The sequence below is a fragment of the Scomber japonicus genome, chromosome 4, assembly GCF_027409825.1.
Source record: "Scomber japonicus isolate fScoJap1 chromosome 4, fScoJap1.pri, whole genome shotgun sequence".
NCBI lineage: Eukaryota > Metazoa > Chordata > Actinopteri > Scombriformes > Scombridae > Scomber > Scomber japonicus.
The window spans coordinates 21,916,505-21,988,256 of NC_070581.1; the positions used below are offsets into that span (position 1 = coordinate 21,916,505).

General features: G+C 38.0%; 5 protein-coding genes across 6 annotated transcripts; 2 read left to right on the forward strand and 3 right to left on the reverse strand.

Moving 5' to 3' along the window:
• Positions 1-3,153: 3,153 nt before the first annotated feature.
• Positions 3,154-13,352, reverse strand: eif2d (eukaryotic translation initiation factor 2D). The gene is made up of 15 exons (XM_053317491.1): positions 13,140-13,352; positions 11,528-11,718; positions 11,342-11,425; positions 11,135-11,225; positions 10,942-11,049; positions 9,974-10,242; positions 9,501-9,618; positions 9,375-9,420; positions 9,179-9,285; positions 8,908-9,063; positions 7,506-7,595; positions 6,924-7,019; positions 4,880-5,000; positions 3,714-3,888; positions 3,154-3,609 (listed from the first exon to the last, which is right to left on the reverse strand). Exons 1-15 carry the CDS (start codon positions 13,193-13,195, stop codon positions 3,539-3,541), a joined length of 1,779 nt encoding a protein of 592 aa, XP_053173466.1. The 5' UTR covers positions 13,196-13,352; the 3' UTR covers positions 3,154-3,538.
• A 5,333-nt stretch (positions 13,353-18,685) lies between these two features.
• LOC128357613 (MAP kinase-activated protein kinase 2-like) lies at positions 18,686-28,166 on the forward strand. The gene is made up of 10 exons (XM_053317978.1): positions 18,686-18,877; positions 22,479-22,618; positions 23,219-23,283; positions 24,867-24,946; positions 25,844-25,970; positions 26,707-26,782; positions 26,887-27,011; positions 27,472-27,557; positions 27,656-27,736; positions 27,983-28,166. Exons 1-10 carry the CDS (start codon positions 18,686-18,688, stop codon positions 28,127-28,129), a joined length of 1,119 nt encoding a protein of 372 aa, XP_053173953.1. The 3' UTR covers positions 28,130-28,166.
• Positions 28,167-31,577: 3,411 nt separating this feature from the next.
• On the forward strand, positions 31,578-33,989 carry fmodb (fibromodulin b). Its single transcript, XM_053317493.1, has 2 exons — positions 31,578-32,466; positions 33,835-33,989. The coding sequence occupies exons 1-2, from the start codon at positions 31,578-31,580 to the stop codon at positions 33,987-33,989; spliced, it is 1,044 nt and encodes a 347-aa protein (XP_053173468.1).
• A 2,864-nt stretch (positions 33,990-36,853) lies between these two features.
• csf1b (colony stimulating factor 1b (macrophage)) lies at positions 36,854-42,206 on the reverse strand. The gene is made up of 8 exons (XM_053317496.1): positions 42,091-42,206; positions 41,952-42,014; positions 41,661-41,831; positions 41,281-41,482; positions 41,058-41,194; positions 37,318-37,361; positions 37,185-37,219; positions 36,854-37,012 (listed from the first exon to the last, which is right to left on the reverse strand). Exons 1-7 carry the CDS (start codon positions 42,181-42,183, stop codon positions 37,186-37,188), a joined length of 744 nt encoding a protein of 247 aa, XP_053173471.1. The 5' UTR covers positions 42,184-42,206; the 3' UTR covers positions 36,854-37,012; position 37,185.
• Positions 42,207-51,146: 8,940 nt separating this feature from the next.
• Positions 51,147-61,535, reverse strand: ren (renin). Of its 2 annotated transcripts, none has more exons than XM_053317495.1 (9): positions 61,519-61,535; positions 53,588-53,735; positions 53,025-53,148; positions 52,820-52,938; positions 52,504-52,700; positions 51,833-51,955; positions 51,596-51,737; positions 51,401-51,499; positions 51,147-51,308 (listed from the first exon to the last, which is right to left on the reverse strand). In XM_053317495.1, the coding sequence occupies exons 2-9, from the start codon at positions 53,717-53,719 to the stop codon at positions 51,147-51,149; spliced, it is 1,098 nt and encodes a 365-aa protein (XP_053173470.1). In that variant the 5' UTR covers positions 53,720-53,735; positions 61,519-61,535. The 2 variants fall into 2 exon arrangements, with proteins under 2 accessions (XP_053173470.1, XP_053173469.1); XM_053317494.1 differs by lacking the exon at positions 61,519-61,535 and adding an exon at positions 54,171-54,262.
• Between the last annotated feature and the right edge of the window lie 10,217 nt (positions 61,536-71,752).

Sequence of the window (71,752 nt, forward strand, 5' to 3'; positions counted from 1 at the left end):
TCTTAAACAAACAGTGTGTAACCTTTGGTGGCACCTAGTGGTGAGGTTGCAGATTACAACCAATTCCAACACCTCCGCTCTCCTTCCAAGTGTGTAGGAGAACCTAAGGTGTCCTTGAGACTTATACAAAGGAAAGGCCCCCTCTAGGCTCAGTATTTGTTTTGTCCAGTGTGGGATACTGTAGTAACATGGTGAGCAACAAGACGGACTCTGTGGAAGAGGACCTGCACCATACAATATATAAAGGGCTCATTCTAAGGTAATGTACAATCAGATTTCAGGTGATTATACACTAATAAAACACACCTATGAACATTATATTCCATTTCTACCAAATCCATTCCACTAGATACCAATAAATGACTACACATTGCCCCTTTAAATCACTCTATACGTGCACTTTAAGAACCAATCTGTTTGTATAAGTGCTTCTTGCATGAGGCCTATTGTCCTCAAGGAAGTTTGTGCAGGTGCACTCTCTCCGTGTTGGGCAACAGAGGAAATGATTTCATGGCAGTAACCAGGTAATGACTTTGTTTCTCACAGCAGACAACAAGGCCTTTCGTTTGACTACAACTCCATAAAACATAATTTAATTTTCTTTATTACTGTGTTAGTGTTTTACTCATTCTCTCCTTATATTAAAAGAAGAGAGCTGACTTTTATCATCCACAATAACAATACTGACACGCATCTGCACTGTTTGACAAGATAGTTTAAATTTCAAAGTTAATTTCCTGCAGTTGGTTTCCACGGCCAGAGCAAACAAACAAGAACACGACCTGACTTGACAGACATTTTCATTCCTGGTAAAGCAGTTTACAGAATCAGACAAACAAGATGAACATACTGAATGCTATGCTTGAACATTTCTGACCAGATTTTACACACAGTTTATAGGAAGAAAATGCAGTGTAATTAGCATATCTTGCATTTTTTTTTCTTCTTTAGACTATGAACTACTGTATGTGTGAATAAAGTGAGAAGATCATTTATTTTGTTTGATTTATGTATGTTTTCCCAAATTACAACTGGTCATTAAAACTCAAGAACTGGACAAGTCACTGTGGATTTTAGTTATTTTCTCACAAAAGTTGAACTTATGTCATGTCTTATAACTCCTTTCAATGGTGAAAAAATGAAAGTTACCTCAGGTAGAGTATCAGAAGGGGGAGGGCGGATTCCTCTCCTGGGACAGACAGACGTGCAGCAGATATGTGTACAAACTAGAACACAAATTACAGAATAAAGCATTGAACAAGATAACAAAATTATAATGGATTTGTTATATATATGAAGATGTCGTCTTAACCTTCCATTTTAACATAATCCTCCCTAATAATAATCCATATTCTAAAAAACATAAACTGCCCAATCTGCATAGCACTAGATAAATCCTAAACCAACTGAGAATATTGTGTTTAAGCTTTTCATCTAAGAAATATGAGTTTGTGTTTCTGCAAAACTAAGAGATTGTTAAACACTGCATTTTCCAAGTAATGAATATGCTGAGAGCTACCATAAGAACAAAAAACAGGATTTCGTTCCCACAACATCTTCTTTATGCCCTCTCCAGCTATTTAATGTATTCCACAGTCAACACATTTATACATAATTATCTAAATTTGCTGTTGGCAGCATGTAACAAACAGTCTGGGGACTTCCCACATGTACTGTTTCAAGGAGAAGTTAGAAATGACTGAGTTAACTTAGTTTGACAGACATAAAATTAATTGTATATGAATGACACTACTTCCATAAAATAAAAAACGCAGTGGAAGACATAAAAATGTATCTGCATGGATGGAAATTACTAATAGGTAATTTCCTGAAGGTACAGAGGGTAATGCAGTGAAGTGTTGTCTAAACAGAGTGAAAACAAACAGAGGAAACCTTGTATGAAAACAATCTTGCAGAAAGCCAACAGGAGTATGAAAGCACAAATGACCAAAAGCCACAGAGAGGCTGGCAGGAAGCTCTACAAAGATGACTATATGTTGTTATTATTGTTATTAAAGAGGACACTAATTTGGTCATTCTGACTCTCATGTGGTCATTCATTCTGGCAACATAGAAGATCTGCTCAAAAGTATAAATATGTCTTGATTTTTTTTCAAGAAAACAACAAATTGACAACAAAAAAGGCAACATTTCAGCACTACAACATCCACAAAAACACAAAAGTTGCAGATGGAACACTTGATTGGTCACCACGAAGGCCAGACCTCAGCATAACTGAGGTTGTGTAATTACACAAAGCCTCAGTTAATGTCCATCACTAAAGACACACAATAACAACCAAAATCAAATGAAAAATTATGGTAAATCCTGCCAGGAGCTTGAAAGAATTTACCGCAGGAGAAATATAAAGTTTCCTTTGGTGTGGTGACTTTACCAAATAATGCAATTTTGAATTCTACAAGACTCGAAATAATACAGACTTGTTTATAACAGGTTTTTGGTACTTTTGATTGCATCCATGTTTGTTGGTGTTGATTTAAAAATACCTATCCTGAAACATGTTGGTTAACATGCTGGTTAATGAATGAATGTTTAATTAGAATCAGGACGATGAGGTATCTCAATGCTTAACCTGAACCGGTAAGTGGCTGGTATAAGAATAGCAGAGGGTGGTACCCTTTCCTGGCCCTATTACCAGTGCAATGTAGATCTCGCACAAGGCCCCCGATCCTTCACTGTTTCAGAGCAGGTACAGGTTAAGAATTGCTGTATAGAGGCACCCTGTTGGTATAAAATGCCATAAAAAAACCTTTTCGTAAAGCTGTATTTAAAGCTGCTATAAGTATAAAGAACACACACATCTTTCATACTGATACCAAAAAAATGTCACATACCTTCTGCTTCCTAAGGACACACAAGACTGTCAAATTCCCCCTTTTGAGCAATATCTTTATTGAATTTAGAGAGTTTTCAAGCCCAAATTGGCTCTTCGTCTGTTAGAGAGGCTTATGTATGAATTGCATTGTACAGTGTTTTGTGTGTTCTTGGAAAGGACAAGGTACTCACTGTAAACCATTTAGGCTAATCTACAAACCATGACATTCAATTAAATGTTAGAGCTGAACCTTGTATAGTCAGATCATATATTTTTTAAATCTGCTGTAAATGTACTAAGAAGATTAACTTAACTATGGAAAAATTAAGTCAAATAATTAGAGAAAGACCTCCATGCTGACATTAATTTATGATCAGTTTCATCACTGGATGTTTAATATGACAGTTTTGATTGTCTTAACCTGAGAGAAGAGTTTTTTTCTAGAAGTTTTCTTTCAGCATCAGAAACAAGGGACCATGCAGTGAAACACAGCTGGCCTGGTTCAACAGACCCCATCAGTAACTTCACTGTTAAATATCTCTGGTAGCAAAAGCAGACCAACACAAAAAGCTTCTTTCATCAACCTTCAGAAGGTGACAATGAATCATCTTTATTATAGAGGCCAACAGTTTGTTGTTGTTGTGTCTCATCCATTAAAGCAGCTCTGAAAACAGTAAATTGTTGGTATAATAGGTTGAAGTGCTATTTCTTCTTTCCACTTTTTGGAGCTTTTTCTAATCCTTGGATATACTTGCGAGGGATTTGATAATGATCTGGAATTGAATAAAAAGATTTGACAGAATTAATTTATTTTACAATTAAAGCAACTGAGAAAACCATTTGAACTTGTACTTTCAAGTGTTATGAAGTTCCAAACCTAGCAGCAAATTGCCGACTTTCTGAATCTGGTTGCCTTGAATCTGGACCAGGACTTTGTCCTTGCCTCCGGGAATGGGCTGTAAGACTGAGCTGGCCTGGACTCTGTGCTGCAAAGCAGTAGCCACGACTGAAGGATCCAACCCGTACACCTCCAGGTTCTTTATTAGAGTCACCTACAGGTAGTACATGGAAACAATTACAGCTAGGGTAACCAGGTTAATACATCAACTGATTTCCTAAGACACATCAGTAAATTTGTGTATCTCAGACAATAAGTAACAAGAAACTGCAGTAGTTGCATAAAGTGCTTTCAGACCAAATAGTTTTGGGGACTTCCTGGGTGGAACTATATACTGGGGGTGCTCCCATGTGAACCTTATACCTTCAAAAAAAAGTTCTGTTTGCAATCACACCATCAATAGGAACGCTGAGGTGATGTAAGCCGGTCAGTAGAACATCACTTCTGAGCGAGATACAGCATCAATAAGATGGAGGACGCTGTGACTGGATCAGTGTGTTTGTTGTGAGTGTGCCATGGGCTTCAAGATAATAACAGAGTTGGCGAGGAGACCTGTCAATTAAGACTCTGCGGCTGTTTTACACAAGTTTTTTTTTTTTTTAAATGGTGGTTGCCAGTGCTGCATTTGCTCATGTGTTCATCCAATTACTGTACACTTAGGACACTGAAGGTTCCTCTTTTTCTGGGTACCTTCCCTGTCCATAATAAAAACTTAGAAGGAATTTAATAGAGTCACCACAGTAATGATGACATAATGCCTTAGGCCACAGCTGCCACCAGCATGGAGGCATAAAAGTGCCCCAAAACAGTGTTCTAAGAACTATGTCTGTTCTCAGTTCCTGGAGTGAGGACACAATTATGTTGGGGTTGTTCCTCCAACAGTTCTTAGAACTATGAAAAAATTCCCCTGGTCTGAAAGCTCCTATTGTTCGTATGAACAGAGCACTAACTTTACTGCTTGATTTAGCTTAAGATAGTGTTTAACTCAAAGTACATCCTCACAGAGCCACCAGCAAGGCTGTAGAATTTAGTCTGAACTTTAGTCTAAACTCTCAAACATCAGTATTGGTATGAATCATTTTGAAGAAATATTTTTGACGCTGATCTATAGCTGCAGCAAAATAATTTGTAGCAAAAGTTCTCACCTTCTTATTTGAGCCTCGGGAAGCTACAGAGATGTCTATGGGCTCAATGTGGCCCTTCTTTGTTATAGGTGCTTGTCCAGGAAACACAATTTGATAGCACTCCTGCATTCTTCCCATCGTCCTGTAAAAGGAGGACATGTTTACAACAAAGGTCAGATGATAAAGAGACAGAGACTGCTGCAGATACTGTTGAACTGTGTGGGTCTATCGTCTATACTGTACATCTGTCTATCCAACAAAGTAATGTGTAGTGTATGATCATCAAAATATATTTATGTAAATTAAAGCTGTGTTTATGATTTTTTTCCCCCATCCACTTTCTCAGAGAGCGGTAATGTAAAGATTAGCACTGGAATTGGCTTTTTTAAAAATTGTATCACAAAACACAAACACTTAAAAAGAGATCATTCCATCATTTGTATTTTTGAAGAGGTGCATGTCAGCTCCAGCACTACCTCCTGTGGAGCTACAGGCTCTCTGCAACAACCTGATGCAAACATGTAAGTCTGGTTTAAAAGCCAATACTACTAGACAATACTATTTATCTATACAGACTGTTTTCTACCTTAAATTTGAGTGTTATGCCCATGCATGTTAGACTCACTCATAAGTCACAAAATTTGATTATGATTATAATCAACATTTTTCATCATATCTTCAAGCAAGTTAATCATTTGCATTTTGAAAATTAAATTAGTTTTTCACCCTAAGATGCCTTGGTCATGGACCTGTTAACTGAAAATAAGCCTGGAATTCTGCAGGGTTGGGCTTAAGGACAAGTTGCTACGACGACAGCTCCAGGTACATTCTTAGCCATCTTTGAAGGAGAAGTGGACAACAGTGCAATAAAGGTCTGCTGGACTTTTTTTTCCAGTTATCAGTACCAACAAAGTTTTCCTACTGAAGTAGCACATGGATTTTACTTGAGGCAAAAGGAACTAAAAACATTATTGATCACGACCCTTGTTTCTTTGATAGTTTAACTTATTTTCAAAGCAACAGATACAAACCAGATGCTGGAGAGTCAGACTTCAGAGCTGCAGTAATATTGTTGTTTACAGATCAGATTTGGATTACAGATGGCATTAGGATTATGGTGATTATTTTATCCTGTGTCCGTCCTGCAATGATGACGCTGACTGCCACCACCTGTCCGCATTAGTACATTAGTATTTACATACTAACTCATGTTGGTATACAGTGAAGGATGATAATGTTCAGACTGTCTAGAGCTGCAATGATTAGTCGATCAACAGAAAATGTAATAATCATTTAATTAAATATTTAAAGCACCATTGCCAAACATTTGCTGTTTTCATCTTCTCAAATGTGAGGCAGAGTTGTTTTTAAGTCTTGGTCCAAGTAAGTCTCAAGTCTCTAGCTCTGATGTGAGGATTTTCTCCTTTTCTTTAGAGCTAACTAATGATTATTTTGATTACTGATCAATCCGTTGATTATTTTCACAACTGGTTGATTTGATTTTTTGTCTATAAAATGTCAGAAAAGTGTGAAAAAATGTTGATCCTCGTTTCCCAAAGCCCACAATGCAATTAATTACTACTTACTACTTAATTACTAAAATTAATTATCTTGTCTCAACCAACAGTCCACAATCCAAAGACAGTCAGTTTAATATCAAAGCAGACTAAATAAACCAGAAAAAAAAACATATTTAAGAAGGTGGAACCACAGAAATGTAGCACTTTTTTTAAACAAATGACTCAAAACAATGAATCGATAGTCAAAATAGCTGGCGATTCTTTTTCAGTCCATTGAATAATGTTTTAATCAACCAGCAAATAACATATATGAAGGTGTCACCTTTCATGCTGGCAAACTGTAACAATCCTTTTTCAACTCTAACTCAGTTGTTTTGTCTATCACTTCTACAGCATATTTATATGTTCTTCACATTCCCCCACTGTAGCCTCAAAAAAGTAGTAAGTATGGGTAGAGCACGATGCATCCAATGGCGCCATTTATGTTTAATATTGTATCAGATCTTCTATGAAATAACATAATAAAAATGAACTAAATTTTTTACCTGCTAAAGAGGTCATCCCACTTGAGAGACTCTATCTCCTGGTACTCTGATTTTTCCAGCAAACAGTCACATAGAGTTGGGTTGATGGTCACATAACTGATGCAGAGGAAAAATACAAAAACAAAAAACAGTGAAGTAGATGCATGTTGCTAAACAGGACACATGCTGCCTTGTTAGACTGTGTCAGTTCAATGCCGCATTTTTATTTGATTTTTTCCATCACTCAATATCAATCAATTAGTTTCACATCAGAAGATCCACACACATTCATGACCTAAAAAGAAACATGAGATGCTTCTTTGGCTTCAGAGTCACATTTAAGCATTTTAGCCGATTATAATGGCATCAATTGGCCTGGGGTCAGATCAGTATTTGTTCAGCGGTTTATAAGGTTGCCCTTTTACCACCTCACCATGTTATGAAATAACTGACATGGTGGCTTAGGTGGTTATACTTAAAAACAAACTGAGCAAAACATTTTTGACATTTTACACCAATAATGAATGGTTTGTGGTTTCAAACAAAACACTCAACATCAACATCACACCAACTTTCCATTCAGGGAGTGAAGCAGCTACTTACTTTTTATTATTTTCATCCACCAGTTCATTTTTCTTCACGTACTCTGTGACGATACCTCTCACTTCAGCAGGCTGCAGTACTGTCCCTTTCCTGTAGGTGCAGGAGTGAATGTGAAAATGTGAGAAATCTATCATGTTCAGCTTTAAGAAAAGGCAATTTTGGGAGATCTTTAATGTCTTTCTGTTAAATTCAATACCAATTCAGAAAATAAAAGAAACAAAGCTGGAAAAGCTGGCCTATTTCTCTTTGAACACAGCTATTTAAAGATCCCCACCAGTCATGTTTTAAGACATACAAAAATACTCTGCTTGGAATAACAATCATGTGTATTTCATGTGGTTTTTCTACAAATTTGAGCTTAATAAGCTTGATAAAAATACTTAAAATACCATCTCCTCCTTTTCCCTCATTGAAAAATCAATAATCTGTGAACATGCAAGGACCATTCTCAGTGTCTGAGGCTTCAAGTTTATGCTTTTCATTGAAAAGCTGCATACTTTTTTACTACTTTTACATATATGTCTTAAACTGAGATTTTCAATGAGCACAGAAATACTTTCCCTTTTCAGTGGATAATAGGAGAAGTCTTCTTGTGTCAAACTTGCACATACATCATCCTGCACAGTTAACCTCCCCTGAAGAAACAATAAGTAAAATACATTTGAGAGGAAGGGGACTTTAAAGTACTGGAAAAGTGAATGGATCACATAAGAAGAAGACAACAGAGAATTAGCTCCCATTGTGTTTGGTAAGACAAATACATCCAACAACGTAATAGATATACTAACTGGGGAAAAAATGACCTTCAATGACCCTTATGAGTGAGAGATTTAAATTCTATATACTGGCTTAAATAATTGCAACAATATTTTTTTTTTCGAGAGAAATTGTGACAAGTCAAAGTAGAAAAAGTAAACAATAAAATGAATGGCGGCTGTATAACATAGAGCAGGGTTAGTTCAGTGTCATGGTCCTGGTATTGTGAATGCTGCCTCCCTGTCATACTGTCGTGGCTTACTGAGAGACTTGAAAAGAAAGTTATCTTATTAGTAACACCTGTGCTTTGCATCACATTAAAAAAATTCAGCCACGTGACGTGACACTACAGGTGTTCATGATGACATTTCCAGAGGAATCTCAAGTTACTGTTACTGCACCCTATAGAAACTGTTGTTAACAATCTATGACTTGTGTCATAGTTATATTATCTCACCCGTTTCACAGGGAGCATAGAAATTCAGGTACTTCATTCAATCAAATATGAAACCTATGGAAGCTTGCGAACAGATAAGCTTCAACTGTCACTGCTATGTTCCCCCTGCTGAACCATGCAAACGTGGATGCATCAAGAGTCAGGGTTAGGAAATCTCACACGCTCACACGCACGCAAGCAGACACACACCTCTTTTTTGAATCCAGAAAAAGAGACTCCAACCGGGCTGACACAGAGTACAGAGTGGTGATCTCAGGAGGATGATACGGTGTTTCCCCTTCTCTCGCATCTTGCACTGGAGCCACTTCAACATCTGTCTCCTCGGGAGCAGCAAAGGAACGCAGTCTATAAAGTGTTGATGCCATAAAAAGTAAAAGGGCTGATCAGTTTGAATGTAGACAGGCTGTGAGTCTGAATCTCAACCAAGAATTTCTTAAAGTTGAGTCAAAGCTTGACTTACTCTCGATTACTCCAGTCCACTTCCACGATGCTCTCCACACCCTTGGTCAGTTCTTTCACTCGCACAAGGTGATGCTGCTGCTGCATGGCCTGTAGGAACTTGGACAGCTATTAAAAAAAAATAATTCTTGCTGATTACAAACAGACTCAATAAATATGTTTGTGTGTTAAATGTCACATCCTGGATTCTGATATACCTTTTTATAGCTGGATTTTTTGATATCAAGCTGTTTTCCACTTGGGCTAGAAAAAAAACACAAGATGTTTTCAGTGCTACATTCAATCTTTCCTCAGCAGCTCTTAAAAGATGAACGGTACTTTACCAGCAAGAGAACATGTGGTTGCGGAGAAATGTGCTGGTCAGCAGAGGGAGCTCTGACTTCTTCACCTTGCTCTTGAGAGCATGGAGAAAACACTGCAACAGCAGTGCGTCCATAATCTCTGTGAAATCAGGGTATGACTTGGGTCACAACCTTTTTTCTCTGAACAGGCTCCCATTTTGCCACATCAGAAAATCTTATTTTCCAGTTGTTTCAACAAAGCATAACCACATGGTCACAAAAGTAACTCAGCGAGCACTAAAACCTGACCTGCAACCTCTTAGTCGTGAATCTCTCAGTTTGATTTTAATTTGAGATAACGGTACTTATAAAGCTGTAGCTGAAATGTTATCAAAACCAGGTTCAGCATGACTGTGGTGTAAGTACTTAAACTATCTTATTGACATTTTAATACTTGCACTTCCCAAAAACCTGTTTACAATTAGACAGATATGAAGTGTGACTTAATCTGTTACCTTGTGGTGTTCTCTCGTCGTCCTCCTCCTCCTCCTCTTCTTGTTCATTGCCCTTTTCACCCTTCTCTTCCTCCTGCTCCATCAGGTTTAGCTCCTCAGTACCAGAACAGACTTGATCTATGACCATTTCTGCAGGACTCTGCTGCTCCTCCTCCACACACTCCTCAACCTCCTCATCCTCATTGACCTCATACTCCTCTCCATTCAACCCCTGTCCTTCACTGTCTGCATATGGTAAAGTAGGAGGACCTGATTTATCTCCAAAAGCCCTAAAAAAACAAATGTTTTTCGCATCATTTTGGTAGCGGTTTTGTATTTGAAACTATATCTATTTAGAGGATTATTGACCTTTTTAAAACAAAAAGTGTTTTATTTTGTTAAAAACAGTGTATTCAACATTAAAGAAATAGTTTGACATTTGGGGAAATACACTTTCTCAATGGGAGTTAGATGAGAAAATCGATTCCACCCTCTATCTGGTAAATATACAGCTACAGTGAGTAGCTGGTTTGCTTAGACTTGAAACAGTGGGAAACAGCTAGCCTGGTGGTGTATGGAGGTAACAAAATCCTCCTAGCAGCTCCTCCTGGTCTCACTACTAAACGCTATATTGACTATTTCTTGGCCAGGCACAGTGACTGAAGTATCGTTGTAACTGTGAAGTTACCAGGCAACCAGCTAAGATCTAACAAAGTCATTGTGTCTGGTCAAGAGAATAGTTCAAATATAGCTTGCTTGATTAATGAGTCATTGAGGTGCTGGCAAGCACATCTTGTCACAGAGCCTGGTAGGTTGTTTCTGCCTGTTATCAGTCTTCATGACAAGCTAAGCCAAGCCACCCAGATGTAACTTTGTATTTGCCTTTCCGCACATATGTTTTTGCTATTTCTCAAAAGGTCAAACTATTCCTTTAAACAAAAACACATTTTTTTTTAATTAAAAAAAAAAACAAGATGGAAGCCACTCACCAGAGATGATCCATGTATGTGTGGAGAACATACACCCCTCTCCCTTTCATGCCCAAATTATGCATTTCTGCACTGGACTCTGCAGCAGTGCCAACTGCAACAGGCGCTCTGCAATCAACCCGGAGAACACTGTCACACTTACATATCAGAAGGACATGTGAGAGGTCGTTCCAAATATTTTATTAAAACTTACCTATTATTTACTAATGTAACACCACAGCAGTCCCCCCTTTTCACATCTGGTAGACCACTTGAAGGCACCACCACACCTGGCAGCATGAGATCTTTGGAGAAGCACATTTGACATTTGACATTTGACATCAATCAGTGAATCACAGTAAATCAATCTAAATGTTTTAAAGATCTGCTACAGGTATTGATCTTAGAAAAACAAGCATACCTGCCCCTCCGACCAACTTCTGAAGAACAGGAGGCCATGTCCTGAATGTTGGCAGGGCAGCAGGATAGCTCCAAAGCATATATACTGAAAAATATCATAATGACCAGATGAAAAATTTATTTAAAGAAGAGTTTTCAGTATTTTCAACCATTGAAATATAGCTTGATAGCTAGCTACAGTACTTACCTGTAGGATAAAGTCGTTTCTCCAGTTCAAAGAAAAGTGGATTTTTGTGAATAACGTAAAGTGTTACGGCATCACCCTTGTGTGTATAAATCTTCACAACATTTAATTCCTCTTTGTTGGGGACCAGCTCAGATAACTCAACAGCAGACAGTGCAGGAAAGGTTGCAGTTATGTCAGCTTTGAGCTTTCTCCTAAAAGCAATAACAAAAACAAAAGTCTCATTCATTGGATAATCGCATACATTTTCATATAGTAATAACTACTACTTTCACAGATACACATTTTGAATGAATGAATATTATGAACTTGCATACATCTGCACCCTGCAGCAATGCCTTCTGTTGTTTATATGTACATATAAATAATTTTTATTAATAATTAAGCCACACTTTATGTAGACTCCTCATTCAGCCTAACACACATAAATTATTGACTGTATGTTTTTTATTCCAATAAGGACTGTTTGCCAATAAAATATAATTCTCAGAAATGTACATGTGCATTCAATTAAAGACTATTGTTTAGGTATTATTTTGTCTGAGTGGACAGGAATTTACCATTCATCTCTCCCACTCAGAGTGACATGTCAGCAGTAATCAATAACAGGAAAAGTGGACTTGTTTCTATTCAACACATTAGATTACATAATGAGAAGCGACACTGAAACTGTCATTTTCAAATGGCAGACCAAGTATTTTAGACATTATTGTGGGATAAATCTGACTGGATATTTGCTTTCTAGTATCAGAAAGGAAAATTGTGTCTTTTCTCAGTCTTCCGTGTTAGTAAAAATCCCAAGTTAATATAACAATATAAAACAAATGCTCCAGGTTGACCAGTTTGTATGATTGATTCTTTTTTTATTTTTTTCCCTGAACAGATTAGAGTGTAATATTCATTACACTGTTCCTGATGTTTAAAGAAAGATCATCTGTTGATGTTTGGTGCAAACCTAAATGAAGAACATATTGTCTGACGAAAGACAACCACAAAGTAACCACATTTCATCCAAAAGTAGATCTGTTACGTTCAGGTACACTACCATTAGCTGTAGAAACAGGCAGGTTTTACTGCTCTTCCTGAAGAGAAAAGACTGCTGTGATTGCTTTATGTTTTATGTTTTATTGCTCATTAACTTAAGGGCTACACTTTTTTGTAAAATGTCCTTCATTTCGAAACATTTTTTCTGGATGACTGATTATTTAAAAAACAAAAAAATAACTTCAGATGATTCAGGAAGGGAACATTTTGTGTGGCTGATTTCATTTGTCGAGCTTGGTACAGAAGACATTTTAATTGCAATGTAATTTAAGAAGTTTAGTATCACTGCAACTGTAATCTGTCTGGTCCATGTGGGCATGGTGCATATATGTGACACAGTAAATAAATAACTTATCAGCTGATCCTGAGCTGTATTTAGATATATTTTGAGAATGTGTTTACTGCTTGGGTCTGAACCTGTCATACTAGTATTGTCAAACATGAAGCAGGTGACGCAGTGATGCGTTCAATGTTTAGTTTATGTTAACTAAAATTAACCTGTAGCTGTGAATGAAAGGCGATAAATAGACGTGTGTTGAGCTGTCAGCAGGCAGCTGCAGCACTGACTCACCTGTCTGATCCTTTGATTACCGTGTTGGATTTGACACGAAACGTTTTGGCAAACATCTTTTCAGTAAATTAAACAACGCTGCTACCAATTCAACGTATCCGCTGTTTAGAGTATGGGTCTGCTTTTAATATGTGAGCTCAGATATCAGAAATAACCACACACATTTCGTATAAAGAATATACAGACTTCACCCGTTCCTCGTTGTCTATTATGGTCCGACACATATTTAGTTCCGATGTGCAACTTCTTCTTCTTTGTGTGTTTTTACAGTCTATGGTAAAAACCAGCGTAGAGGCGCATTTCCGCCACCAACTGGCCCCTCTACATAAATTCAGCTAAATCAGTTTGTTTTAAAAATTTATGTCACAGTCAGTAGGCTATCTTATTCTTTTCCCCGAGACACCCGATTATGAAAGCTTATGGTGTTTTGCGTTCTTCAGCCAATGAAGAAGGCGATTTCTCTTGATATTGTATTTTCTACACTGAAGATCGTACATGTTTGACTGTTTGTGTTTACAGTAGCCTATGTGCATTTTCCGGCTGGGTGCTTGCATATTTTGAATAATGCATGATTGAGACCTGTATGACCTGTTCTCAGATGAGGGATGGCATTTTATTCCACCGCCATCCTCCGGCCACCAACATGTCTTGGTATTTTACATAGATGCTTTCCAGTTTTATTATAATCCCAGTACTTCTCTCATACTGATTGTGCATATGCCCTTACGAATGTCATCGTTTCAGCTTTGCTTCATGGAACTTCAGGGTTATCCTGTGCAGGCATAGAGAATTCCTTGAAATAGTCCATAAATGGCTGCCACACATTATAAAAATTCTTAGTACAGCCTTGAGAGGAGTAACTCAATTTCTCTAGCTTTAAATAGGCCAGTACTTCCTCAAGCCAGTGTTTATGTGTTGGAGCCTTAAGGCTTCTCCAATTAAGAAGAATTCATTTCCTGGCAAGGAGTATGACAAAAGCAACCACATTTGCTTGATTTGTTGAAAGTGTAATCCCTTTAGGTGAGGCACCAAATATTGCCAGGGACAGGAAACAGGGAGCAGGAAGGTTTACAAAAGAAACAGAGAACAAGATAAGTACTTGAGAAACAGGCAACCAGAACCAAATGCTAAAGAGCAAAACATGTAATAAGATGCCTTAAAGCATAGCTAATTGACAGGTAGCTGAGTCTGTGATCAAGCATCACGGAAGCAGCAGAGCTTAGTCTTTGTAAAAGCTTGATTACGGTGATGAGGTGCAGATGTTGTAGCTCTGCCCTGACCCCAACACACCTGTCTCCACTAACACAATCACCCTCACACAGACACAGAGAGAGAAGGAGAGCACCAACAGGTTGGGGAGACACTGAAATGGAAGTTAAAGAGCATGTCAGATGATGTCCCATAGGCAGATAACAAAATAAATATATTTGACAAAAAATATAGGCCTATTAATAATGAAATCTAATGAAAACTGTTATTAAAATTATAGTGATATTTTGTATTGTGAGGTATTGAATCCTGAGAGAAAAACACATTACATTATAGGTGGTCCAAGCCAGATGACCCTGCATTCATTTTACTGTAGGATTCTATGTTGGCACCCTGCACCTCCAGACCATTAAAATGAATGTAGGTCCGATGGATGATGCAACGCTACGTGACAGGGTTGATGTGTGCTGTAAGTTACCCTCCACTCAAAAAACATTTTTTGCTTATTGATGTCTCACGTTGATGTATGAACAGAATGATGTAGTTTGATATTCCAAGCCAGTTTTTTCATTCATCTGATGAACGAGAATCACCTCTTTGTAAAAGTGTGTACCCATGAGCATTATCTGCGACATCACAACTATTTTGGAGCCAGTTGTGCATTGTGGAAACTTGCAGCCTCCCCTGCACATAGACATACACTGTGAATGGAATTTTTTTTTTTTTACCAGCATTTTTAAACTGAAAAATATTCAGATTTTCATAGACTCTGGATTTTAACTGAAGAATGAATAGATGTGAATTGTTTAACTATGTAATTGAACAAAAAACAGACATAAATTGTTGGTCAAATCTGAGTTTTTTCTTATTTGTTTTACTTAATTGATTACATAAATTAACCACTTAACACACGCCCCTATTTTTTATGCTGTTAGCCTAAACGACATGCCCAAGTTGTGAGCAGCACAGATCCCACACAGTTTGAGACTCAGAGATGTGTCTGGTATCATTGGAAAGGTAACACTCTCAGGATTCTTGTGTGTCTGTGTGATTCTGTGACTTACTGACAAAGAGTGGCAGAGGTTACAATGATGGGGTTGTTTACTCGCCCATAGGTTTGCCTTTACAATGACATGTGTACAGACATTCAGGGACCTCTCAGCAGGATATAGACACACTGAGGCCACAGCCACAGGTCTTGGCTTCATGCAGTCCAAATTTGGAGTCAAAAGACCAAAAGATGAATTTTTCTGAATTATTTTTCAACAGGTATGTCCATGCGTTTTCCTCAGGTCCTTTTTGGAGACTCCAAATGGACATTTGGTTACCAAAGCTGTATAACCGCAATCAAACACCTATAACTTCACATCCCCTTTGCCTACAATCAAAATCTTGGTCTCTAATGAAAGCTGACGCCATATTATTATTATTATTATTATTATTACATATAACCATATTTTTGTTTGGCCATATCCATCTATCTATCTATCTATCTATCTATCTATCTATCTGTTTATTTTGCTATAAGTCATATGTCAAGTCGAAGAAGAACCAACCGTGTACCAAAATGCCGAGTGCGTAATGATATATGGTTCAACTCTTTTACGCACAGGGCGCACGCCGGTTACGCTTGGAGTTTGTTTATGGACAGCCAAACTTGATAGCTTAGTGTCATACACATAGACTGTAAACCTAAACAGCGATTGGCTTGTGTGTGGTGTCGTCAGAAGCAGGAGAGGCTCACGGTCGTAAACATCTAGGCTGTGTCCCAATCTGGTCCCAATTGCGAGGCTGCATCCTCGAAGTACGCATTTAGAGGCCGATAACGTCACAACGCCGCGCGAAGGCTGTCCCAATTCGAAGACTCCTTCAAATGCAGCCTTGAAATGCGGCCTTCTTTTCCCTCTTTTTCGAGGATGCGCCGCTACTATCCTTCGCGGCCTCCCAGATGCTCCCAGATCCCAAGATCCTTTGCGCGAGACGTCTTTCTCGTCTTATGGGCGGGAACAGCTGGTGACGCAACCAGGAAATGCCTCGAAGACTAGACCGTCTCATTCATAGACATATATACGTATATACGTATATACGTATATACGTATATATGTCTATGGTCTCATTTAACAACGGTTGATGCAGCCTTCGGAGGTTCCTCAGAAGGCTGCATCCTTCGAAGGCCGCAAAGGCCGCGTACTTCGAGGATGCAGCCCATGATGCAGCCTCGCAATTGGGACCAGATTGGGACACAGCCCTAGTCACGTGTACTCTGAGATGGACGTGCAGGTCAGGAAATGACGTAAACGGACCGTATATGGTTTGTTATTTGTGTTATTATGTTACGTGTTGGACTAAATACATGGACATATTGAGGAAAGTATTCCGGTTTTATGGAAACGGATTTCATATTTCACAAGAATGGATACTTGGCGAGCTGTACAGAAAGTCCTGAGTTATAAGATGAACGTTGTGGATAAAGGGAAGACTTTGAAGGTATGTAGGCATTATAGCTTTTCTTACTTAGCTCAGGGGCTAGCCGAGCTAATCGCTAATACTATTACGGCTGTGAGCAACCATATAAGTCGTGAGTGGTCTTGAATGAATCAGGACAATCTAAGCTTTCCAACGATGTACGGCATGAATATATATGTTTAAGGGTTGGTGTTTAAAACATTCAGAAGAACTTGTGGCTACCTCCTAACATCCGTCCCGTCCCGTAGACGGAACAGCGTGCGTTAAGTGGTTAACATAAACATTCTTGGAAACAAAATGCCAGTGGTGTTCACAAACAACACAAAAGGAATAGAAAAAAATAATAAAAAATTAAATGCATAAAATAAATAAAACAAATAGGCAATTGAACATGGTATGTTTTAGGACATGGCAACCAAGTCGCTGCCACAGCAACAATGTTACATATCCAGGACATAACCCCAGATTCAGAGTATAGGCATAGTTTCCTCAATTTCAAAGTGTGTTCTCAGTTCATGAAAGTTTATTGTAACAGTTTGGTCACCTAAAAACCCTTGTTCTGTGTTTAGTTCTGATAAATGACCCTCTAAGGAATCAGCTGCTCAGTTTTTCTGGTATGGATATTTACTTTTAATGGTTTTAGGCCTAGCATTAACATCCCAGTTCACCATAGACTGCAAATGCACAGTACTAGCGCAATGGTCATATAAGCAGGCGGGGAGTTCCGGTCCTCTGAACGGGGGCCAAGGTGGAAGTAACTTATTATATGTCTATGGTTATAAGAGTTGGATAGTGCCCTGCCCCTGCTCAGTCATTAGCCAATTTTCCCCAGTGGTCACTGACGGTAATGCTGCGAAAAATCCTGCTGTGGCCCAAAAAACATTTTCCCCATAGACCACTATTGTACAAGAGACATATATAAAACTGTTGACAGGACATCCCAAACAGCAGAAAAGGTCATTTTTTGCTCTTTCTATTATGAATTCTTGATCCATGGAGGTTTTGTAGGCTATAAACTTGCGGGTGGAGCCAGCAGGGGAAACACTAGTCGGGCTGCATAAAGTAGGCTAGAAATCGATGCATTGGAAAGTTTGTAAGTACACCCAGGAGTTTATTAAAATAAACACTTACCTTTTAGGCGTTTACTCTAGCTGCTACTGCTAAAGCTGTAAATATCGTGAGATCTTCCAATGCATGATTTATGAGTAAAGACCCTGTTTGTACTAGTGTAGAAGTTATGATAACAATCCAGGCATTATTAGTGGGGTAATTTACGAGATACACTGGTGGTCCCATTAGTGCCTGTACTAAGCAATTCGGCTGATGGCTCTCACTCCATTATTTTGCTACCAAATGAAAAAAAAGGGCTGAGGCGCTGATTAGACCTCATGGTGCATATGACTAGGTCGAAATTACCTGCTTTAAGTGGATGTCTGCCAACACCCCCCCCCACCCCCCCTCTCTCTGTCTCCCCTGCGCCCCTAGCTGCCACATTGTTGGCTAGAGATGCTGCTTTAAACGTCCAAACCATGTCTGCCCGGAAGTCTTGCCATTACTTTACCCTTTTATAACCTTCTTTATGTAATTGGTTTTATTAAGTTATACGTTTACACCTGTGTGAACTCCGACCCAAGATGTAAAAACCTTTGTGATTTTACTACAGTCACGGTTGACAGACAGAAGACCTCCCGGACAGTCACCCGGCCAGTAACCTGCTCAGAGCTGCTACTTGGCGGACGAGTGAGGACTGTCGAGCCATATCCTGACCAGCGGCGGGCTAATATCATACAAGGACACCATGAGTTTATCTACAAGCAGCTAAGATACTAAGTCAGACAGTTTTCTCCCTCATGTGTTGCCGATAGTGAAACATGTCGAACCAGCAGCAGCCGGCTCTGAGCTTTGATCCTCTCACACAGAAATCTCTCAGCAACCCGCTGCAGATTAAAAAGACTGTCATAACAGACGATTACAGGGTAACAAGCCAGGCGCTCGGCATGGGGATAAATGGCAAAGTGCTGGAAATATTTCACAAAGACAGTGAAGAAAAATATGCACTAAAGGTAAACATGTTGATTATAATGTCTTAGAAACATCTAAATAACTTGTATAGTGGTATTAGTAGGTTTACAAATATAACAATGATGTACAACTATCACCAGACAGAACATTTTGTTTTATAAATATAAACAAGAAATAAGTAAGGCATTTTCATTGTGGATATAATTTTGTAGCTGTAAAGATATGATGTCAGTAGTATTTGCAACTTATTAAATCAACTGTGAAATGACACCTATAGCTATAATAGATATTACTATATCTACTATATATAGCCTAGACCTATAGTAGATATTTGAGACTGATTCCCTTCATGAAATAACAGTTGAGTGCAGTCAGGGGGATGTTGTTATATGGATGCGTCAGAGCTGGTGAGCACAAATTTGACACTTGAACCAGTCCCATCAGTTTCTGGAGGAATCAAATAACTGGGCGGATGGTTCACTGTTGGTTGCGTGTAATGATAACCTTTCGATCATTTCTAGAAACTGCGCAGGCTTGCACTACACACAACAGCATGAGAAATATTCCATGGCAGAACAGCAGATCTGTCTGCCATGTGGTTTAATTTGGATTTACTGAGCTAAATCTATTATGACCACAAATGACTGCAGTTTTGTGGAACATGGACTGAAGGAGGTTTATTTGTCGTTGTTGATTTCTTAGTTCCAGAGTGTAAACATTGCACAAAGGCAGGGAACTCAGCCGTGCTCAGCTTTTAAAAATAATATGGAGCACTGAGAGGGATTATGGGGTATGTTGTCTGACACTCTAGCTGCTTTTAGCTTCAAATAGAGCTGAACTGTTAGTTCATTAATCAGTTAGTTGACAACTATTAAATTCATCGCCATTTTTCTAAAATAGTCTGACTTCAGTTTCTCAAATGCAAATCTTGTCTGGTTTCTTTGGTCTTCTCTGACAGTATACAGAATATATTTAAGCTGTGGACAAAATAAGACATTTAAAGATATTACCTTGATCTTTGATTGACATTTTCCACCATTTTCTGACATTTAATTGACCAAACAACTAATGTAGAAAATGATAAATGAATTTATGATCAAAATAGTTGTTAGTTGCCGCCCTTGTTTCAAGGTCAAAAAAGTACCCAGTTGTTTGGAGTTAACACTGAATTGTTCCTAAATTGAATCTGTATTTAAGAATTTAACATAATAGCATTATGCTTTTGATCAGTGTAAGTTACTGCAGAATCTTTGCTCCAGTTGTTCGCTACATTTCTGTGATGAGAGAAACATTTTTTTGAAGCTTTTGTGTGTTTGTGTTTAGCAGACAGGCTCACAGCTTGGCTATTGATGACTAACATCCTTCGTGCGTTGAGGTTGTTTGCCTTTTGTCACATTTTCAGAGCCAATCACAGAAAGAGCAAACGAGGCTTAACTCAGCTGAGCTTTGAAAGTTAACAGATGCTTTTCTCCTATCTGTGATTTAAGGAAATCTGCTTCCCATACTTTGTTTTCTTTTTCCTTTCCTTTCCAGACAGTATCTGCCCTTCTAGTATTAGCCAGTAGGGAGAGATGAGATGAATAATGACAACATCCTGATATCACGTCGCTGCATTCCTCTGAGATCAATCAGTCACTCGTGAGCCATGTGTGATGTGTACCCAACTACAGAGTGACTCTTCTGATGGGTGTTTTTGCCATGACAGGCAGTAATTATAGTTCAAGCTTCCTAAGTTCATGAGTTGGGGTCACTGTTGGCATCGGATGTGAGTTATAGATTTTCTTTCCTTGTGGAAACCTGTCATTTTCTGACACAACAGATGGCTTTGTCAGCGTCTAATTTCTTTCCGAGAATTTTAAAATTATATATTGTCTTGTAGCTTTGGCTTCTGGTCCCTATGTTTAAGAATCTTGTTTTGAAAGAAGAGTGTTGACTTTTCCTATCCAAATGCTGCCAGCCAGAAAGAGAGAGGGGAACATGCCTGTGTCTAAAAGTAGCCTCATGCGAGAGGCCAGAGATGGCTGAGAGATTATGACGTTTGAAGGGGTACAGCATGCAGGACATGGTGTCATTCAAATGGCACACTATCAGCTTTTATCATGCAGTGAAAGTGTTTGGAGCTGCATAAACAAAGTGGAGGAACAAGCAAAAAAGACATATTTTTACCTCTTTGTTTGTTTTATACAAGTATGTGATTGTTGGGTTGTCTCTCATTAAACTTTTTTTTTTTTAGCTACATAGTGAAATGGCGACTCACTGATTATTCTTCTGATTATGCTTCTTACTAGTGATTGGTGGTTATAAAAGTTATAATAATAGTATCGGACAAATCTTGTCATTAGCATATGGGGAGTAAGTCACCACATATTAACAGCAGTATTAAATTATACAGTATTTATTTAAAAACAAAAACACTTCATTAGTATGTTAGTTCCAAGATTTTTTTTCTCCATGCTGAGTTTGACGTTAAATGGACAGACACAAAGTGTCACAAACTCTCAAACTCTTAACAAAAGCACAAATATGTAGTTAAACTTCCAGTGAGAAATGGTGATTCATGCTTGACGTTATCGCCCTCATCGCCTGATTTCTTGATCATCAGTAAAGCATTCACCATCTTCCTCTTGCAACCCATGTTAGACCTTAAATAAGTCAGTGTATGGACTCTTCTTAGGTTTTGTGAAGGTAACACCTCTCAGAAAATGAACATTTTATTATAATCTGAAAGAGTCTGATAAAGAAGGTTTCAGTTTTTCGGGCAACAAAACTTGAACTTGACATTGATGAGGTTATTTATGTAGTATAAATATCACAAATTAATGTAACTGAACTTCAGCATGCAGCTCTTTCTTCTTGTGATATCAGATCATTAATATTTTAGTGTTTAGATTCTACAACCAAAATCACAAAATTGTCTACACCCTGTTAATCAGTTCTGTCTGTACACATGCACCATTACAGCTGATAAATATACAACTTTTGTCACTATCGATTCATCAATTACTTTCTCGATTAAACAAGAAAAATGCACCTTATAAGTTTGTCCGATCAAATCTAAAATTTAAAGATAGTCATGTTACAGGAAAACTTTAAATTCTCACAGTTGAGAAGGTGTGACCACTTATATTTAGCATTTTTGCCTACGAAATTATCCAACCATTATTCAATTATCAAAATAGTTACCAATTACTTGTTTACTATACTACTACTGCTACTACTACTACTATAGACAAATGTACAGTATCTTCCATATGATTAAAGATGTTTTTTAGCCCATAATTCATTGACACGACCTGATGCAAACTCTGACCCACAACAGCTTTGAGGGAGAACAAATAAACTACACTACTCACTGAAGGATTTGCACAGAGATGATTTGCAGCTGAGGCAAATCCTTTCTGCAGTAAAAATTACCTTACAGATCAAATGACTAAGCTCATACATTTTCAGTGAAAACAGATAGTTGATTAACGATCAGTATCTACATCTCTCCCAAGAATGGTGTTTATTTTAACTAAATTCAAACAAAATAGAACATAAAACCTACAGAGCAGGATTACATGACTACATTGAAAGATGAAACCTTGTCATACTTTATTATTTTTCCACTCCTCTGATTTACGTTTTGTCACTGTCTTTCAGATGCTTTACGACTCTCCAGAGGCCAGACGGGAGGTGGAGCTCCACTGGAGGGTTTCATCTTGCCCCCACATTGTACCCATCATAGACGTTTACGAGAATCTCTATCAGGGCAGGAAGTGTCTCCTTATTGTGATGGAGTGGTGTGTTGTTTTGCATGCACAAACACACACACACACACACGTGCACACATGCACGCAGATTTTCTTCCCTGGACAATGTTCATCTTTGGCTCCTGGGAGTTGTGGCTTGTGGTAGTTGCTCTATGTTCTGGGTGAGCCAGCTTTTTTTAATGCACACCAACTGAAGTGAATTGTTTCCAGAACGCTCCAGGGCAGAAAATAATAAAAAGCAGGCAGAGGCTGCTATGTCTAGAATATAACTAGGCAGGCGTCTACCTGATGTCTACAGCCACCTCTTAAGTTACGAAAGAATAGAGAAAAGTGGTCAAACCTGGATATGATATAATCAGTGTGGATAAGATATGGTTAATGATCAGTGGGGTGATATAATTAAATAATCCTGACCTTGATCATAAAATTGTAATGGTGGCTTTAGGAAATTCTGTTTTTAGTAGTGTGTGTCGATCCCAGCCCTTGTACATTTTGATTAATACATTTTAACTTAAACTTTTTCCTATAGAAAATGGAAAACATGCCATCATTTGCAGTTAATAGAGAGTAAAAAATGAACATACCCTTACTGTATTACACATAATTATACTTCTGTCCTTTCTTTTTCAGCATGGATGGAGGTGAATTGTTTAGTCATATTCAAGACAGAGGTAATAATGCATTTACAGAAAGAGGTAAAGAAATTATTATTTCTAAAGCAAGTTAAAGTTACAATCCTTAAGATTTCAGTTCTGGGTAACCTGTCAACACCTGCAGTTTAACACTACAAGTTCTTGGGGCATCAGACACATATGTAGTAACTAATGTTTATGCTTGTAGACTAATTTTGTTTTAATTTGCAAAAGAAAGTTATAGGGGCCAAAATGTAAAATGAAATTAATGGCCAATCTTTAGTAAATGTAATATGAGATTATGTGGGTTTCTTCTTAAAATTTCAGTGCCAGGTCAAATATTGCATATTATGCTAACGGGCAGGTGTCATTATCAAGGTACAATAAACTTACTGAAATTTTGAGACAATAGCCTGACTCAGTGCAAGTCCAGCAGGTGAACAATCTGTCAATCACAGCTGTCAATCCACATCCACAAGGCAGACTTCAAAGCTACAGTATGTCTTCAAATCTTATAAACAATAATTATAGTTATTTCCAGAGTGACCAGTACACTCATTAAAGGCCTTTATTTTTTTGGAGCCAGTATCTAATGGCGCTGGCTCCAAAAAACCGCAGTGGTAGTTGGGTCTTGGGTGAGATATTTGTCAGATAGTTCATTCAGCTAGTTTCAACAATTCCAGCCAACAGCTCAGTGTAGCTGCTCCTTCTTGATGAGTTACTCCTTCCAATATTTAACCCTCATATATGGAGAGCATAGGCAGTTTTTTGCTTTTTGTTTATTGATAATTAAACATTTACAATCACACTTATGTTCAATGAATGAGTTTAGTGAATTATATTAAACGTGAAGAATACAACAGTAATTTATGTTTTTTGAATGTGGGTCAACCACTATAAAGATATGTATTCAGTTGTTTTTTAAGAAGTTTTAAAAAGAAGAAGGGTCACATTAGGAGGAGTCATTAAATTTGAGGTTAAAAGAAAACAGTATTTAAAGGGTTTTTACTACCTTCAAATATCAAAGTGGGTCAAATTTGACCCTAAACAGTATGTAAGGGTTAAAACCTATCCACAGTCAAAATAATTGTTATCTTGTTTTGTAGATGCATGTTAATATGAACCGTCGCTGTCAGTACTCTTTATGGCAAATAAATTGCATGTCCTGTTCCTGCTTCACTATAAAAGTGATGTTACGCCAGTTGAACACTTTTAATGTGAGGCAGCAGCCATTGGAAATGTTGGATTAGTTTTATCAGTAATTTAAAGCTTTAATGCAGTGGACAGTAAGAACTGATTTCATCAACTGTAATTAAAAACAGTAACACTGGATTACACACTACATCGTTTTCTATGAATCCCATTTGTATAGCACAGTTTGAATTCTGGGTGGGGATTCAAACTGAGTCTGCCACTTACTATGAAAACTATTATCTAGAAAGGTTATTTACAGAACGTTAATATATTTAATGGTTATAGCTTTAAAAATGCAGTCTTCAGATACTCAATACTTAAACTGTGCTTTATTGAATCTTAAGGATTATAACTTTAACAATTTCAAAATGTGGTGCTGTATGTATGGTTTAATCTACATGTTTCTGTATTCACTCCACCATATCATTCTTCCTCACTATCCTGCTACTCAGAGGCCTCAGACATCATGAAAAGTATAGGAGAAGCCATACATTTCCTGCATTCCATCAACATTGCTCACAGAGACATCAAGGTATTATTTCACTGTATGGATGTGAGAAATATACTGTTCAAAACAAAACTTTCCAGTAAAACAATTTGCAATAGTTTCGTATTTTGTGGAAAGAAACATTCCTTTCTGAAAAGAAGTGGTAAATAGAATTGTGGTTATGCTCTTATGATTATGTTTTGACATTTTAATATCCTGTGCACGTCAAAGAGTCCATATTGAAGGCCAAGTGGCAAAATGAGGAGTGAAACAAGAGATAAGAGAGATATAAAAAATGTTATAATAAACCTCTAATTGTTTACATATGCGGAGTAAGCAAACAATGAATGACAGCTGATCAAGGAAAGGTACACAGACACTAACTAAAACAAATAATTCTTTCCACTCAAAAGTCCAACACTGGAAGTCTTTCCTTAAAGTTTTTTTTTTATCATTTGAGTCTTGATTTGGTCACAGTGCACCATTTTTCTTGTAGCACTGAAGCACTTATAAAGTACAGTTTCACAAAAACTACAGTATTTAGGAAAACAGGGCATTGTATGTTAAATATACTTGCCAAGAGAAAACAAATTACACACATTACTGTATGTGACTGTAGATTTGCTTTATGTAAGTCCAACATGCTAAGTAACAGTTGAATGGAATCACCAGATATGAAAAATAATTAAAATGATTTTAGTTTTTTTAGTGGATTACTGACTAAACTAACTTAATAGCAAACTGCTGCACAATTTTAACATGTTTTGTAAATAATGTTGTATCATACTGTTTGTTAAATATGTATGTGCAATACCAGTCAGAGTGTGTCCAAACTTGTGACTTGCTCTATATTTTTTAAATGATTTACTATTCTGGTGGTTTAAGACCAGTTATCCAAATTCTCATATAAATAAGCTTAATTACTCTTCCTGTCTCTTTCAGCCAGAGAATCTGCTATACACCTCCAAAAGCCCAGATGCCCTGCTCAAGCTGACTGATTTTGGGTTTGCTAAAGAAATCACCACAATAAACTCTTTAGCAACACCATGCTTTACCCCTTACTATGTCGGTAAGTCCACTTGAATGACCTGCAGAATGATCTCAGCAGCTCCCAGTTCCCACATTTTTCATATCTGACACAATATCCAACCTCATCACTACAGACTAAGCTCTGTGCTCTTTGTTGATCACAGCTGTCAATATGTATTCTTGTTTTGATTAATGTCACATTGAAATGTAGCAGCTGTGTCAGTCATATATGAGCAGAAACAAGCATGTCAGCTGTATAATCTCAGTTATACACATTTTTGTGTCTTGGCATTCTCTGCGTTTGTGTATTGAAACATATTTTTAATGTTTGCAGATTTTTAACATCTCAAGTGTAGAGCCTTACTTGTCTTGATACTGCACAGAACATACAATACTGCCTTGTGTCATTAAAAAATACAAGCCTCTGGCATATTTTTTTTCACACTGTTCCTGAATTTTGACATTGTCAGCGTGATACTTGTGAATAACCAGCTGTAAAATGATGACATTGTTTCCATGTGCTTTTTGGTCTCAGTGTTGAGTGCTTTTTCTGAGGGGACTTAACAATAACAAAAAAAATCTGCACATGGTTTTCATGCTTTGGAAAATGGAAATGGGTTATGGGAGGTTTCATCCTGTTGACTGGATTGAAAATCCTATGTGTGCTACGTTAATGACCTTCCGTTTTTTATGTATGTGCTATCTTATATACATTAACTGTAAAACAGAACTGATTTTCACTCATATTTGAATCATTTCTCTTGACACTGTGCCAGCTCCAGAAGTTCTTGGTCCAGAGAAATATGACAGATCCTGTGACATGTGGTCTCTGGGTGTCATTATGTACATTCTGTAAGTTAAATAGTACTCATCCTTCACACTGAAGCTTCTCTAACTTACTGTTGCTGCACTTATTGATCTTTCTTGTCACTTCTTGTTTTTTGTCTTATATGCAGGCTTTGTGGATATCCTCCTTTTTTCTCACATCAGGGTCTGGCAATATCTCCTGGGATGAAAAGACGAATCTGTAAAGGACAATATGAGTTCCCCAAAACGGAGTGGTCCGATGTGTCTGAGGAAGGTGAGAGGAAGACATGCTGGAAATTGAAATAAATGTTTTATTTGTGTGCAATTTTTGAGTGTTAATATGTTTAGCCTGGGAATAATACACCCTTTTCTCTGTTTCCCCTTTTTTTTGTTGTAATTTTCCTTTTTTTCCCTCTCTAAATTTTTCATCTTTCATCATCATTTTTCATGTACCCGGTCCCGATATGATGAACAGTATGCACAGAAGACTCAACTTCAGTCATAGCAACAAAGCGCTAATAGTGTCGATTGCCTATTTTTTTGTGGATTCATTTCCCATTGTGATTTAATTCAGCTTTTGTTTATTTAAAATGTAAATGTTTTCAAAGAACTAGATTTATTACACATGAAAGCAAAGATTGGCTCTAGTATGTACAGCTATTGTATGACAGCTAAATATATGTCTTATGTTTGCTGTATGATTATCGACTGATGAAGATGATTTGTTGTTGCAGCCAAACAGTTGATTTGCCACTTACTGAAGACTGAGCCCACCCAGAGAATGAGCATCACAGAGTTCATAAACCATCCCTGGATTAATGTAAGCAGCTCCATGTACTTTAGGCTTCATTTTTTTGAGCAGCTGCTGGTTTAGAAATATATCTGCAAGACTTCATCCATATTCCCCCTCAACTGCAGCAATCGGTGGAGGTCCCACAAACGCCTCTTCACACCAGCCGCGTGCTGCACGAGGAGCAAGATGTCTGGGAGAAGGTAAAGGTAAGTGTTGGCGCTTGCGAGTCATTTTTTTGCTAATGCGTTAGATGGCAGGAGAAACTTTTATGTTTTTGAAGCAGTTTTTGTTTTCAGCAGAGAAACTCCTCTTGATATGTTTTTATCTGTTATAAAATACAAATATATGTCACTACATGCCTTATGGTGACAAATCAATATCATTTTTATTTAAAACTGTACTGTCCTGCAAACTGTATTCACCTTAAAAGTGATATTTTCTGTCACTTTTAGGAGGAAATGACAAATGCCCTGCAAACAATGAGAGTGGACTATGATCAAATTAAAATCAAAACTATTGAAGACTCAACTAACCCTCTACTCTTGAAGAGGAGGAAGAAAATTAAAAAACTCCACACAGACTCCTCGCTAGTGAAATAAAGACTTTTTAACAGGTAACACAAGTACACATACGTACGATAAGATTTGAAGAAGAGGTATTACCTTCATTATATATGGTATACAAGCTGTGTAGCTGCTTTTATTTATTTCTTATGTCTTTTTCTTTCACATTCAGCATTTTAATGTGCTTTAAGGACTTTTGAACTTCCTCTATGCATTATAAATTATTCTGTATGCACACGAGGGCTTCATCAATCCTCTCCCTAGAGGAAACAAAAATCTATTGAATGTGCTGCACGTCAAGACTGCTTTTTATCATTTTGATGCACATACTCAGTGAGACATTTAAGAGAGCTTTATTGGCATCAGCTCACACAAGTTATGTTATATAGAGTGTGTTCAGAGTTTTGAAAACCTTTTAGGCAAATGTTTCGCCTTGAGGATGTTATTGAGAAAAGTTTGCCAAATCATTCATATCTGCCTGTTGACTAACTGTTACCAGAAAACCCCAATGTTCACTTTATATACTGGCGTGATGTCAGAAGTGTTTCCTCTTACCACAAAATAGAAGTGCAGCATCTAAAACTTACCATGTGTAGCAGTAATCGTGTTAACTGTGCCTCTGGAACAGGTGATAATTGCATTTGATTCACAATACTGTGCTGCCAACTGGACTCTACATGCATATTTTCTCTGAAGAAGTGATATAAAAGTATTACATGAAGTCTGTTATGTGAAAGGCATAGAAACAAAAGTGTAAGGCACATGAGAGAAGAGGCGAGATTTAGAGGAAAGATCACTATTATCCTTTCTATCTTGATTAAATCTCGCTGATATTCTCAGTGGTTTTGCGTGTTTGAGCATTCAGATATTCAACATTAGCATACAGTCACATAAATGTGCAACCGCTAAATTGTTTCTAACGAATAAAAGATGTTTTTCAAAGGCATGTTATGAATTCAATTAATATTTTTGCTATATTAGTTGTGCCAATGAAAATGAAAGAGGCATAAATGCCGGGTGAGAGAAGGCGAAGTTTTGACTTAGATGTTCCCGCTAGATAATGGCTGTAGATTTAGCCATTAACACATTGTATTGCATTTTGTCACGAATAGAGAGACAGACAACATATTTCTAGGTATGCCTGTGTAAAAATAGTGCCAAAGACTTGATGATGATGTTTGTTTTTGGGTATTTTTATGTCCACTCCATTTTTCACCTGAAGACTTCACAAAACTAAAGAAGATGATATTCATTACACAACATGTTAGGAGTGCCTAAAAGTGAACTTTATCATGAGAGTGGCACCAAATGAAAGGCCTTTGATGAAAACATAGATTGATTGTTGATCTACAGTTTGGTGCATTAAAGTGTTGGTGGGGTGCTCCAACTGTCCAGCCTTCATTTTTTTATTCAGTTCATTTAGCTAAGTTAGCTAAATGCTAATTATGAAGCATGTTCAAGTCTTATCATGTACATATTGGCATCTCAGTATTCCATGATTGATAGCATTAAACATATGAGGTAGTGAGTTATTTAGATATATATATATGTATATATATATATATATATATATATATATATATATATATATAGTCATGAACTGAAGTGAGAAGTGGACATTCTGAAAAATTACATGTCAATCCAGTTTGACATCCAGTTTTAAATGTGCTAGTAAATGTGCAAAAACAAGTTGAAACACCTCCTTTAGATTGGATACATACATATACTTAAACATACAAAAATATGTTTCAAGTTATCACTAATTTTCCTTATTAGAGTCTATCCTTTCTGTAGTTACAGCTTCAGGTTGCATGTTTCTTGTGCGTTGTTGTATATCTGGGACTATATAAGCTTTTAAGCATTAGGCTGTGGTTTGATCCGTCAATAAATGACACCCACACTGATTCACTGTTTTGGATTAAACATGATGTTCTAATTACAAGATAATAGTTGCAGGATTTGCATCCTGTTTTAAGTTTCTTTGTGGCACATTCAGAGACACAAACAGAGAAACCAAAACTGTCTTGACAGATATTTGGGATATTTGGTCATTGTTTGATCATAACTGAATGATAAATCTCTGATAAATCCAGCATCAAAGTTTTGAAACAGACATTGTTTTCATGGAAACTTTTTAATTTCCCCCACAAATTACTACTACTTTGGATACATTCACAAGAATTGATTTCTGATTTTTAACAATGCTGACAACACAGATTGATAGCGATAGCATCTTGAACATAAGATAATGTAAAAATATGAGTTGATCAATGTACAGAATATACACCCTCTGTTACATATTTGGTCTCATTATTGTTGTTTTTTGTCCTAAGAATGTTGTGCTGTGACTAAAAATCTGGCAAATCCTTTGCACAAAAGAGTCCCATCTGTGTATCCTCAGGTTCCCTCTGCCTGAATGGGATGTAATTGTTTAGTGATTAAGGTCTATTACTTGCTGAATGACTTCCATTTTCAAATCAGCACTTTGTCTCTTATTTCCAAGGGACTGTGAAGTTGATTGTGAATAAAGAACAAACATTATTTCTGATACTCTGCCTCCAATTTTCCTGTTGTAATGGAGGACATGAATGGCAAGGCCCATTCTGTAGACTGAACACATTATGGTGCTCTCCTGTCGGCAGGCGCCAGCACAAACATATGTTAACTTTCTCCAGTGCTTGAACACTGTAATTAACCAAATAGTGGGTACCTGGAGGGGGCAGGAGCAGAGAAAGCAAAAAACAAAAAAGAGGATGATTATGAACAAATAACAGGGTTAGTCACACTATGTACATGTTGAAACATTCAGTATAATACACAGAAACACACTGCAACTTAATACTTTGAATTATAACATAGTTGCATTGTTTAATCTGAGAAGTAACATACCACAAATTGTAGTCTGGTCTGGTTCGTTAAATTCTTTATACCTTAACCCCCCACCCTTTCCATAACCTCCACAGAACAATAAACAACAAGCCAGACTTTGAGTGGTCGTGCTAATGATAAGGCATGACAAGGTAATGGAAAACAAGGTTGTTAAAAAGCAGATGTCTGTACTGGTTCACAGATGGGATTGATATTGACATGGCTGGAGGTGATATGTTGTAGTATAGGTTCTGCATGCAAGCGGAAAAATGTATGTGCTTTAATGAGTCAGGGTGGCTGAGGTTGCAGCTGCGAAGAGGGGGATATTTACTCTATACCAACAACATATTCCACTCAGTCTGAGAAAGACACGCAACGTGAGCAAAGGAGGAGGCATCATCTCTGATCAACCAGCCGGTAGGTGTACTATACCTAATGTACATTTAATAAGTGGAGCAGATAGAATTAAACTTCTTAAATTGTTACACCAGCATAATGCAGTGTTAGTTGGAAAACATTTCCACCAGTATCTCAGTGTATTACAGTTTTCAGATTGAAATTTACTCTTATCCACTTTAAAGTACTTCTTTTTGTTATGGGTTTTCAATTAGTGATCATGCGGACAGTGGTGCTCCTCCTCATAATGGGAATAGTGGATCTGAGCTTTGGCCAACGTTACAGCCAGTTGCAGTGGTTGTCCCATCTGCGAGGACGGCGGTGGCATGCAAGCTGGCAGGCTGAAGACGTGGACTGCCCCCTGGAGTGCGACTGCCCCTCAACCTACCCAACAGCGATGTACTGTCACAGCCGCAACCTTCAGCATGTTCCCTACGTTCCCTCACATGTAAAGTACGTCTACCTGCAGGGTAACCAGATCACAGGCATCCAGGATGGCGTGTTTGACAACGCCACCAGCTTAGTCTGGGTTGTTTTATTCCACAACCAGCTCAACTCAGACAAGATCGGCAAGAATGTCTTCAGCAAGCTCAAGAACCTGGACCGACTGTTCTTGGATCACAACGAGCTGACCCGTGTTCCTCCCAACTTGCCTAAGTCTATAACAGAACTGCGGCTTGGTCACAACAAGATCTCAAAAATCCTGTCCAACACATTCGAGGGGATGGCCAACCTCACCAGTCTTAAGCTCCAAGCAAACGACTTAGAGGACATTGGAGGTGTGTTCAAGGGACTGAAGTCTCTGACCCTGCTGGATATGAGGAAAAACAAGCTCAGGAAAATCCCTGATAACCTCCCCGAGAGGCTGCAGCAGCTATACCTGGAGTTTAATAACATTGAGAGTGTGCCGACGGGCTTCCTCACCATGTATCCCAAACTGAAGTTTATCCGGTTAGCTCACAACAAGTTGACTGATAAAGGACTGCCCTCAAATGTCTTCAATATAAGCACGCTGGTTGAGCTAGACCTTTCCTTCAATAAACTGGAGAAGATCCCCATTGTCAGTAGGAACCTGGAGAACCTTTATTTACAAGCCAATAAGATCAAAGGTATGGACAAATTTATGTTACTTTTTGTCACTGTATTGATCCTCGTCATTTTTTCAGGGTATTAAAGTCCCATTGCTAATATAAAAGTAATATATACAGTAGTATAACTAAGAAGTGTTATGTAATTATAAGACGTTTTAATCTGAGTTAAAAAGCATCAAAAGGTTTTAACATTTTAGTCATAAACTGTGTAAAAGTTGATTATACACATTTTGATAATAGTTATTAGCACTTAATATCACTTAATAGTGTATTTTAATGGCAATACTGTACATGGACTGTGCAGTCATGATTGTAGGAGTAACTGCTGTAATTGTGTTGGTTAACTCAGCATGACACACACTCTGCGCCTCTCTCAGTTGCGAGGTAAGCAATTATTAACACAAAAATCTGAAATCTTTTTACTTTTGACCTTTCCCTACATGACCTGCCAGCTGGGTAAGTTAAGTCACAGGACAAAAATGAAAGATGTTTGATTCCCAATATGGCTTATTAGTATTTATGTTAAAGGCACGTATGTTATGTGTCTATTTTAGACAGTCACAGTCCCTTTTGCTGTGTTTAAACAAGCAAAATACCTGTCCCAGAGCGATTTAATGCACTCCAGTTTCATGTGTGATTTTGAACAAAAGGGGTCTTTTCATCCATATTTTTGCAATAATGTGTCTAGCTTCCTTGTTTTCACAGGAACATTTAACTGTTTTTGTAATTTTGACATCCAGCTCCGTATTTAGTGGTTTAACTTTCTTCAGCTTCATATTTTTTCAATCTCCATCTCTTGAAATTGTATTTGTGAGACATTTCACGCCCAACAGTGATGTGGCAATGCACGTCACTATAGGGGTGGATATGAGGCATACAGCAAACTGAAAATGTTAACCACTAGATGACAGCAAAATCAGGATTTACAAACTATATGCATCTGGTTTTGAGTTGATACCCTTTGCCAGAAGAAGGGGTTTTCCATAAACATTTTGTCCAGTAAAAGCTAATGCACAATACAGACGTTACAAAATACAAGTTCAGTCCTTACACAGTAAAAAATACACTGTAAAGCAAAGTTTAAAATTGGCTTCAACTTATGAAAACTACAGAAAAACCCATGACTGAGTGTAACCAAACAATGATGAATGTTTTTATTCAGGGGTTTATAGAATAGCCGTATTATAGAAATGTGAGGACTAACTCTAAGCTTTAGCCACACTCATACTTAAAGTCCCTGTATGAATATATTGCAGTACACATTTTTATAATAGTTGGCTTGGTTTGTTAGCACTTGTGATGTAAGCAGACTGGTTGCTGCTTGCAAGAGAACATGGAGCCTCCCCTCATATTTGTCTCCTCCCTTCCACCTCTTATGTCTTGCAGAGTTCTCCTTGAGCAGTTTCTGTGGACACGAGAGAGACATGACAAACTTCTCCCAGCTAAGAATGCTGCGTTTGGATGCCAATGAGATCAGTGCCAAAGACATTCCTGCTGAAGCTGCCTACTGTTTGCGGCGTGCTGCCTTTATCGACGTGTAAAACTTCCTGATCTCTCTCAATGATGATGTCTCCACTCATCCAGGGTGTTGCTTTCCCTGTAACACCTCTATTTTTTGTCTCATGTCACTATATTTATCCTATTATCTATATTTATCTTATTTATCTATATCGTTCACAGTCCTCTCTATCAACTCATTTTTTAGATAATGTGTCCTTTAACTGTCATGAGTGCTACTATTATTAATCCAAGTGATTGAACAGTTCCAGTATTAGTCAACGGGAAATACCACACTTGTATAATCACATATCCAGATGACAGGCATATGGATGCCAAAGAGCAATGAGGGACAGCCAGATGATTGGCATCCTTTCAACAAACTAATTATAATATCAATCACAGTGTTCTGGCAAAATTATACTGCAAATTTGAATAAGATGTAACTGATGACAACAAGTTCTTGTGTCTGGTCTGACTAAAATATAACCTGTGTGAAACTGCCAATCATCAGTTAGAGATTCAGTTTGGATCTTTGCCTCCACCATGTGGCACAAGATGATAAAAACACGTTAAATAGCAACAATTCTCAATGATTCTCACTACTGTTATCTGGCAAGTTTGCGATTTAAGCAACTCTGCATACAAATTATTATGTACATTCAAAACATTATTTACTGTTTGATTATGCTGGCTGATAAATCTATAGAATATGGTAAATGGTAAATTGACTACACTCATATAGTGTCCATTTACCTAAGTGCTTTACAATTTTTTCCTTTCATTCACTCATTTACATACACTGACACACTGATGGTGGTGGAGCTGCTATGCAACGCACTGGCCTTGCATGGCGGCAACCTGGGATTCAGTGTCTTGCTAAAGGACACTTCAAAATACTGCAAGGAAGAGCCAGGGACTGAACAGCCCCATATCATGTATAATGTACGATCATAATGTTTTCATATTTAATGTTATGTTATCAAGTGTTTGCATCGATGTATTCCTCTTCAAATGAGCCTCTGAATTATACAAAGCTAATCATATTGTTGCTGTCAGGCGCATGACAGACATAAAAGGTGACCAATTGCATTGATTTATAAAAAATAATACAAATGGTGAAATATGGAGATATAAGGTTTCTGCCGGACAGCAACAATATATTATATATTATATGTGATATATTATATGTGATTTAGTATCTTAAATTCACTCACTTTAAAAAAATATTTTTAAGGTGTAATTGTTGAGCCAATGTGTATTTTACTGTATATCACTGAGTGTGTTTGATGGATCAGTAAGTTAGAATTAACATTTTTAACATATGAATAGACACAATTTAATTTGTATATAATACACTTTTGTTTGTGAATATTTTTCTAGGAATGCACCACTATTTACCTTCTATTATTATATCCCAGAAAATAAATCTCCTTCCAGAGTTATTTGTTCTCCTGACTGTTGACACTGATATATTTTTAGCAACAATAACAAGTTCTGTTTCTCTAATTTGAAGGTAAAAGAGGCGGAGAGGTTGGGAGAGAGAAAAAGGGCTAAAGCCCTCTTGACAATTCTAACTGGTCTTAGGCAGTTCCCACATATTTATTGTTGAAGACAACTTGTCTTTTCATCTTCCACAGCTGCCTTTAATCCTCTGCAGAAAGGCACTAAATTGAATTATAGAAATACTTTCCTTGTTTTGTAATGGAGCAATGTCTTGGGATGAAGAATGGATTTCTGCCAGTGCAACAGTGGTTTGCACACTGATAAGTGGTAGCCTGTGAAATTAAGTGTGTTATAGATCATGTTATATTGCAGGCTGCACATGGTTCTGCAGAGGCTGTGGGGTAGGGCTGTGTATTTTTCCCCTCCTCCGCTTCCTACACAGATTCTCCAAAAACAAAATAGAGGCCAGCACACATGAACACGATAACATGTGGGAAACTTTTGACAGGGGAATTGTCCAATTCTTCTCAAACAGACATTATGCAATTTATTATTATAAAACATTAGCCTGAACCATCACTGAGTAAACATGAGTGAAAGTCTTGACAACATAAGGGAATGCACATGCACTGCCTTCTTTCTCCTTCTCAGTATTATCCTCTGTGCCACTTCCAGGAAGTAGTGATTAAATGTCATGCGTGTATATGAGTAAATTGTAGTAGCACGTTTTTCCCACCAAATCCTGTCACGCCCTGTGGAGTGAAGACATTGCTTGTAAAGCTTCAGTAACAATTGGTGTGTATCTATCATTTCTCCACCTCTCTGCTAGTAACAGCTCAAAATGTTTGACCAATAACAGAATATTCTCCAGAGTTCATGTTGAAACTATTCATACCGTTTTGCAATAAATACTGGATATACAAATCCTTAGTCATATCTTTTAAAAATTGGTCCCATGTTAGGTTTTGTATTGATTAGCAGTGTGGGTTGATAATAAAGGAAAGTAAACTGCTTTCCAAAGCAGCGGGAAAGATCTCTTGCCAATGATAAAAGCATTTTTGACTCCTCATAAAGTATTATGTCAAACTGGATGTGAGCTATAAAATAAAGTGGCCTAAATCCTTTAATGAGGTTATTAGCGGCTCTTTAGACCTGATTTCACTGTGTTCATAAATGGGTGCACTGGTAGCTGGACAGCTGGAGAACATTAAATTTTGGATTTGATATTGATGGTTAACTTTTATTATCAATACAGTGATTGAATAGATTCAAACTAATAAATAAAAATTGTGGAAATGTGGCAAACAACAATACAAACAGTTGGTTAAGTGATAGCAAATGGAGACACATTATTCAACATACATAAGTAGTGTAAAAATAAAACTTTTTTTAGTGAATTTGAAAAGATATCTGCAATAGATAACACATAAACATAATATACATAGCATATTATTCCAAGTCAGGTCCATCTTTGCTCTCAGTCAAAGCGAAGCTTCCGATTAAACAGGTCAGCATGATACAATACACACACGTTACTGATATGAAAACTTGCTCATGATGGATAAAATGTACAGCTTCACAAATGCTCCGTCTGCTGCTGCAGTGATGTGCTCTTTACTGCCTGAGAAGACAAAAAAATACTTATATAAAATACAAATAATCTGAAGACGAATGTGCACTGCAGTCATACTTTACAGTGAGCCTGGCACAAGCCTTAATTCAAAACAATGAATCTATGTGAGCTTAGCTGTTGCAACTGTCAATTCTTTGATGTAGGTTAAAAGGATACCCACGTTATTGTGGCTCCATCTCTATGTCCTGCTGGTCTCTGCATTAATCCAGATGACAACAGTATGTATTAGGATGAGTTCAATCAACATAGAAATGTCTGATCATTTTTAATTTGATCATACAATTTGTTCTTACCTTGAGTTTTTATATGATCTTGAACTGTGAGGGATGTGGGTTTTCTGTTTTGGAAGAGAGAAGTCTTCATGAAATCATACCAGTGGACACATATGGTGAGTGACTACAGGGTGGTTAACAAGGTAACATACATATTTTCTTAAATCTTGAAGCAGCTGAATTGCTTGCAAACTATGAGCTAGAGCTCTGACTGAAGAGAGAACAGGAAGCAGGCGAATAGCACGGTTATGTGTAAAGACTGAGACCAAAAAACAAAATTGTATTTAGTCATATTTTGGCAAAAATATGACAAAGTTGGAACACACTGAGTGTATGAATGAACAGAGCAGATGCAGATTTTTCTGCAGGTAGTAGAAAGGTTTCTATGGGTGTTTCAATATGTTTTTCCATCGTGGAAACTTTATTAGTCCATCATAATAGCTGCTATGAATCCAAGCCAAATCACAGTCTCCATTCTCCTTAATTGAGCAACTTTTTAGAGCTAGCTTTCAAATTTACAGCAGGAGAGCGTCTCGCACTAGGATGATCAGTTTTGGGGTGGGGTCACTTTAAAGTATTTGGCGGTGTCTTGTTTATGTTATTTTTTCTAATACCCTCAGACAAAGTAAAGCTAGATCCTGGTTTTAAGGGTGGGTCATAGGTCAGGAAACTGTGCAGCAGGGAATTCCAGGTATTTTCAAAGAGACAAAAGTTTGACCTTGGGCACTAAATAGAGCCGTATGTCTTGCTCCTGTTTGGACCTTCATGCAGTTATAGGCTTGCTTCAAGTAAAAGTTTGATATTGACACTGCCATTTTGCCCGAAATGTGTGCAGATGGACAGAGTTCACATATGGCAAAGATACAGCTGTGAAATATTTAATGGGGCCCCTCTTGCTATACATTACGAAATAGCTCAGAATTTTGGTCCATCTGCCTTTGCATGGGAGACAGAATTCAACTGAACTGGCTACTTTGACTTTGTAGGATTTATTTTTGCAAATATACTGAAAAACCAGCCGCATACAGTAATTACACAGTTAATTCAACTGACAGCCATTAAAGAATGATTGTGCATGTACAAATACAATTTAAAACAATTTAATGTGGCATGACAATTAATTATGTTTGCTGATCCAGGCTTCAGGGTGCAAAAAAGGGATACAGCAACTGATGCAAACATGCTGACTCTGCAGTTTTTCATTCAGGGGGATCTATGTGATTTGAATTGCACTTAAGTGCCCACAGAAATCCATCTATCCCAAACAACACAATTTCCCAAAATGTTGTCCACTTGCTCTTACAGTATTTTAAGACCCTGCATGCTGTGACTGCTGTCACACATTCACAGTGAGCACACAGATTATGTTAATCAAAGTCTCAGCAGGTCCTGTGCTAGGAGCCTGGGCCCTAAGGGGAGGTTTACAGGGCAATATTTACCCATGCACTGTGGTGAAAAACAAGCAAGACAGTAAATAGAGTAAAAGTCATTGACTAAAAAATACAAGAGCACACATGACTAGCAGCCTAAAAATAGGAATCCGACATTCTTCCAAGTGGAGAATTATGCACCTCCTCAAACCCTCTATCAATCTCTGTACACTTACTGCCAGACTTACAGCATCCCCTCATCTGTACTTTTTGTATGATGTCAGAATATGCAGTTAGCGTAACGAGGATGTAAATAGATCAATCCCACATGTGTCTGTATTCAGCAGGTCAAAGTTGAGTTAGACTGCTGTTTAAGCTATGAGGGAATGCTGTGCATTAAAGGGGAAATATGCACATTTCTAGATCTATATTTATATTCCAGGGATCTATTGGAATATCATTGCATGACTTATAGTTCAAAAGATTAATCTCTTTAGAGCCCCCTCCCGACAGGCCTACTCTGATTAATTAGCTTCAGGTAACTGAAGACTTCCACCAGCTCTGGAGTGTATATTAATAATCTAATGTTTGTTAATGCCTCCAGCTCCAAAAAAACCCCCAACAAAAACAAAAAAAAATACAGTAGTTGTAGGATTTCACTTCTTTTTTTATTGTTCTTCACTCAAAGTTTCAGCTTCTCAATTACATCCATAAATGTTCGAGCCAAAATCCAATCCAGAATATGTGAGTGGACAACACCAACAACACATGGAACAACCTCAACAACAAAGGACAGGGAACAGATGGCCACTTGTAGGCATGCAAACAGTCTGATATCAGTGTGACAGGGAAGTAGAGGTAACTTTGCAAACAAAGCGTTCAGAGCATGTTGAAGCCTAGGGATTTGACTTTCAGGGAGCATTTTTATATTAATTCACTCAAGTTGTGGAACTTTGACTATGTTTAACATAGAAATCTGGGATCATAACAGATCATATAAAAATAACAGAAAATCACAAAAAGCATGTTATGTCCCCTTTAATTGAGCTAAATGCAGCACTTACATCACCCTATAATTGCTTCCGTGGCCATACAATTTGCTTGGAAGAATACAAGCCTCAAAATAGTAATTTTACTGAGAAGAATCTTGCTATATCTTTACTCAAATTACTCGAAAAGAGACATTTGTTTGCCATTAACCCACCATTTGGTGGAGCTTTAATGTCATTCTACACTTACAGTCACTGACGTAAGCCTTCTGCAGTTCTAGTGTAGCATAAGCTCTGCATGTTCATGTGGCACTACAGTTACGTTCCACAGGCATTAGCAATATTCCTGCAATTGCTTGACCAAATCGCTGGCCTCAGAATGAGAGTTAATCCCCAAGTTCATTGCTGTGGCTTCCCAATGCTCCTAAATATCTATCTGGTTTGCAGAACACAGATGCAGAACACAAATTTCTCCACAGACATTAATAAAATATAGCTTATCTAACTTGACAAGACAAACCCTAAACACATAACCACAGTCTTGTCTACCAACACCCCAGACTTTTAGAGACATTCCCAGCTTTTATATCAGTTCACACCATAAAGTGCACGTTCCTCACATCTCTAGTTGGCTTGTAAGCAGCTATTTGGGCATGTTTGATTTCCCCACAGACAAATTATTACAAGAGTACAAACTGTATTGTGATCAAATATAACTAAACCAAAGCCAGGTTGTAATTCAAGAAATTGATTCTGCTTTTTCCACTTTTTATCAAAACATCAAGTGTTTTTAGCTGAACTATTAGCATATTATTGCTTTCTAGAGAGTTTTTTATTTATTCACTGGGATTGAACTGCGGCTGGTACTGCTTCAGTGCTTTTATTTTATTGGGTTCCTTTGCTCATACTACATCTTTTTTCTGTTTCATGTTTGTACTAGTGTATAAAAGCATTGTTAATAGTCTAGTATGCATTTTGCAAAATAATTTACAATACATTGTTTTTTACATTGTAGATTTAGTCAAGGTTAATTATATTAACTGAGGCCTAATGAATGAGGACAAATGTGGATTCTGACCGGCGGCCAATTGGAAATCACTGCTCTGAGTCATACAATGTATCTCAAATAATATGGCGCCAATAGCCATATAAATGCACTGTTTTGAATTTACACGTTTGTGCATGTGCTGCTTTCGTTTTTAACTCTGGACTCCACCTTGTTATGTTGTGCTCAGTGTTTACCAGGAAGGAAAGGCTTGTACTTCTGCAAGAGGGAATGCCCCAGAAAGCGCAGCCAGGCTGCCAAGGCCGACTTTATTGCAATATAACTGGAATGCTTGCATGCATAAACTTTATTACTGCACATGTGATTTTGGAATCAACAAAACAGAAGCACTGGTACCTTTTGTGTGATGAGACAGTAGAGAGTGAGTATGAACAGCAGTCCTCCGCAGATGGAGGCAATGATGAAGCCGAGCTTGTACAGGTCTTTGACTGGTCGTCTCTGAGAAGCCTTCACTGACTTCTTGCCATAACTGTCTGTAGAGAACCATATGTGATTGTGATCTCACACGCTCACCACACTTAATTCATTGCAGAACTTTCCAAAAGGATGACCTTCCCACCTGTATAATGTTGTGTGGTTGACTCTGTGGACAACTCTGTGGTGGAGCTAATGACTTCTGTGTATTCATGCTGGCATCTCCAGTCTACCGGTGTGTCGCTCGTCGTCACTAGCTCCCAGTAAACAGACAGCACTTCGGAAGCCCTCTGCAGTGCCTCTGAAGGAGACCCTCTGTAGAGCATTTCGAAACTTTCTGGCTTATCCTGCAGGAGATTCCAAGAAACTTATCTTAAATATTTTCACAAGTATTGTAAAAGTTTTCCTGATTTATCTCCTCATGCTGGGCAGTTTCCTATATCACATATGTCTTATATTATAGAAAACATAATCCCCCTGTCTTGTACAACAGCCTGCAAGTTCAGAGCTCAGACAATCACTCACCTCAACTTCTTCATTAATCTGAGGCACACATTTCTGAGAGTAGATGTTAAGGATGAGAGCTCTCAAGGACTGAACGTAGCCATCATTGACTGAACCCCTGTTATATTTGAAGTGGGTGGTGAGGAGCTCCAGGATCCAGGGTAAAGCAGCTTTTACAAAGCAACATTTGCTCTGTGGGAAATCAGAGAGCGAGGTAACAAACATGAAAGCGTGAAACAGTTGTAAAAATTTGGAACGTTTAAATCAAAGGCTGCAGAAGGAAACAGTCACATAAATTAAAAGTTACCTTACCAAACTTCTCTGTTCTATGAATGTGTAGGTTATCGAGCACCCACTTCTCAACTGGTTATCCATCTGCAGAAACAACAGCATGGAATTCAGCCTGTAATGTGTGAAACAGAAGTGTTTCTAATGTTGTTTCAACACCTACCAAATGCCCGACTGTCAGCAGGTGCTCCCTAGTGATGGAGTGTCTGCATGGACCAGGGACCTCAGCCATAGTCAGAGGGAAGCTCAGGAACATAAGCACACACAGACACTTTACCTGCAACTGACACAACCAAATATTATCTTCACATCCCTCAACTCTCCGAGGAGGGGCTGACACAGACATGAGCATTTCCTCCCAGGGAAAGAGCACTAAATTGTACATTCATCAGACATACTGTTAGTTGACTTAGATATTACTCAGCCTACTGAAGTAAATCATGCACGCCAAAACTGCCAAAGTAACTCAAGTAACCGTGACCTCATGAAAGAACCAATCTCACATCCTGACTAACTATTTCAATATGAAAACACTCCACATCACGATCCCGCCTAAATCCTGATAATCTTTTGTCCATAAGAAAGCTTTCTTATACACTATTTTACAAGGAAAACAATGTTCAAAGCCAATTTAAGTGTAATCTCCTTGTAACTGTGCTATAACAGTATAAGAGTGGGCATCTGAGTAAGTAACTTTTGCTTTTCCTTGCCAAATCTACTTTACAGCCCTCAGAAAAAAGTACAATGTTACTCAGTTATAATAACAACAGCACTGTCTTTCTACCCCTGCACATTATTTTTGTGTTAAAGTTCTGCTATGCGACTTGGGTCCTGGTAAAGTATCAGGTTTCGAGTCAAGTTTGGGAAATGTGCCTCTTTGCTGCGACACCATCACTGACCGATGTTTCTCTGTGTATGACCTCAGAGTAACCTAGCCCGGTGTTAGAGACCGAATCTGGTGTCCAGTCGTTGTCAAATTGTGCCCTCTAACATGGGAGCATGGCCCAGGAGAGCAACATGTCCGCACTTCTCTTGTAACTGATGATGCCTGCTACCAAGCACCTTTTGGCAACTGCAACGGTAAAATGGGCTCCAGATGGACTTAATCTTTCTACTCAGGATTAAAACGTGGTGACAAGCATATGTTTCTCACACTGGGGGCAAAATGTCCGCACTCCTTTATAATCATCCCTTTTACTCTCTTTACCTGTGAGTTTGATGCAACTTTTGCAACAAATAGTCAAGACAGATGCCAGCCAAACACTGAATTGAAACAATAAAACATGATTTATTTTTTGCCTCTTCGACTTCTGAGATGTATTAAGACACAAAAGACAATTCTTGGAAAGGCACAAGTGACGAGAAGTATTCTTTTCATATTTTGTTGTCTGTTCCTCATATACTGCTGGGCTGTACAGTTTACTTCCTAAGGCATTTGAATTATGAAATGTAAACTCTACGCAGCTCGTTTAATGATTATGTGACATGATTTTCCATGAATCCAAGCTGTATGTGCATGCATTTAATTCCCAGGACCATACCAGGGAGAAAAATCTTGGGCCACCCCAGTTTTAACTACAGAAGCAAATTTTAATAATTTAGTAAAAGTGACATTTGAAGGAGATGAGAAAAAGCAGAGCGAGACTTTACATGTGAGCTGGAAGACTATTATGTCAGCCTAGGACTGTTATTGGGATATTGGGAACCCACTTAATGACTGATGATGACACATAATCAAATTAATGTAATCTAATAAAACTATTGATGTGACTGGTATGTGGCAAATGCAGGAGCACATGATGCAAATGTCACCTATCACATGATTTGTTTTCTCCATGCTGTCCATGATATCTGTATGTAGGTCAGCAAAATATTCTATCAAGCATTAAACTTCATTCACGGACTAACACAAGCATGCACTACTCTTTCTTGCGTTGCACAAAGACGGAGTCGGTGGTGAGCTTTTTTACTGCAATGATTATAGAAAAGTTCTCACCTACCTTAGCTTTGCTCTGAATCAGGGTTGACACAAGGATGGTCATCTGGTACGTGTGTGACAATGGAAAACACGTACCAGACTCCTCTGTCACACACATTGAAGCAAAGAGATCCTTTTCATATATTCAGTTCCACTCCACAGAAAAGAATTTGCTGTTAAGTAAATTTGACACTTCGTCATGTGGCGTTGTTCTTCAAAGCATTGCCTGATGTGCTCCTCCTGCACAGAGTGAGTTCAAACCGAGACTAACTGTCTCAGCTGACAGACAGCCCTTTTAAAGACCTCCCACCTCTCTTCTGTTTGACAAGATACAGCGTCCTGGGCTCTACAGATGTGTTATAACAAATTGTTTTTTGGTGTTGTAGACTTGATAATGTTTTTTTTTTTTAACATGGTTGGAAAGGGTCCTTGAATTAATTTTTTTGATTTAGGCAAAAGGAGCCTCTGGGTGCTTTTAGTGGTTACCGGTAACATCTGTTGTTGTTCTTAAAACCTTTCCCCCTTGAAAACAACTTGCATTTAAAACACTGGTCCACATACGGTCTGTCAGAATAACAGTTTTGATCAGGGGCCATGCCTCTTTGCTTTCCTCAGGGTGAATAAAGGCTGTGATCGAGTGGAACCGTCTGAATGAAAGTGAGGAAGAAAAATAAGATGGATTCAACACTCACAGAGAAGATCGGCAGATTACTGTGGGTGTCGACACAGGCTGTCAGGGGCAGGTGATGTCCCATGCTGCTCGTGGAATCCTGAACTTGTTATTTTTATCAAAGTCACGTTGTGCAGAAAAGAAAGTCTCATTTACAGTGGGTGTGTACTACTATTTGTGAGAGCTGACTTAACCCGACAGAGAGAGACACACACACATAAATTCACATAAACGCCTTTATGAGCTATTTTTGATGGGAAATTCTTCTCATAACAGATCAACGAACTCCAGCAGAGAGAGAGAAAAAAAACACTCGGCCTGGGAGCTATTAGCACAGGAAGTGAATTCCTACACTTTGCATTATAAACACATTCCTAAACCTACTGTTGTAAAGTCATGCATTTGAGTCATTTCTTGCTGTCATACTGTGAAATGTACGGATGTCTTTTCTACTGTTTGATGATGTTCAAAACTGGACTAGCGGTAGAAAATAACCTCAATCTTAGTACCTTAATCAACCGCTGTAATTAGTACAATTTTGAGGTTTATGTGCCTTGCTTGAGTGTTTCCATTTCGTGCTACTTTTTACTTCTACTACATTTCAGAGGAAAATAATGTTGGTTGGACTCCACTTACAGCTTTTTTTTTTTTTGATTAATCTTTCACATACAAAACATATAAACAACAAATACAGCATCATGCAATCTTGAAGATTAAATTATCCAACAGTATGTATAGTAGTTAAAATTATTTTTTGGTCAAACAGCAATAACATTAAAACGTTGTTTACATGTAACGCCATAATAAAAAAAAAATCTAATATACATAACACTGGAAGAGGCCATTTAGTATAATGACTCTTAATACTTAAAGTACATTTTGGTGAAAACACTCTTTTGTACTTTTTTTAGGAAGTTAAGTTAGGTTAAGTAAAATGTATAAATAATTTTTCTCAGAATTTTGACTTGTAAAATGTTTTTTTACACTGTGGTACTACTGCCTTTTATTACCAATTGCATTTTCTTGTCATCAATAACTCCATTAAAAAGCAAACCAACAGTAAAAAAGTCTGATATAGGTTATTTTTCTGTGCCATATTGCTTCATTACCAGTGTTGGGCAGTAACGTGTTACAGTGATGTATTTTCAAAAAACAACATCACTGTTACCGATCCCAGTAACACTGCATTACTTGTGGTCTTACCAGGGTAAATGGAGGGTTGATATCAGTGTGGCATCTTTGTTCAGTTAACAAACGACTCTAGAAGAGAAATGCGAATTTCAAATATATACATGCTGGTTGTACTTAGCTCTATATCTTAGCTGACTTGGTTACAGTAGCCATGGGTTCATTCAAGGAGTCATCTAATGCTGGTTTTGTTGAAAATTGGAGGGTCTGTGAAGCTAAGGTTGGGACTTCTGGCTGTTTGGTTAACCACAAACATTTAATTTAGTTCAGTTTAAAAACAAACAATGCAACATGTGGGTGTGAAAGATTTTGAGTAGCTTAAAAGCCTCTTGGACAGTGCCAAAAATAAGTAACAAAAGAAGCAATATAGCGGGTTACTTTTCCTGCTAACTAATAAGTTAAGCAATGTGATTACTCTTACAATGGCTAATGTGTGACAGAGATTTTAATTATGCAGCCCATACATCAATGGAGAGAATAGACAGGAGTCCAGGATGTCTTGTATTGAAAAGGTTTCTTTACTTGATCAAGGAGAAATGAATGAATGATCAGTACATGTTATGTTCTGATGCTCCCTTCAATTCTGAAGTTTCTGTCTTCCGGGGATAGACTTTAAACCACACAGATAATGCCACAGGTTGAGCCATGCCCAAATATGGGCAGATCCAACACATCTACTGTACAATATACAGAAGTTAGTCTACTGGTCTATAGACAAAACATTGCTTAGATGACACCCTGACTCCAGTTACCTTTTCCCCATTCAGGCAAAAGAGTCAAAGACATATCTGACCTTGGCTGCTATAGAAACACTCTCAGAATGCCTCCTGTTTTCCCCAAAAGGAGCAGACTCTGTGCTTACCACTATCTCAAGGAGAGACAGTGTCTAAACCCAATGTTTGGTGTGGCCTTGCTATGACCGCAAAGCCTAGTTTGACCCAGTGCATATTAATGATGGAAAGTTCCCTAACAATGTGTAATCAGTTATTTTCAAGTAACTTACCAAACACATTAAGTTACTGTAATTCATTTTGTGTCAATCCCACATTCACTGTCTTGCTACAGTAAATGTATTTTAATCCACTGCAAAAGATAGTCCCCAACAAAGGCTACTGTTTAAGTGATGTTTGCTAAAATAATGAAAGCTGTTTTAGGAAATTATTCCACCCTTTAATATAATAAGAGTTTGTAGGAACCAGTTAGCTTGGGAGTACCACAGAAAGGTTTGGAAAGGAGAAAGGTTTTGAGAGACGGACTACTCTATTGATTTATACTTTAAGTACAGAGTTTCAAATTCCAAATTCAAGACATGAAGATATAAAGAAGAGTCATGGGTTTATGTGCCTGATATTATGGAATTAAAAAAAAGTACATCAAATTCTTGTCTGACTCTGAACACCACCTGCACCTAAAATGAAACCAAATCACAGAGCAGTGTACCGTTAAAACTACCAAGAGCAGACAAAAGTCCATTCAGCCATTTTTATTTTGACAATCATCTTCCATCTGTTTCAGGAGAACTATATTAGTATTTTCAGCATTGCTACTTGTGCCTCTGTTTTTCTGTTTTCAACCCATGATCATAATGTTTTCTCTTCCAAAGCAATAGATGTCCTGAATAAAACTGCAGGGTGTCGAGTCATTGCAGCCCATCCTCAAAAGAAAAAAACAACAGTATGGAAAATTCAGCCGGCAAAAAAACCCCCATAAATATATTTGACTGTAAGTCACCATCTAGTGGCCGTCGTAATTATTACCCTGGGAAATGACGGAGTTCAGATGACATCATTAAAAAGGTGAAGTTTTTTATAAACAGAGGTGGTGGGTTGGGTTGATGGTAAATAGACAAATGGCAAAAAGTGAACCACTGTTTTCCTTGCCGTCTCCAACCGCGAGTTGGGACAGTTTTTAAAAAATCGGAACTATTACCCCTTTTCCACCAAAGCAGTTCCAGTGCTGGTTCTGGGCCAGTGCTTAAGTTGGAACCGGTTTTCCTGTTTCAACCGACAAAGAACCAGCTCTCGGCCAGAAAAACTGGTTCCAGAGTGGCACCAGTTCTTTGCTGGACTAGAAGAAAGAACCACTTACGTTAGGGGGCAGGGGGCGGGGTTATTGAGACCAACCACAACAAGCTAGACCGCATAGTGGTGAATAGGAGAGTGAATTATCCCTTGAACATTTGACTGATGGTGAAATTCATACACATTTGCGTTGTGAGTTAGCTGTGCTCTGCCGGCTAACGTTAGCTTACAACAAAGGCTAACAACCATGTCAATCCTGTCGAGGAGCACAAATATGTTGTATCTGCCGCAGCTGTACAAATGCGTAGTCTGCCATTGTTGTTTTGCTTCTTCTTCTTTGTATTATTGTTGCTTCGAAGTTGGTCTTCATAGGAAAGCAGCGACATAACTGATGTATATGGTGACGTAATGACGTGGCTCCCTAACCAACTCGAGCAGTGGAAAAGCAAATTGGTTCTCAACTGGTTCACAGTTGAACCGACTGTGAACCAGCACCAGCCCAGCACCAGCACTGGTGGAAAACCGGTATATGATTGTCATTGTATTTACTGTTGCCATGACGACAAAAGTTGCCTAACTTTAATGAAGTAGTAATTTTAACCATATTTCGAGTGAACATTTTAACCCAAACCCGATCTTTCCCTAATTTAAGAAACTGCTGACATTTCTGGAATTTAAGAATCTCACACTGGACTGCTACCCCCTTATGGAACAAAAACTCCCCAAATTGACATGACAAACGTGCTGACATCTTCGATTAGGACTGCATCTCAGTTAAAGGAAATTTTGGCATTTTGGGAAAAAAACTTTTTTGCTGATTTAGATAGAGTTAGATGAGATTGTTACCACTCATACGTGTCTGTTGAATACGAATCTGGTTAGCTGGTTACTGTAGCTTACCTTAGCACAAAGGTAGGAAAATCCTAATGGCAAACATTTTTTATATTTATATTTATATGTATAGTTGTTTGTTTAATCAGAAACTGAAGTGTCATGGTGTCACAGTTCAGCACATAACCCCCACTGAAAATTTTTAAATGACCACCTTGTATCTTGTTTATTTAATCCATGCCAAAAACAAATTACTTTTTACAGGGGATAATGTTACAGACTATTTCGTGGTTGGCACCAGGAGTCTGCTGTTTGCCTGGCAACAGTTTCCCTTAAAACACAAAGTTGTTACCCCCTTCCAACCCATGGTGTATGAAGAGAACTAGATACAGCATCTAAGATGGGGCCCCTATGAAAGTTGATCAGTGGTGCTTGAAGCCAAAAATTCTACTTCCTAAAAACCAACTATGCCCTATGGGCCCAATGCATCCATGGAGCATGTTATCTAAAGACTTCTGCCTGCTGAGACAGCTCAAGTTAACTTGAATGGGGATAAAGTAAGTAAATCATGTGGCTCTTATAGACTTGTGATCAGACCATATGGATCGAATGTATCCCCAGATTTACAGATGTCTCTTTCACAATGAAAGTCTATGGGGAAAAAGTCTTTTTTTGGAAGCAATAGCACCACTTGACAGTATAATAACACAGTTGAGCTTCTATGTCAAATTGGCTTCAAAGTCCAGTGCTCTCCCTGTATCCAGTTCTCATTAAACATCCACGTTCCTACCGACTGGGCTTCATCTCCTTCAATTACATATTTGCCTGTATAGGTACCCATACATTTTTAATTTTAAAAAGAATTAATTTCCTGTATATGCTAGTTAAATAATTACCCTTGCAGACTGTTATCGAATGTATTACTGTTGTAGTGTACAATTTGTTGCCTTCAGACAGAGCAAGGCTAGCTGTTTCACTTTGCGCCCGGTCTTTATGCTAGGCTAATGTGCTGCTTCACACTAAGTGGACATGGGATTCTTCTCTTCAGACTTCCACAGAATTTTCCTAAAATGTACAAATTTATGGAATACTCCTTCAAAATGCATTTTTTCTTCTTCTATAATAATAATAATAATAACATGGCTATTATAGTATAGACTCAGCTCTGTTAAGCAATAGAAGGAAGTTGTGCAACAGGAAGGGCAATGGCATGGTTTTTAAAAATTTCATGTCATGATTATACTGTAGCTATATGGCATGAATTATATAGAACTTATTAGGGGGGGGGGGTTGAGTAGGTTTCCAGCCTGCATAGTTCTGTTGACTCATACAGAGAAAGATATTTTCGCAGTGCTGTTGATTAAATGACAGTACAGAGACATCCACCTTCACCTCGCCGTGTACTGACGACAGATAAAACCCAAAGCAGACAATTCATGGATGTGAGATCGAGGAAGCATGACACCCACGTTGTTACTTCATTGTAGTATGCAAGGACTTTCCTGACCAATTACGAGAAAAAAAGACAAAAAGATTTGACAAGAGCATCTGATGAATATGTGTACTTTATTGTTTTGTTAACCTTGACTCTCTTCTGCCTGCTAAGTAAGCAGAAATAACTGTCTTGGTGGGGTCAGCCTTAAGATCCCTCAGAAAACGTATGTTTAAAAAAAGCTGGGGATATTTAAGGTGAGCTTTATTCTGATAGTAAAAAATGGAATTCAGGACTGTTGCCAGGCCATGGTTAGCTTGCTTTTTTTTTTAACCAAAACTAAAAATTTGCCCCAGAAAAAAGAGATTCTTACAGTGCCAAGCATCTCAAGCTGCACAGGAACTCGAAAAAGGATGATTTGATTTAGAAAATATGATTGTGACGTTATAACAAGCACTCACTCCTAAGACCCAATCTACAGACATTTCACATCTCACTGCGGTACACATGACTGCCACTCGAGACAAATGTGTATCACATTGTGTTTTTTTACTTTTTCAACTTATAATAAAAATGTTTACAGCAACTAATCAACAATGACTAAAATATCCGAGACTGATCAGGTGTGGTTGATTAAATATGTTACAGCTATGTTTTTTCAACTTGGCCCGACTTTCACGTGGTCAATAAATCCATTCGACAAACTTGGATGGAAACAATGCAGTCATTAATGCAGACAGGATCTAATCCAATTGATATCCCAAGTTTATTCTTGTTACGTCAACACAATGTAGATATATATTTTGGAGTCACACATACAAGCACAAAAACTGCATTTGCTGGTAAATTCTTATAAATAAAAAAAAGCTCAGAAGGTGTTCAGTGCAACTAGTACAAAATGTTATATAACAGGAAAGCAGAAATGCAAGAAATGGAAGGATGACATTCCTTAATGTGCACTCTTCTTTGCCTTTTTTATAAAACAGACTTTATTTGGTCATGACTGAACATAAGACACAGCTGAGGAACGCTGAACAAATGAGGAGATAGCAGCAAAGATAGAAAGGGAGACAAGCAGAGCATAATGTTAAGCCTTCCTTCAGACTGCTGTGGCAAAGCCTATCCGATTATTGCGACGGTCAAACTCAGTGTAGTAGCGGGCAATGAAATTGGCTCCCAAAATCCAGATAGGACCTGTAGGTGGTGGCACATCCAAGCCCCTGAAGGTGACAGTACAGACATCTCCTTCCATCTGTGATTGCTGGAGCCACAAATGAAAATGTTTTAATCAAATTATGCCAGTATAACGGTATTGCAATGTGAAAATGTTCCAGCATTTGTAATCCTGCTTACCCATAAAATATAATCCTCCTGAGTAAGTGAATATTCCTGGCCACCCAGGTGGAAAGTGATACTGGGCAGCATCTTCACAGTGTCGCAGTTGACTTTGTACTGATGAACAACATAAAAAATGGGTGATGACGGGTAATGATTTTATACAGGCAAACGTTTTCTGTGGGAAACCATGTTGCATGTGTAAAAACTTACTCCACTTTCATCCAGCTGTGCTCCAATGGTTTTCATCAGCAAAGACACAGAGGAGGCCGGGCCTGTGATGTAGGAGGAGCCGGTGTCTATCACAGCTGTGCAGCCCTCCACACAAAACATCATCTCCGTCCCCACAGAAACGCTGGAACAATGAAAGTGGTGGAAAATAAAACACATGTTTCTGAATGGGTGTGTGCACACACACATGTTGTATAAAGTCTGGAGGAAAGATCTTACCCTTTCATTGTAACTTCCCATTTGCCTGTCTCTCTGGTGTCCACATAATTAAAGTTTCCAGTGTAGTAGTTTGGGTCAGTGCCGCCCAGCACCAGTTCTCCACCTGGGGAGTGCTTTGGATCCCTGAAACAACAAGTCATATTCAAGCCCCATTTTTAAAGAATACACTTCAATGAATGTCTTTGTTCCTGTGGGTCGATTTTCATGTTTTTACTTCAGCTGAACTGTGAAATGCTCCTTCAGTCCCACAGTCTTATGAAGTCCCCTAAAGGAAAGAATAACACAAAAGAGCAACTCTTCTTTTTCTAACTGTTTTCTTCTGGACATAACTGAGTATAGTAAATGAAGAACATGTATGAAAAAGAAACATAATAAATTCATATCTATCTATCTGACCTGACACCCTATCCAGGTCAAAAATTAGCTCAGGGCGTTTTTATTTGTTTTTCCACTCTAATATTTTTTTTTTCTTCAGTTCTGCCTGTCAGATGAAAAGTATTATATTTTTTCCGTCTTTATTTCAAGTCTTAACAGTGTCTAAGATCAACAAGAAAAATCTATATTTTCTTTTTGATGTCTTTAATTATCTTATCTAATAACTTCTTGTATCTAGAGGTGATTTTATACAAAATTATACAGAATCCAGAGTCAGTTGGCTCAGTTGAACCTACCTGCTGTAGTAAACAGAGAATACCTCCTCCTTAAGGACATGCTGAGACATGATGCGGTCAAACACCGGAGTGATGCCATCAATGGCCACGTTAGGGTAGCCCATCCCCAGGACTCCGTCAAACTTGGCAAAGATGAAGGGCATGGCAGACAGTGATGTGGCTTCAGCAAACACCTGAACCACAGGGATATCCCCAACCTGCAGGAATCAAACAAGCTGTAGGTCAAAAGGTGAGACTGTAACCAGTAAGAGGAAGTTAGAGTATTTGTTTAAAAGAGAAACTCCTTTATCATACAGGTCACTGATTCTAAACTCACCACAACCACATCCTCGCTCAGAAATCCCCTGATATTACCAGAGGCATACTGAATGGAAAATCCTGTTCCATTCTCGACATACGTCCGCGATTGGGAGGCATCATACCTGTTGTGAGTGACTAAAAGTTCAAAAATTCATTTGAGTCACAAGAAACTGTTTCAAGGACGCTTTCACTTATGTTATTGTGTACACGTGGACACTCACAGCAGGCAGTAGAGAAAGGAGAGCAGCTCTGCGAGGGCACCCACAGGTTGGCTGAGCCTGTGTCAAACACCACGTTGAACATCTGGGCTGGAGAGCCAATACTGATTTCCCCAAAGTACTGTGTCTATTGGAGGGAAAACAGGAAAATGTGTATTTTATGATACAAATATTGATTTTCCAGTTTCATTTTGTTTGACTATTCAAAACTTTTTATCCTTGAGCAGTGAGACAAAAATATTATTTGATGGTAACATGACATTGAGATTATGACTCATACACAAAGAATACTTGAAAGCACTAATTCAAAAGCAACAGGATCTGCTGTTTTACTCTTTGTGGTATTCATCCAATAGAGCTGATGAAGTATCTTGGATGAGTTGCTATTTTAACCTTCAACACTAAAGTCTGCTTTTGGCTTCAAGGCTAAAACAGCTTGTCTTCAATGTAGTACGTCTCAATTTTTTATCACCTGCATCAGAATTCACACACACACACACACAAAAGAAATTCAAGAATTTCTATTTTAAATATATAACACACAACAGATGAATGTGTCAGCTTACATCCAAGTAGTTGGTTAGAGGTGTGGGAACAGTCCCATTGTTGCTGTCGTCTGTGCTCTTCTGGGCCAGCTCAGTCAACACCTGCTCCACAGTAACGCCCATCCCCTGCAGTGTCTCTCTGATAGATGGCATCTTCTTCAGAGTGATTCTGGGAACAGATGAGCAGATAAAATTAATCTTCATGCGACAGAAACTAAACAGCACAAAACAGAAACTATTGCCATAATGAATGAAAAGATGGTATACAATAGAGTGAACTATATTTTCCATGCATACATATGCCTGGTCATCTTGCCAGCATAACAATGAGCCCTTAATAAAGTACAGACTGCTTTTCTCTAAGCACCTAGCCAGAAAAATGAACAAAAACACATGTTAAGCCGATGCTGAAAACATTAGGTTTTATAATGAACCAATAAAACACATTTGTTTTCCTGTCCTTATTTGTTTTGTTGTTTGCTGTCACTACTTTACTGTAGCATGTTTTGTCTTATGTGGGTCTGAATTATATAGTAAATCTGCACTGCTGCACTATACTCTTGTTTCTTCAAACTAAATAAGCAGGGATATAAAAGTTTCTTACCTTCGCAAAGTGTGGCTCGTAGACACTGTCAATGACAGAGCAGCCAAACACATCCAATAATTAATCAGTGCTGCCATGGTGACTTCTATGATAGCAGGTGGAAAATGACGGTCAGTGATGGAAGCTGTATGTGCAAAGTTGTCCCCAGTTTTGTGAATATTCCACGTTTATTGAGTCAGAGTTGTGTCTCTCTGTGTCGTCCGCTCCCTCGACTCTTTTTATACTATGCCCTCCTCAGTGTGCTCTCACCGTTGGGCCACTCACTCTGGCTGGGAGCTTTCCTGGAGGTGTCCACTTGAAAACACACTCTTCTACCCCCCTTCTCCTCCTCTCTCTCCCCCATGCCCTTCTGTCTTGGTCACACAACCCCTCCTATGATAAACAGGTCCCAGTGAGAGGTCTGAACTTTGACCTTCTTAAAAAACATTGAAGACAGAAAGCAGGGGTGCAGAGTTCTTGAGATTGCTGACGTTGGTAGGCTGGACACCTTGTCTGCAGGGCTGTGAGAAGCATTAGGGGGACTGAAAGATGCTCTGAGCTGTCAGGACAGATTAGTTGGATGTTACTTCCTAAACTCAATTACAAGTCATATTAAATCTTAGGTGTTGCAACCTGTACTCAACCAACATCTACTTTAAAGCATTATTTCTATGTTTATATATCAATTTTGCTACATCCTGATCTGTTCAGGTCTTATATAATAACACGTTTGCTCAAAATGTTTGCTTAAAGATCAATGAGTTAAAATGTTAATTTCAGTCTTATTTGTCTCTTTTCCCCACCGCCATCATGTGCTTATCTGTGGAGTATACAGGTTTTATTTGCCTCTCTATTTACACTCAACTACTCATTCCTCTCCTCATGTAAAGTCCACTACAGTTTGTGCACCACTTAAATATTGAGTTTTACAGGCGAAGCGTGAAGGACAATACACATCTGTAAGTTCACTTCAAGGTCTTAGATAGAGATTGCTGGCAGGACACTAGGCCCATGTTGAGTGTATTATGCAAAGCTGGAGACTGGCAATGTTCAGTGTTTTCATGCTGTACCTCATGCTGTGATGCTCAGACTCAACAAGGCTTAACACCTAATCACTCTGTGCTCGTTCTCACTGGGTTTTACCAGAAGGAGGATTCCCACAGTATCTGGCCTGTCAGGGTGGGGTCGTGTGTTGGTACCGTACCCAGTCAGGCTAGGAGATATGTGAGAGTCCACGTCAGGCACAAGCTCAGACAGTCATAGCTGAGGTCAGAAGTCAGCCGCTGAGATACTCCCTGTGGAAATGATAGCGTGGGTACACACAAGTTACAGAGGTGGATTTGACTCACAACAGACAGACAGACAACAGTCTGCTGCAGCGAGACTGAATAAAAATGTGGACATTCCCTCTTGTGTACTACCTGTAAATATTAAAATAGCCTCCATTTTGACCTGTTATAGTTTTATTTCATGTCTTTTAAAGCAGAAGCAATTATTTTAAGCCACTTGAAGGCCATCAAACAAGCTCTAAACACAGTAATAGTATCACTTTATAAAGGCAAAAAACATTATTATTCATTTGGAGGTGTGTTTCTGGACACCTGATGAATGTGAATCTCTCTTTTTAGCTCTGGTTTGAACTCCACCAACCTTTGAGAGACATATATGTTTTTAGCTGCTTAAAGCTCTGCTATATTGACTGGCTAATTGCCAATTTTGGTCTGAGCACCATTTGTTGCCAGTTAGGTAGCATACAGTTGTTTTATCAAAACCTTTTCACTGGAAGCAAGATTAGAGGATATTTAAAGTATTTAACAAAGCATTAAGCTGCTAAGAAAGCTCTGTGGGTAATCATTTTCTGTGCATTTGTCATCTTGACCCATATTACATGTAGTCTTTTGATGCATTGTTAATATATAAAAATACAATAGTGCAGCTTTAATATTATATGTTTTAATAAGAGGCCAGTGTACCTGTCTTATCTGTCCTTCAATTAGGCCTCACAGGCAGATTTTGACAGAGCATTTTGGGGACAATCTCACAGAGATCTGACTCTTAATCTGACTGGCTAAATGAATACCCACAAGTCTCTTTCCCACACTACCGAGAGAAATCCATCTGTCACTCCTGCCTGGCCTCCCACCCCTCCAGTGCATCCACTCCAGTGGTGGGCATGGGAAATGTGGAGTTCTCTCCTGAAAAATGATTTATTTGATGTTCATGAGTTTTCAGTGTCATATTACCTTTGAGGCCAGTGCAGTTCATTGAGTGGAAACTTGAACATTAACTGGAAAGTCTTCATGCAGCCTTACAATTCTAAAATTGTTGTGGGGGTTGAACAAGGTGCCACAGGCTAAGCATCAAGTGAGTTTCTGCCGACAGACGCATATCAGAGGCAGAACTCACGTAAGAGGATCTTCGAGGGTTGTGAGCTATCCATCATGATAAGAAAGATATGAAGCAGAGCTGTGGTTGTTTGCAGGAAATGGGACTTGAGGGAAGTTATCACTCAAACAAACAAGCCTGACTCCCAAACACACAAAAACTTCATTTCAAATCCTCACCAGCTGGCATGATCCATAAAATGCTAAATGTATTTGTATAAATGTTTCTGGCTTATTTCTGAGTTGAGTTCAGTTACTTTATATGATGAAGCGTGCATAAAACCAGAGAACAATTTGGTTTATTCACAGTTATGTTTCTGAATTTGAAGCAATGAACTGCAAATTAGAGATGACGAGACTGTGATTCCATCTGGAGACAATATGTATGAAAGTATGTGAGACAGTTTTCACAACAGGAGGTAGAAAATGTAGGAATTGAAACCAAAAGATGTAGTAAAAACATATTTTATGTGCCACAGTATGATATCCATCCCCAAGGGTGCTGTGTTACATTGTTGTTGGCAGATTTATCATATTTAATCAATACTTAAATTTTTCACATAATTCTTTTTCTTTGGACCATGTGAAAAGAAAACATGCTGTATCGCTCCTGGCCAGCAGGAAGCAGCATTGGACTTAAAAACACATCAGTGTGCCTCTGAGAAGAGAAGAACAAACAAGGCTGACTGTCAGGAAGTCCATTTGTACTCCAACCACATGAAACCCTGAAGGAAAATATATCCCTTGTTTTTAAGGATAAGTCTGATTATGTTCTATATTTTTCTTACTGTCAACAAATCAGAGAAAAATACCAAAACCAACAATGTGATCCAACTAGTATCTGTCCAAAGCCAGTACAAAACCATATAATGTGTTCCTCTGTGTCATAGACCTCCACTGATGTTCAGAAACTATTAAAACAAATGAATGAGCCACACTGTTGCAGTGGATAACATTTGTATTTTCATTACAATAAACACTGACACTGTGATTCATTTAGAGTCAGCCCCACATTGCCCTGCTTCTGTAAATACTCAAATATTTCCAATCTGTTGTTTTGTTGTTAGGTTTCCAGACCTCTCAGGTTGTCTGAAACAGGTCTGCTCTCTGTCAACAGAGACAAAAGTAAACATGGAGAAGCAACAATTTGGTTTTTATGCACCACATATCTGGAACAAACTTTTAGAAAGCATGAGATCTGCTCCAAATCTGGGTTCTCTTAAATAAAGGTCGACAACTTTTCTGTTTGCCACCCCAAATTACATTTGGAACTGTTTATTCATATCTCACACAGTGCAATTTTCTTTCTCCTGTTTATTCTTTTGATCTGGTTTTTATCATCTATTTTAAATCCTATTATAAATGTCCTATATCAAGTCTGTGTTTTTTATATTTTTAAACTGTTGTCTGTTTATGTAAAGCACTTTGTTATGTTTCATGTAAAGCACTTTGAATTGCCTTGCTGTTGGAAGATGCTATGTAAATAAATTTGCCAGTGCACCAAATCAGTTCCCAACCTGCATACTTTTTACTCCAATCTGAGTTTACTAAAAACCCCAAATGTTTATTTACAGTAGCTGTTTATGTGATTATTTTGATTTGTGACCATTTTTAAAGTGTCTTTAATCAACATATCTTTTAGTAACGATGTATGAAGTCACAATATGTAAAGTGAAAAGTGTGGCTTGTAGTGACAAACCTACAGAGAATTATCAACTGACTCCGTAGCTCCTCTCTGCTTTTCGGAGGTTCATAGTGAGTAGAATAGTGATCATTGTTCAGCTGTCTGGCAGCAACTTTTTGGTTGATTTGGTTTTTGATTGGTCCACAGCTCTAAAAAAAAAGCTCTAAAAAACCAACTGGAAACTACTTGCTCAGCACCAAAGGGCAAACAGTTAGCGCCTAGCTGGTGAATGTAGTGGAGCATTAAACATTTAGTCCAAAAGTTAGTGAACCAAACACTCAGCTAGAGTGAACGTGGGCCAATAGCACGACTCCATATCAGTGATAATGTTGTTCCATAACTGCTGGATGTGCTATAAGCAACTGCTAACAAGTAGAGCCTGTCAGCTAATATTATCAGCCGATATTGGCCTATCACAGATATATCAGTGTCAGTGTATATGGTGTCCAATATTTTCATATTATATATTCTATTTATTATATGTACATTTTTATTTTAAGTTTTAAATATATTTTAAAGTTATATAGGCAGCATTTTGTGTATAATTGATCATTTTCAAGTTAAATATAAGTACTTTTTTTGTTCTGTGTTTTTATATTAGTTATTTATCTTTCTTAAATTCTCAGTGATATATCGTGTCTCTATTACCAATATTTGTCACAAGTGTTTGATAACCAGATGTCAGGTGTCATTGCAAAAAATGTGTGTTTATGGATATATTCCATATCTAAGATCATTGGCCAATATATTGATATCAGAATGAATATTTTACTCCCTAATAGAATACAATAGAATAGAATAGAAAGCTTTATTGTCATTATATTAAACATATAATGAGATTACAGGTGCCACTCCATTTGTACTTTTAAGACAATAAAAAACAAGACAACCAGATGAAAACAAGATACACGCAGCAAAAAAAGATGACATAGTAGAAAGGTATAGCACTTAATAAGATCAATATAATTAAATAGAATAAATAAAAGAATAAATAGAAGCAAGCAGTGGTCAAGGGTATTGCACAATATCATTGTTTGTTCTGGCCCAGGGAAAGAAACTGTTTGTGAGTCTGCGGGCTTTCATTGACCTGTAGCGTCTGCCAGAGGTCAACAGGTGGAACAGATGATGTGCTGGGTGGAGGAATATCGGCATGAGCCCCAAATCCAGTATTAGTTGGGCCCTTCTAACAAGTTCAACATATCAACTTGAACGCTAATGGTTTGCCAATGCTCTGTTAACAAGTTGCTTCCACTGCCCCCAAGTGGCCAAAAAAACCCACAAATGCAGGGTGGAAGGACTTACATTTTAATATCAGTAATGAATTAGATCTACAGAGACCATTATGGGAGGTTGGTAACTTGGTTTTGTTCATGGGTTTGTTCACAGTAAGAAAGGTTTGTTCACAGTAAGAAATAATATCACCAGCCTTCTCCTTTAATGCAAAGCAGTAATAAGCTATTCTCAGTGTGCAGGCTCAGTGATTGTTGCTTTAAATAGGTATATAGGTAATAGGTAAATAGGTGCTAAATTGTGTGCTAAATAAATTGGAAGGCAAGTTCCAAATGATTTTTCCTTCATAAAAAGGTTTGCGCTGCTTCCTACAAGCTCTGAATACGTCATCATCTATCGTTGATATGATTGGCTGTAAGTTACCCGCCTCAAATACGAGAAAATTAACGGCTCCTCGCCAGACTTTACCTTAATCTCACATGAGATTGAGATGCATTCTGGTATTAGGCAGGCTATAGTATGAGTAGTGTCAAGTGTAAATTATTAAAAGCCAATAATTAAATATAATGAATAAATAAATAAATATATAAAATATAGCTTTATGTACTGTATATCCAAAACAAAATAAAAATAAAAATATATACATTGAAAACACAAAGTGCATAAAAATCAGGTTTACCAGTTGATTTGTGAAAAACGTTCTCTGATCTGTTGCTGGTGGTTCAGCCTTATATTTACCTCTCAAGTTACATAACACAACGAAGAGTTTAAGTGCAGTCTGTGACTTATCTTGGTGAGATAATGTGTGTAAATACCTGGTTTGTGTCAATGTGAAGATGAGCTGCAAGTCCTAGGGAGCCCTAGGAGACGTGCTCTACAAAGACCAAAAACATCTGGTGAACATTCGAGAAACTATGGCAACCGTGCTTATTTTGCTGTTTAGTGTTTGTGACACAACCAAGTGTGCCAATCCATCACCTGGACACATGAATATTTAATATGAGCAGGCCAGCAGTCACACAACAATGTATACATGTGGATAGGCTTATTACTATTAAGGAGCTCTGACTTGTTTACCTCATCTTGTTGACAAGCTGCTTCATCTTCTATCCATGTATACAGTTTGGTAGCACACTTCTGTATTTACACAATGGGCTGTGCTTCTCACTCAACATACTACCATATAATACTATGGTAATAATACATTATTGTAAAATAAATTGCAAGCCTTAGATTGATATTTTTCCTGAAACTGAGAAATAAAACTGTCAACTTGTCTTAATGTGTGTGTTACGCATGTGTGAGGGAGCATGTGTGTGCATGTCTATATGGCTGTGTGTACAGCATCACAAGATGGAGATACTGACTGCAGCCAGCTGATATAAAAAGACACCCAGCAGTGGCAGCACTGGAGCCAAAATGATTCAGTAAATGAGAGAGCAAAGCCATGGTACAACGCTTTGTGAAGCCAACTGTTTTGTATTTCAAAGTCTCTGTAATATCAAAAACAAGGCCACTCAGCTCAGGCTGCCGGCAGTCAGAACATATTTCATGGCTTAAAGAGACGTCCAGCATTTAAAAGTTTGTGCTTTGCTTAAACTGAGCCATCCTATGAAAAATACGTAATGTTTACAGCCAACAGAAACATTAATATTTCATCAGCATAAATTCATAGGCATAGATGTGCAGCATAATTCCAATTTTTAAACTGGAAATATATCCTTCATAAACATTTCAGTCCAAATGAGACTACAGTGCTAGTATGTTGTGAATGTGCTCTATTTGAGACATTAAGTTGTTTTGATGCTTCACATTTAAGACCATGTGCCCTTAAAAATGTACTGGAGATAATTTTTTAAAGACACACACTTATTGGTCATTTTGTATATCAAGCTTTTACATACAAACTGTCTGTTTGCTTTTTAGTGCAGAGCAGGTAGTTACAGTGAGTTTATGGAGCTTCCTCGTTAACAACAGCTACCTGCTGTGGCTGAAAATCATGTTTTAAGAGCACCAAAACAGTAAAGTTGCACTCGGACAGCTAAACAATGAGCCTATACTCACTGTGAACCTCCATAAGGAAAGCGTTGAAAGTCGCCATTAAGCTCCATAAAGCTGTGGGGAGCTGTGGAGTCTGGTGGTAATTCTCTGTAGGTGTATTACTATAATCAAAGCCTCCAAAATTACACATTGACATTTGATTATAAAAATACAAAAAGCTAATACAAGACTTTGACTTGTAATGGAGTATTTTATATTGTGGTATTGTACATTGTATTTAAGTGAACTTCTTTCATGACGCATGTGCATTAATTATTTTACCGCTATTTTGTGTTTTCAGCTTGTTCTGCCCACCACCCAGGTGGCAAAAATCCCCAGCAATATATGGAGCTTTACAGGTTATAAGGATTTTATAGTTCAGCATTTTAAAGTGCATTTGTCTTTGCAACATGTTCTCATCCCCTGCTGGTAACAATTTCTTGCACACCATGAAGTCTTGTTGATAGGCACATAGAATTAAAAACCCTCGACTGTAAAAGCAAAAAAATCTCAAATGAAACTCTGGGGAAGAAAACATTGTTAGTAAACTGAGTACAAGTTGGTTCTTTTACCCTTTTTCCCTGCTAAAATAAATTCATTTAATCTATTAGTTGTTGGATGAATATGTGCGGCAGTAAACAACAATGGCAATATCTGTCACCTCTACCAAATCTCTAAAGAGTCAGCTCTCTCACAGTTGTTGCGGTTACCTCAATCACATGACAGGATTGTGTGCACAGGATATCCTCATTAAAAAAAGGCATCCTCCTCTAATTGCTTAGCTTTGCGACTTCCTGGACAACAAGCTTCCATATCCTTACACCCACCAAACATCCTCTGTCCGTTTTTCACAATAGCTGACTTGTCGCTGAAGGCAGATAATGGAAATGTCTCATTGTTTCAGTTCTATTGTGGTTGTCATCTATGTTGTAAGACTTAGTTTTTCTTCATTTTGTACTGCATTTCCCAGGAATCCATCTGGAGCAATGTTGCCAAAAGCCTAAAATTAACAGTCGTCTGCTTTACAACTCTGCAGCCATGTAGTCAGCACTGTGAGGCTGTAATGATCTTTACCAAAAAAAAAACCAGAAAACAAAACTGTTGAGTGAATGAAACTGCCAAACAATTTTGTTTTTCAAATATAAGTGCTTACCCCCAGTGTGACTAAAAAATGTTAGAGTGGGTCCAAGGTAAAACACCTCAGGTAGCCAGCTAAATCTTTCGTCAGCGTCAGTGGTGCTTTGAGCAGGATACTAACATTGTGATGTTAGACTGCTAACATACTTTTTAAAACCACTTCGGTTAAATATGAAGCTGTAGCTGATTAGCTTAGCTTAGCATCAAGACTTGAAATGGGAGCGTGTCTATGTTCCCACATTTCTAAGAAATTATTCAAATTTAGGCCCTATGTTCCCACATTTCTAAGAGATTGTGCCGTACACCCAGATGAGTGTGGGGAAAATTTTGGGGGGTGAATGTAATGGATGATTGTAAAATATAACCCTAACCCTAATCCTGTGGAAACATTGGGCCTAATTTTGAAAAAAAAAAATTATAAAAGTGGGAACATTGGGCTGTGGGAATATAGAGCTGTGGGAACTTAGAGCCTCATTTTGAAAAAAAAATTTAGAAATGTGGGAAAGTCGGGCTGTGGGAACATAGAGCTGTGGGAACATACAGTAGGGCCTAATTTAAAAAAAAAAGTTAAAGTCTAACCCCTAAATTCTACCAGATGCGTCTGCGGCCCGTCTCCGCTCCAGCACGGCGGCAGATCCGATCCGTTTCCATTCTGGTCAATGTGTGTACTTCCACTGCGGAACGGCTCCGTCATGGCTGTGGAATGGCTCTGGCAGTCCGGAGGCCTCCGGAGGACATACGCAGAGCTTCTATTTTTGCCGGATGCCGGATCACAGCGCAGCAATTCAGCACAGAGCAGATCGTGCAGGACAGGAAGTCAAGCACAAATACAAAATAAAATACACCATGTTCACGGCGGATCATATTTCCAAGCACTATACAATGAAAACGACAAGGCAGATCACTAGGTCAGCACCCCTACTACTCCTCCGAATGGATGTGTTGGTTTTGTGGTTATCTATATAGAAAGTACATCCCACTATACCGCACGATTATCCGTGAGATCACAGACGGAACGCAGCGCAGCCGTTCCGGAGCAGATCCGGAGCCGGTGGAATTTAGGGGTAAGTAATGTGGGAACATAGAGCTGTGGGAACATAGGGCTGTGGGAACATAGGGCTGATCCCCTTGAAACAGTTTGCCTGGATGTTCAAAGGTTAAACAATCTGACTACCAGCACCTCTAAAGCTCACTAATTAACATATACGTAAATAACATCTTTGTTTAATCCACGCAAATATAGACATGTTAAAAGGACAATGTGATAATTTACAGGCAGTTACGTGCTGGATTATAGTAGATTACTCTATATAATAGACACAGGTTTCAGTTTTGAATTAAACAAACAACATTTAACGATTTCATTAAGCTCATTCATTAACCACTTAACACACGCCCCTGTTTTTTATGCTGTTAGCCTAAACAACATGCCCAAGTTGTGAGCAGCACAGATCCCACATAGTTTGAGACTCAGAGATGTGTCTGGTATCATTGGAAAGGAAACACTCTCAGGATTTTTGTAAAAGTGTCTTTGTGATTCTGTGACTTACTGACAAAGAGTGGCAGAGGTTACAATGATGGGGTTGTTTACTCGCCCATAGGTTTGCCTTTACAATGACATGTGTACAAACATTCAGGGACCCCTCAGCGGGATATAGACACAATGAGGCCACAGCCACAGGTCTTGGCTTCATGCAGTCCAAATTTGGAGTCAAAAGACCAAAAGATGAATTTTTCAGAATTATTTTTCAACGGGTATGTCCATGCGTTTTCCTTAGGTCCTTTTTGGAGACTCCAAATGGACACTTGGTTACCAAAGCTGTATAACCGCAATCAAACACCTATAACTTCACATCCCCTTTGCCTACAATCAAAATCTTGGTCTCTAATGAAAGCTGACGCCATATTATTATTATTATTAATATTATTATTATTATCATTATTATTACATATAACCATATTTTTTTGTTTGGCCATATCTATCTATCTATCTATCTATCTGTTTATTTTGGTATAAGTCATGTGTTAAGTCGTGTAATACAATCGTGTACCAAAATGCCGAGTGCGTAATGATATATGGTTCAACTCTTTTACGCACAGGGCGCACGCCTCTGACTATTGGCTAAAAGGTTATCAACTTCATTTCACCGAATATTTCCATAGGCTAGAACAGCAGTCAATCAATCAAGCAGTCATTGTTGTCGGTCACATGTCCTCATTGGCTTGCTTTGGAGACATGTACTGCCTAATCCTAAACACCGATTGGCTTGTGTGTGGTGTCAGAAGCAGAAGAGGCTCACTGTCGTAAACATCTAGTCACGTGTACTCTGAGATGGACGTGCAGGTCAGGAAATGACGTAAACGGACCGTAAATGGTTTGTTATTTGTGTTATTACGTTACGTGTTGGACTAAATACATGGACATATTGAGGAAAGTATTTCGGTTTTATGGAAACGGATTTCATATTTCACAAGAATGGATATTTGGCGAGCTGTACAGAAAGTGCTGAGTCATAAGATGATCGTTGTGGATAAAGGGAAGACTTTGAAGGTATGTAGGCATTATAGCTTTTCTTACTTAGCTCAGGGGCTAGCCGAGCTAATCGCTAATACTATTACGGCTGTGAGCAACCATATAAGTCGTGAGTGGTCTTGAATGAATCAGGACAATCTAAGCTTTCCAACGATGTACGGCATTAAGGGTTGGTGTTTAAAACATCCAGAAGAACTTGTGGCTACCTCCTAACATCCGTCCCGTTCCGTCGACGGAACAGCGTGCGTTAAGCGTTTGTTAAGTTCATTTAGCTTTAGAGCTGCTTTATGCAAAACTAAGCTAAGCAGCATCTGCCTGTAGCTTCATATTTAGGGGGAAAATATAGGAATGGCAGCAAGCATACTTCCCAAAATGTCAAATTGTTTTCTAGTACAACAATGTATTGATGCATCAGAGTCAAGAATAGCAATGGTTTTTAATTTTGGTCAATACTGATTTTTACATGGGATACTAAAAAGGTTGAATCCTTGGGTTGATAAAGCTCTTGTAAAATACCTACTAAGCTGGCAGATACAGCATAACAGGATTATAAAGACTCACTTCAGCTGAAGTCAAAATCATATCAATCCAGTTATTTCACATCTTTGGGTGCTTTTCATCTTAGAAACACATGCTAATGTTCACTCTACTTTTAGATCAAATATAGATTGCTTTCAAGCAGGCTTGCTGTTGTAAATTGTCTCTCTCTTTGGCCTTCTACTGATGCTTTTGACTGTTGTGGGTATTTTTGATATTCGCCTGGGGAGCCATAGTGGCCATCACTCCCAAACAATAGACTGTTTATAAAAAAAATCATCAAATGGCCTTGAACCCAAAAAGTGATGTCTTATTCCAGGTGCTCATATTGTCAAATATATATTTTTTAAAGAGCCTAATAAACGTATTAACTAGCCATAAATCACACTGAGAGCAAATCAGGAAGTAAAAAAGATATAAAAGCACTGTGAAGGTAAAACATGCAGCTGCAACTAAAATATTCCTCATGGTAGTTATCTATTTCTTTATTATTGAAAGTGTCTAATTGTGTTATGAAATCTTAAAATTAATTTTAATTACTGTCTGAAAAGGATATGTGATGTTTCTGTGGATGTGTGGTGTTTGATGGGAGGGTTGTGGCAGCATCTCAGAACAAATCAAACACCTCTTTGAAGTCTGTTGTGAAAGATCTCAGCTATCGATCTCAGACTAAATAAAAACTTGAAAGTCAGTACTTTTATATCACAGATCACCTATTCTAGTTAATTAAATCATCATCTGTTCGGTTTTCATTGTTTTCTAAATATAAACTCTGTGATATATATATATATAATGTCTCATATAACCCTACCTTTAGTTATTAAACTGTCAGCCCCAATCAGGTAGAATGAGGACACCTCAAAGGCAAAAACGTCCCTTATTTGTCATTCACCACCCTGGAGATAAGCTATTAAAGTAGGTAATATTAGAATATTGGACACTGCTGCACATGAACATATATTAATCACCTGCAGAACTGAGGGGGTCAACCTTTTGTTTCAAAAGAGATCTAAATGTGTTCAGGAGCCCAAATAACCTGAACATACACATACACATATAAGTACAGAATAAATATACAGATGTTTTTTAGACTCTAGGATCTCTTATCCATTAGGATTTTATTTGTGTCAACAAACTGCAGACAAGTCAGAATACTCATTCAGTTCTTTCTTTGTTAGCTGATGAACACAAACATCAAACATGTGATGTCTGAGGAAATTCACATCAAACACAAATACAGTCCACTTCCTCCTACTCATTATTTCCGCCCAAGCAAAGACCTTAATTAAAGAGATAAGAGAAAGAAAGAAAGAAAGAAAGAAAGAAAGAAAGAAAGAAAACTACTTTTTTGAGTTGTTCAATTCTTGTCCACTTTGCTGGCAGAGATGTTTCCTGTTGGTTTGGAGTGGTTAGCTGATGATGTGTGGAGGTGGAAGAAAGCCGTATTATCTTGTTTGGTGAATATTTTTAAACCAAGCATGAGGTCTGAGGTTGATGTGAATCTCGTGGTTGGTGATAAAATGCATTAGGATGATATGTGTGTTTACGGTGCAGCAGGGGATGTGTCTCTGTGTGCACCAGTGGTAGACAAAGTGCTCAAAACCTTTACTTAAAGTATCAATATGCAACCATGGTATGAAAATACTCATTCAGTTTCTGGAGCTTTCAGCCACATTTTCTAGCCTTCATTGGTGGACAAAGTTTGCTCAGGTGTCATGGGTATAAGTAAGAACACTCTGTGACAAGTATTTATTGCAATTAAGCATTCAAATGTACTGACATGGATTAATCCATTAACATGTGACAAATGTTTAAGTTCCTTATAAAAACATACTTGTTACGGATATTTAATCTACCAGTGCATCATGTTTTATATGTAAAATCTTAATCTGCAAAGTAACTACAATTGTAAGTGTCAATCATATATGTGGTGGACTAAAAATACTTCTATCTCTGAAATGTATTGAAGTAGAAGTATAAAGTAGCTCAAAATAAACCTTAAACCTTTAATAATTTACGGCCACTTGGGGGCAGCAGAAACAAGCTGAAACACAACATTGAGATATTATTACCTTCTAAGTTGACTTTTTAGCAAAAAGTTGTTTATTTATACATCCAACAGTTACAAAACCACCATTTGGAGACGCTTTTCTATCCACCTGATTTATTTAAGTTCAAAATGCACTCTCTTTTAGCTCTGGTTTGCTTTCCACCAACTGTGTTGGAAATATCTGGCTCATTAGCTGCTAAATGTTCCACTACGTTGAGCAGCTAGTTTATAACTTTATCAGACTACTGTTTGGTGATGAACAGGTATTGTACTGTGAGTTTTACCTGCTGCACCTGGAAATTAGACTGAATCAAAACAGTAAAATTAGCGGCCATAAAACCAAACAATAACCTGAAAGATGCCACAAAGTCCTGTTGAATGGAGGGGAACTGCAGAGTCAGGTGATCATTTTCTGTGGATTCATCTTTTCACATACAAGTAGTCATATGATCCATTGTTAATATAACAAATATTGTTTAGTACAATTTAAAGTACCATTAACCTCAAAATGGTACTTATGTATTGTACAACTTATAGACTGGGTTGGGAGTTCGCACATACATAATGAGCATTATCAAAACAAACAGCACATTGAAAAACACACGCACACACACACATACACAAACATACACATCTGACAGTAACCAACTCTCAATGCATTTTTTACCCCAGACTAAAGTCAACACAGCTATGTTCCCTCCATTCCTGCAATGTTCTCTGTGCCTGAATAATTCAATATTGCTCACTGTCTGCTCCTGTTGTGTACTGCATGGTTAAGAACCAGTGAAGGGGAAGTCTCAATGCATGGGGACAGGCCTTGTTTTCTATGCCCGCAGCCAAGCGTGCGTCTTATGTAAGGGAGGGGGTTGGATGGCCAGAGTACAACATACACTGCATGAAAACTCCTGTCGCTTTGTCATTATGTGTGTTATGTGTGTCCCCGTCCCTGCTCTCACTTCCTATGAGTTACATCCTCACTGATGCCCTAATTTTTAATGAGCGGTCAAAATCAGCGTCATGAACACTCCGCCATCATGATGTCTCATTTTCTGTCATTCTGTTGAGTCGGCCTGTGTTTCCATATCTGCCTTCAGCTCTTTCTCTTTATCTCTCATGTCCCCACCCCCACACTCTCCTGGGTCTTCTCTTAACAGGCATACTTTATGACAGCAAAATCATGATTACCATTTTAGACTTCTCGTGGAGCACTTTATTTGGTCAATGACGAGCTCCCACCATGAATTTTTTGCCACATTAGCATTTCACATGAACAAATATTTGTGAATGCACAATATATAAACAAGAAATGAAGATTGGGCTTATCAAAATGTATCTGCGGCTCACTGCATCCATTACAGGTTTCTCTGAAAGAGAAGATTTGAACCTTGTATCCTGTGAGACATCTGGAATATGAGGATTCAGCTGGTAACTTTTGCATTATTTAACAAACCCTGCAGCCATCTGATCCTTCGCAGGTGTACATGAGTCTGTTTCTCATGGTTTCACTGCACACAAACACTGCTGCCCTCCGATGTTTCTCTGAATTAAAAATGGCCAGTGAATTCATGTGTGTGTCAATACACTTTGTATTCCACACCTTGATGTATAAAACAAAACTGTTCAGCAGTTCAGATAAAAACATTTACAATAAATGTACAGAAATATGGTAAAACATATTGTAAAGTCAGGACATGTGGACATTTTTTCATGAAGAACAGAAATAAATGTTGCTGAACTCCACTGACCAGCTGTTCACTGTTCACTAATCTCTCTCACATGCACAAGAAAGTAACTGAACGCTGCCCAGCACTCTCTCAGCTGGCTGACTATTTCTGCCTTCATCCCAAGTTTTCTGGCTGCCCCTTCTTCAAACATCAACCATGAAAGTAACCAGTGCTTTGAGATAACAATCAAGCAGGGTTTTTTTGTGTGTCACCATGATAAATTAAGAAAGAAAGAATCACCATGTTATAAACAAGGACAATTCTACAATATTAGATATACTTTACCCACTTTACTACTTTCCAAAACACAGACTCTTTTTGCTATTCCCAAAGTGTGTGATTTATGTCCCATTACAACCACACTCTGCACTGTTTCTTCACATGGTTTCTTCAATTTCCTTGTATGTTTGCATACTTGGCTAATAAAACTGATTAGGTAATATGCTCTGTGAACATATTTAATATTCAATAATTGATCATCAGTGTTTCCTAAAGAAAATGTTATGTTTTTCTAAACTCTACTCTAGTTAATTGCCGTATTTAAGTGATAGTTGGTGGATTCATTCTGTGTTGGTTACAAACATCAAAAATAACCATAACACTGAATGCAGCAAATTCCTACAGCAATGCTTTGATTGATTGTACCATTTCCTGCTTTCTAGCTGTTGTTGTGACAACCGTCGCCTTAGTACATCCATGACTACAACATGTAACTCTACTGCACAAGTAACCTAATAATAACCCTGTGTAGGTCATGTAACCCTTGCTTTGCACTTTTAAAGGATCCAAGAACTAATATGGTCTGTGAAGATATTTATACTGTATTAATTGATCATCAGTGTTTCTCCAAGAACGTTTAATGTTTTTACCAAACTCTATTGTAGTTAAGCAGTTAAGCAGTGGTTCCCAACATGTGGGTTGCAGTCCAAAAGTGGACTATGGGTTTATCCTGTGTGGGTCCTGAACATTTGGGTCAACAAATGATAAATGCAACGAATATCCAGAGTAATGCTTTAATTTTAAGGACCATTTCTTGCTTTCTAGTTTTTTTACAACTTTCTCAATACATCCACGACTACAACATGCAATTTTACAGAATCAACCTACCAGCCCTGGCTGTGTGGGTCATGTGACCATCGCCTTGCATGTCTGTTCACTGTAGTGGCCTTGCAGAGACAGACAAGTCCGTTCCTCCGGTTGAATAAAACTGACAGAATATATTTGGTATAGACTGACAGAATATATTTAACACTGGCCACAAAAAGAAGAAAAACTAATGAAGTGAAGTATTGGCCGAGCTTCAAAACAACTTTTCTTCTATTCATCAGCACTACAACTGTTGTATTTCCCTGTGTTCTTGTTTTAGACCTGTTTATGTCACACTTATAGTTTTGAATAGAACTGAATTATGTGTTTTTATGCACTCTCTAATGCTTCTTATTTTACTAAATTAAAGCCCAATTTGTTATTTTAATTTTGTAAAGGGGCAGTGGTCTCCTGTGCTAAAACTACGTTCTAGTTTTATGAATGTATGGAATCCATCTCTTACTCTGTCTTTCTTTTGGTGCTTTTCTGATTCATAAAACATGAATAAATTCATAAACATGATGAATAAATCAGTATAACTAAGAGAATACTTGCAAAGTGATTGATGAGTCACAACAAATCACAACTTCAGCTGTCCCAGCACTGTTTGTCACCAGCAAGAGCTTTGATGCAGTATCTTTAATTGTCTGACCGCCATGACAGATCAATACAATGTTTGACTAGCTGGTTAATATTTAATTACCCTGCATTGATTGTGGACTCTCAGTTTGGACGCCCAATTACTGTCACCCATAAAACCAAACACAGTCTGTGTTACACAATACTGGAGGCTTTGTATTTATTATTTCACCACCCGTTGCCGTAAGCTCACCTTTATCTACCAGTCAAAGTCAGGCTTTTCACATTTATCATTTGTATGTGTTACTGTTTACTTTCTATTATTGTAAAAGGAGCACTTAGTTCAAATTTATTCTTGTTTAGTCAGTATTCATACAAGGATAGAGGCACCCAAAGAACAAATAATATACATTTAATTATTACCAAAAACATTTTAAACTCAATTTACAAAGTTCTTAACCCAATACTGCAATAAGTGGACAGACTAGTATTTTTTTTTAGTAATCTAGACTGTTGGAGTGTTTTAGATTTGATGTGATTACTCTATAAAGAAATATATGATCTTGATAATAATATGATCTTGATAGATACCGTAAGACCCCAAGACCCTGAGACCCCC

What these genes read in the sequence shown, in the direction of transcription:
- eif2d (XM_053317491.1), bottom strand. Translation starts at nt 13,195, where the DNA reads ATGTTTGCCAAAACGTTTCGTGTCAAATCCAACACGGTAATCAAAGGA. An exon ending in GAAGTTGGTCGGAGGGGCAG is followed by an intron (nt 11,226 to 11,341) that starts GTATGCTTGTTT and finishes GCTTCTCCAAAG; the next exon opens with ATCTCATGCTGCCAGGTGTG. An exon ending in GTGGACTGGAGTAATCGAGA is followed by an intron (nt 9,064 to 9,178) that starts GTAAGTCAAGCT and finishes AACACTTTATAG; the next exon opens with ACTGCGTTCCTTTGCTGCTC.
- fmodb (XM_053317493.1), top strand. Translation starts at nt 31,578, where the DNA reads ATGCGGACAGTGGTGCTCCTCCTCATAATGGGAATAGTGGATCTGAGC. An exon ending in ACAAGCCAATAAGATCAAAG is followed by an intron (nt 32,467 to 33,834) that starts GTATGGACAAAT and finishes TATGTCTTGCAG; the next exon opens with AGTTCTCCTTGAGCAGTTTC.
- LOC128357613 (XM_053317978.1), top strand. Translation starts at nt 18,686, where the DNA reads ATGTCGAACCAGCAGCAGCCGGCTCTGAGCTTTGATCCTCTCACACAG. An exon ending in AAGAAAAATATGCACTAAAG is followed by an intron (nt 18,878 to 22,478) that starts GTAAACATGTTG and finishes ACTGTCTTTCAG; the next exon opens with ATGCTTTACGACTCTCCAGA. An exon ending in TTGCTCACAGAGACATCAAG is followed by an intron (nt 24,947 to 25,843) that starts GTATTATTTCAC and finishes TGTCTCTTTCAG; the next exon opens with CCAGAGAATCTGCTATACAC.
- csf1b (XM_053317496.1), bottom strand. Translation starts at nt 42,183, where the DNA reads ATGTTCCTGAGCTTCCCTCTGACTATGGCTGAGGTCCCTGGTCCATGC. An exon ending in TGCTGACAGTCGGGCATTTG is followed by an intron (nt 42,015 to 42,090) that starts GTAGGTGTTGAA and finishes TTGTTTCTGCAG; the next exon opens with ATGGATAACCAGTTGAGAAG. An exon ending in TCATAGAACAGAGAAGTTTG is followed by an intron (nt 41,832 to 41,951) that starts GTAAGGTAACTT and finishes GATTTCCCACAG; the next exon opens with AGCAAATGTTGCTTTGTAAA.
- ren (XM_053317494.1), bottom strand. Translation starts at nt 54,247, where the DNA reads ATGGCAGCACTGATTAATTATTGGATGTGTTTGGCTGCTCTGTCATTG. An exon ending in TCCTTTCTCTACTGCCTGCT is followed by an intron (nt 52,939 to 53,024) that starts GTGAGTGTCCAC and finishes TTGAACTTTTAG; the next exon opens with TCACTCACAACAGGTATGAT. An exon ending in TGAGCGAGGATGTGGTTGTG is followed by an intron (nt 52,701 to 52,819) that starts GTGAGTTTAGAA and finishes TGATTCCTGCAG; the next exon opens with GTTGGGGATATCCCTGTGGT.